General features: G+C 38.5%; 4 protein-coding genes across 4 annotated transcripts in view; 2 read left to right on the top strand and 2 right to left on the bottom strand.

Moving 5' to 3' along the window:
* The window catches only part of LOC100892296 (voltage-dependent calcium channel gamma-5 subunit), an 11840-nt gene extending 2961 nt beyond the window's left edge, over positions 1–8879 (top strand). The window contains exons 2-5 of the mRNA XM_003726378.3: positions 2154–2240; positions 5010–5090; positions 6530–6670; positions 7675–8879. Of these exons, the coding sequence (XP_003726426.1) occupies positions 2154–2240; positions 5010–5090; positions 6530–6670; positions 7675–8153 (788 nt within the window). The 3' untranslated portion in view covers positions 8154–8879. The remainder of the gene's footprint in view (positions 1–2153; positions 2241–5009; positions 5091–6529; positions 6671–7674) is intronic.
* A 2676-nt stretch (positions 8880–11555) lies between these two features.
* On the bottom strand, positions 11556–18856 carry LOC762356. Its single transcript, XM_001197896.4, has 4 exons — positions 18728–18856; positions 16405–16482; positions 15765–15825; positions 11556–15125 (listed from the first exon to the last, which is right to left on the bottom strand). The coding sequence occupies exons 1-4, from the start codon at positions 18811–18813 to the stop codon at positions 14706–14708; spliced, it is 645 nt and encodes a 214-aa protein (XP_001197896.3). The 5' UTR covers positions 18814–18856; the 3' UTR covers positions 11556–14705.
* Positions 18857–18917: 61 nt separating this feature from the next.
* On the top strand, positions 18918–27250 carry LOC581222 (glutamate-rich WD repeat-containing protein 1). Its single transcript, XM_011676865.2, has 7 exons — positions 18918–19448; positions 20778–20864; positions 21873–22063; positions 22688–22895; positions 23559–23701; positions 24721–24918; positions 25883–27250. Exons 1-7 carry the CDS (start codon positions 19199–19201, stop codon positions 26198–26200), a joined length of 1395 nt encoding a protein of 464 aa, XP_011675167.1. The 5' UTR covers positions 18918–19198; the 3' UTR covers positions 26201–27250.
* A 6568-nt stretch (positions 27251–33818) lies between these two features.
* Positions 33819–49792, bottom strand: LOC105443560. Its single transcript, XM_011676866.2, has 8 exons — positions 49066–49792; positions 45237–45695; positions 43060–43210; positions 41923–42114; positions 41415–41667; positions 38862–38991; positions 37899–38150; positions 33819–36625 (listed from the first exon to the last, which is right to left on the bottom strand). The coding sequence occupies exons 1-8, from the start codon at positions 49690–49692 to the stop codon at positions 36092–36094; spliced, it is 2598 nt and encodes an 865-aa protein (XP_011675168.2). The 5' UTR covers positions 49693–49792; the 3' UTR covers positions 33819–36091.
* Between the last annotated feature and the right edge of the window lie 1376 nt (positions 49793–51168).

The following is a 51168-nucleotide window of genomic DNA, read 5'->3' as shown; positions in this document are numbered from 1 at the left end:
TCTCAGAGAGTATCTTGAATAATCATTAATATGCCTCTGATTGGGTCCTTTAAAGTACTATAGTGAAAGTACAGACCTCTTGTTTAATATCAAACGCTAATAGATCTGCACACGAAGGAGAAAAAAAACTATTACAAAAACGTATTGTGGCAAATTGCTTTCGTATACTCATGGAGAAGATGGGATTATTTTTGCGTTCGCATCACGATTTCAATTTGCTTTTGTTGCATTTCGACGCCTCTAAATACCCTCGGTTGAATTATCGTGGTATTTTAGCCCTAACTTCAGTGATTACCCCCATCTTACCGAGCTTCCATCATCTGGAGAAACTCTCTCGTGTAATCAGGGAGACGCCATCCTCATTCGAGTGATTTGTCAGTTAAAGAGAATATGATTATCTAGTATGCATACTAGAATTTTCTTTTTCTTCATTCTATACTCAATGCTGTTATAGAGTTTGGATGTGTTATCGTGTTATCGTAAATGACCACTAATTTCTTATCTTTGAATTAATATGATTTATGGGAATAAAGAGAGCTATGTTGAAATTTACAACTTACCCAACCCCCCCCCCCACCATTTTTTCGCAGGGGGCGGGGGGATAGTAAGAAATCGATTGGGATTATCAAAATGGCCAATAGATAGAAACATATTCTAAAATTATCACATTTAAATGAAAATATAGTTGAATTTTACCCCACGTAACGCAAACTTAAAACACAAAGAGATGCAAACGAGGCATATTTTTCGTTTAGTTCGAGTTTTCAAGGCCCCCATAGAACCCCGTCAGATAGGCACCCAGAAGCATATTAATATTGTGCTCACAATGTGTAAATTATTGATCTGTTTCATTCTGCCTGTTAACGACTCAGCGGACAGACTGTCACGATAATTTCGAATTGAAACGTCGTCAGCTTTTCTTCATGAACATATTGAGCGGATGAACAGAAAATAATACGTTAATGTCTTTTTATTTTTTATTTTTAATGTAGGACATTATTTTGACAGGATAAGGAGAGAGGAGGGGGTGGGGGGGGGGTAGGAGAGATGGGGAGGACGAAGAGAGTGAGGGAGGGGATGGAGAGAGAGATGGGAGGGACAGAGAGAGAGAGAGAGAGAGAGAGAGAGAGAGAGAGAGAGAGAGAGAGAGAGAGAGAGAGAGACAGATTATTCGATTATTCATAGACACCATTATCACGTAGACTATACTCAAACCACAAGGGAGCTACTGATAAGGTGCATAATCACCATTCGGGTTCTTTTTCGTTGTTGCCTGAGTCATCGCAATACGCTGACCAACTCGAAAAGAGACAGTAACCTCTAACAGTGGCGTAGCGAGTGTGTAGCCACGGGGGGGGGGGGGGGGGGGGGGGGTGTGTGCCCGACCTACATGGGGGACGGGCCTGACTGTATATAAAAAAATATGGCCAAGGTTCCACCATATAGAAGATAAAATGAAATGCAAAGGAGTAAAGCGACCCAGCGATCGTATCGTCTTGTCTCATCATCCCCTCTCTGTTTCTATCCTCCCCCTTTTTGCCTTTCAATTCGAGTGCACACAGGGCCCATTATTGGAGCCACTGCCCCGATGTCACGCATCAGAGATTTAAAATCATATATTTCATTCCATAATTATCTTATTTATTTAATTGATGATTTTAACAAATTCATGTAACTGGAGAGCATGACTGCCCGTTATATAATTGTTCTCTGGTACCTTCAATGGGCATTCGGTCTCAAGGTTTGTTGCCACAACCTCGCAAACTCGAGACCAATACTGCATGGTTCGTTTTCTCTTCGATGTACAATTTGAAACATGAATGTTTCTAAATTGCAACACATTGATATTATATTCAACCACTTTGTACATTAGCATTAATGCATTTTGAATGATTCCTTTGTAACCTATTCCTATATTTTTGTATGTCTTGTGTATTGAAAATAATTCCTAATTATGGATTCCATTTCGATAAAATTTGATTTCGTTCATTTGTTCATTTGTTTATTATGTTATGTATATTGTTCATATATATTATATGTTATGTATAGTAATATTTGTGTACATTACTGCACGATAATGTTTGGAAAGATTTGATCTCTTCGCATTGTAATCTAACTCTCAGTCATGCCATTTGGTTTCATCCATTATGCAGTATCTTATATTTGGATCGGTTCTCCGTCATTCACTGCGACCAAGAATGTATCGGAGGCCACTATGAAAACCCTCTACGCTGCTCCAGGTTTGTAGATGAATTTAATTATAATGACGTGTTTGGGTGACATATTGATTAAAATATTAATAATATAGAGTATTATTTTGTAAAGCGCCAACTCCGCTTGACTAATGTGTTCGAGACGCAAAAACTACAAGTATACACGAAAATACACGAAATGGAACAACAACAATGTAAAAGTAAGTCAACTTGGAAAGCCGCTTTGAAGAAAAAGAAAGAGTTTTGAGGGCATTTTTAAAGCATTCTACACTTGAAAAAGATCCAACGTGTGCAATTGACCGATCCCCCATTATTTCTTAGTTTTCGAAACAACAAGCAATTTAGAATCGGATGATCTTAAGCGTCTGGGAGGATTATAAGGCATCAACATCATTATGATGATGATGATGATGATGATGATCGTGATGATGATGATACTGATGATGGTGATGATTATGTAATGGCAGATACATGTTATAGACATGATTATCTATAACATGTCTATAAAATATCGGTAATATAGGCGATGTCGATGGTGGCATAATAGTGGTGGATGATAATGATAATGATGTTGTTGATGATAATGTTGTTGGTGGTGGTTGTGGTGGTGATGTTGCCATTTCGTGCCTGAATTGTAGTTACAAGTATAGTGCAGCCCCGCTTTAAGGCTTTTCAGCAGCATTACAAATGACATTCTTAATGACAAGATGGTGATAATACAGTGTGGTTTGGGCTGCTGAAAATAATGTTGATTTTGAAAGGGCACTTCGTACATAAACGTACACGATGAGGTTTAATATATACGTCGGTCAGTTTCTCAATCTTTGCTCTCTTTATATCCCATGCTTCTGCGTCTCCCTATTATCCTGCCATCATAAGGCATAATTCATTGCCGTCACGACCGCGGTCGTGTATTATTCATGGAAGTCATTGGAGCTTCAATTCCCTGGTCGACATCGCCGGCGATGATGCATTCACGAGATCAGATGGGGTCCGTGTTTACGTCGCTTGCTCGCGAGTCCCAATATCGCAAGCCGCGTGGTGCAGATTATTGATGCGTTTTAGTTGGAACGCCCTAATTCGGATGCTGCTGAAGAAAGACAACTACGGATAGCATCATGCAATGTTCGAAATGAAGATGCGGGTTGGAGGAGTGGGGGATAGGGAGGGGGGGGGGGTAGAGAGATGAGGGTAATTTGGATTTGGCACAGGAGTATACAGTGTGAGTCAAAAAAAAGTTTACACCTATAGAAAATCGCTAATTATTTTAAAAATCATCTATGAAAAGTATATTATCATACATCTTATGAAAAAGTGTTTTATCCCAAATCATTTAGTATCATTTGTGTGTGGTATGTGTTCACGCTTGGATGAACAGGAGGCATCGTTTGCGAGAGTGCAAAAATCGACTTGCGCCAAAGTTTCTTATGTGATGTTTGAATAAAACAATGGGGATTTGGGTATTAATTCGGTCTTTGCAGATCCAAATAACATCCCTAACAAAATAAATCATGCCACACTTATCAAATATCAATTATCAAAGAACATTTGTGCGCGTGTGTCTGTGTGTGTGTGTGACTTTGCCTCAGTCTGCAAAAAGCCTACGCAATGCATCTTATTTGATACATTCAATTCATTTTCTATAATACAGTACATAAGCAACTTTTTCGCAATTCGATTTTTGCACCCTTGCAAACAATGCCTCCTGTTCATTCAAGCGTCAACACATACCACACAAAAATGATACCAAATGATTTGAGATAAAACAATCTTTCATGAGATGTATAATAATTTACTGTTTATAGATGATCTTTAAAATAATTAGCAACTGTCTAGGTGTAAACGTTTTTTTTTGACTCACTCGGTATAGCCCATGCAGACATGGCTGCCATGCTAATGACCATAATATCAGGAAATATATTTTGCCCGAGGGAGGCAGAGTATTATAATAATCTTGACTGTATGGGATAGATAAGGTGTGTCAACTTGGTTTGTGTATGGCATCAATACAAAGTCCCGGGGAAAACAAAAGTAATGGGGTACATTTGGAAACTCCACTTGAAAAAAAAAAATATTCTCATGACAAATATTTTACAATCTTTTCGAATTTCTGTGCATTCTTCTTTGTTAACTGTGTACTCCGTTTTATTTGGACCATTATCTTTTAAATTGTGTATAATTATATTAAATACACTTGTTTCTTTCTCTAGAAGATGCTCTTTGTAATGAAATGCATTATTATTTCATATTTTCCTACAATGTGTCGAAGCATATCTCAATCAATTTTGAATATCGCATAATGTAAATATCATAACTGTCTCGTGTGCTCATTTTGCCAGAGCCTAATTAATTTGTTTTCGGGCCATGGTCACGATCCAATAGGATCTTGAATTTGTTACCTACTTTCAATCTTAAAGTTCTTATTATTTATCCGATTTTGCTCAAACTTGTTTTTATTGGTTTTTCTGATTTTTCTGCTTCTATTGAAAGCAAGTTATTTTTGGAGTGGACTTGTACTTTAAGAATATTTGCCTGTGAAATATTAAATAATTGTACAAGTTGGGAAGGGCTATGCCTATTATAATGCACATAACAATTATTCAATTAAGCTAATTCATTCGTCGTCGCCTTCCAATCCGGGGTCTGTATAATTGGACAAGGGCCCAATCTCTATCTCTATATAATTATGCAAGTAGGACTCTGTCAAACATTTTCTTTGAATGTCTTTGTCTTTCCGTCTCTCCCATCCCCCTATTTCTTCCCGCTCTCTCATCGTCTTTCCTTTTCTCTCTCCAGATAACCCGGGATGTTTTAATATTCGAGCATCTCTTCCAGAGCCGAGTGAGCCGCCAAAAGATGTGAGCTCAGCCGTTTTACGTAAGTCCTCTTATCCCTTATTTATACCATTTTTTGCTATCTCCAAGGAAATCTGCTCTGGTTTTCATGAGTGTCTTGATACTTTAAGAAAGATTTCTTTAAGTTTGGTTTTTCAAGTAAGTTGATGTGGTAAGAAAAGGAGAAGTACATTTCGAAATTTGTATTTTCAAATTTGGCAACTTTTTAGAGTCAAATTTAGGCCCCTATGATCATTGTACAATAATCATGATGATTTTTGATTAGTGTTGGTAATAGGTCAACAAACAAAAGAATAATCATGTATTTTTTATATGCATTTTGTTATGTCTATTTTTACCAAAATAAAGAGAAAGAGAAAGAAAGGGAGAGTGAGAGAGAGAGAGAGAAAGAGAAAAAGAGAGAGAGAAAGAGAGAGAGAGAGAGAGAGAGAGAGAGAGAGAGAGAGAGAAAGGGAGAGAGAGAAAGAGAGAGAGAGAGGAGTGAGAAAGCTACGACGAGGGGTCATTCAATAAAGATATAATAATAGAGATGCAGGAGGGCGTCAATTTGAGCCTGACCCCCCCCCCCCGGGGGGGGGGGGGGGGAACAATAATCATTGAATTATTTATACCTCTCGTGCACACGTAATTGCTTTCCCATCTTATCCTGAAGCCTGACGATTATAAATTCCGTTTACAGACCTCGCGACCAAACCGTCATTTCTCAACGTGTCACATAATAGTCCATTGTGGCTTACGTTGACGTTATTTGCTATAGGTCGCCATAAATCATCGAACTACTTGTGTTGTGACAATGACGTCACGGCAATACAAGTACGATTAAAATGAAATAACATGCTGATACAATCTATTAATTTACTTGGAGAAGTTATTGTCATATTGTTTTAGAGAAACTTAGTCACTATGACATTTTTAATTTTTTTTTAATTTTTTTTTTTTTTTTTTTTTTGGGGGGGGGGGGGCCGGATCAAATTTTATGTTTGCCAGCAAGTTAGATAAAACGTTTTAAACGATATAAAAGAGGAAGGCTTATCCATAGTTTGTTTTCATTTTGCAGGCAAGAATAACAATTTGATCTTTACATTCCATGTTTGTCGACAGATTGATGACCCATGACTATTGTCAATTTGCCGGATCCAACGAGTAAGAAAGAGGAAATAACAAAGGTTAACACAATATGTGATAAATTGCCTCCGGAGGTGGATTGGGAGGGGGGAGGGGGTTCTCGTGTTTGCCGACAGAAAATTTGGAATGATGGAAGGGGGTTGTAAATTGATAGTGTATTGATAGTGATGATTATCATCGGTATATGAGCGATATACGATATCAACTATACAAACGAAAAGCATCATCAACTGACTGAATTAGTATTGGTCATTTTCCTCCCCTTCTTTTAATCACTGTACAATAATTTTCTGCAGAATACTGATACTCTTCTTTTATTTCTTGATCAACTTACAGAGCACGTGGTGAAGGTGTTTCCCTTGCCTATATGTAGTTTTCTTCTTCTTGTGATTACGTCATCGCTCAGTACCATGGGTCTCTTCTTCCCTCAACGTCGCTGTTTTATGTTCCTTACTGGAGCGGGTCACATCCTCGCAGGTGAGAACGGGGGATTCCCCGAAATGCACATGCACTCCACCAAGTCTGGCATATTATAATAAGTATGTCCAGACATTGTAATGATTGAGGGGGCACCTGCATTACTTTACTCAGCGGCGAATGAATATGCGAATAAAAAAGGGTCATCGCTTGTTGAGGAGAGGGTGTGGAGTATGGAACTATCTCGTTTTTTTCTTGTTACGCCCCCCCCCCATCCTCTCTCCCCCATCCTCCCCCCCTCTCTCTCTCTCTCTCTCTCTCTCTCTCTCTCTCCCTCTCTTTCTCTCTCTCTCGCCCCCTTTTCTTATTTTTGTTTACACACAAATTTGATCCACCTCCCTTTAAACCTGATCGATTCCTCTCTGCCACGTCCATCTTACGTTGGATACGCAAATGTCTAAGACCCCGACCATTAACAAAATATCTTCATTTTTACATGAAACTAGTTTCCTTCGAAAACATATTTCTTGTAGTTCATTTGTAATATATACTCCCATATTTTCTTAAGAAGATGATCGAATTGGCTTTTGGAAAACCTGAAAAAATATTGGAGGCATTTATGGCACCCTCGAAAGGATTTCAGCCGCTTTACGCTCTTAAAACACCGCGCCTTCCAAAACGATCTGATACAATATATGCTATAATGCATAGTTTTTCTTTAAAAAAATGTAAAAGCACAGAGGATTCTAAGAAATATTATGCGCTATACAAACACTTTCCATTAACATTGCAAGTATTTCCCCTGTCCCTCGGTTTGTCCAGCCCCCCCCCCCATCATACAACGATCCTGCTATATCGTCATATGAATACAATATAACTAATACTAGATGAAATAGATAAATGCATTATTAGCTCATGACGTGCACTGAATAAAGTTTTAAAAACATTCAAATTTTGGTTGAGGGTTAAAAATAATCATGACACTAAACATGCTAAAAAGGAGATGTTATAAGCTTTTCCTCTTTGTTTTCGTTTAATTTTATTTTTGTGTTAACATTTGGTAGGATTGTGTTCCTTGACGGGTCTCATCCGGTACATCATCGCCGTCAACGACGCCGTGATCGAGAAGCACCCCGTATCACAGGACAAGCTCTTCGAGCACAAGTACGGCATTTCATTCGTGCTCGCCGTCCTCGCCTTCTTCCTCATCAACTCAACCGGCGTGGCCAGCCTCTATCTCTACATTCGGCTAGAAAAGATGGCGGTTCGAAGCGAGCAGGATCGGTACCGTCATCAGTTCACCATGAGCTCGTGTGTCACCAGCTCGCCCGACATCGAGATCACCGCGCACGATGTCGATGAGGAGAACGATGCCGCGGATGGGAGTGGTCGCCGTGGTGGTGACAGGACGAGTGAGGAGAATCCCCTGCGACCTCGTCCGGAGGGGATCGAACGCGATTTACATATCGACGGCCAGCAGAGGCATTATGTCAATTATAGTAACAACGAACCGGTTAGTCAACCGACTTCGATCGAGCTATAAAGAAGGCTGTTTTAAAAAGAAAAAAATTAGCAATATAGTCTACATCGAAATTTATCAAATAATAATCTTGAAAGTAAAGTTTTCTTCTTATGTGAACATGCATATGGTATAGTGAAAGACTCAAGTCCGCTACTTAAATTGGCCGCCATTGGCTTCCCATAAAAGAGAGAATTCTCTTCATGATCCTACTGGTTTTGTTAAAAGCTTTCCATGATCAAATTGCCTCAAACCCATCACTAGATGGGTCTCTAGCAGAGTCTCTAGAAGAGCAACGATTAGGAGTTTTCTAGGGACCCTTTTTCATACCATTCCAAATACTTGGAGCAAAGCTGCAGATGTTCGCACATCTACTGTAACACCATCCAAAGAATGGAACAATTAACCAATCTGACAAAAAATCTGCTAATTCCATGCTGCAGAGACTATTATAATAAATTCTTGAAAACAAGTCTCTTCCCAGAATGGTTAAGCTCCTTTTGATTTCGTTCCTTTGAACTTGTTCAATTTAATATATTTTGTAAACACTGTGTTATAATTGTACTATGTAGAGAGTTTTTACAAAATAATGTTTGCGTACTACGAGTTTTACATTATTCTAAATAACAATTACGCTTTATGCAAATTTGTTATCTGTTCAGTTATCATATTGTTATGTATATATAAGTTAACTATGTACGATATAACTGTAGAAGTAATAATAGTAGTAGTAGTAGTAGTAGTAGTAGCAGGCGCGTACGCAGGGGGGGGGGTGGGTTGGGGGTTGAACCCCCCCTTTGGTATGTGTTATGTGTGTATTTTGGAGGAACCCCCCCCCCTTTGATCGGCCCGATTGAAAATGTTAAACCTTCCCCCCCCCCCCCTTGAAAAAATCCTGCGTACGCGCCTGAGTAGTAGTAGTATCAGTAGCAGCAGTAGTAGTGGTATAGTAGTCGTCATCGTCGTAGTAATAGAAGTAATATAGTATGAAGTAGAAATATTATTAGTGGTCAAACGTGATCGAAGTACTACAGTCGTCATCATCATCATCGTCGTCGTAGTAGTATATTGAATATCACGAGAAATTTGACAGTATAATTGGAACTATAGGAACTGGGTAAGAACGAAAGACGAAGTCAGAGTTGCTCAGAAAATAACAGGGTATAGCGCCGATTAAGATGCAGTATTGAATCGTCTTGTAGTCCACATTGGTTCGAAAAGGGGATGCGGTGGGGAGTGGGGGGGGGGGGGGGGGGGGGGAGGGGGATGAGGGTTCTATTCCAAAATTTGTCTTTGTTTAGTTTATTATGAATGAAAGATCACAACAGAATCTCAAAGCCCCCCCCCCAAAAAAAAAGCACCCGAATTACCAGCCCCCTTATTAAATTATCACGCGTCTTTTCAGATGATGACATTCCAAAAGTTCCAAAAATGTATCTACTCCCCTTCCTGTGATTATAAGTTCTGAATACTCATTAAATTGCTGCTTTGAAAGCATACACAAAGCGGTGAGGGGGGGGGGGGGTGGGGGGCTCTTTTTGCAGCCCAGCTCCGTAATTGCCCTTTTTATTTAACGGGGGGGGGGGTCCCAACATTCCACAACCCTCACGTCGTAGTTGGGCATCGAATTACAACCCCGTTTTAAGATTACACTGAAGTCTGAAAAATTGCTCCATCAAAAGTGAATTACAGTACGTAAGGTTTGTCAGTTTGTCTTTTATTAATTGTGATAAGCAAATACGTTTTTTTTTTATAGATCACAACCTGAATGACTTTGTGTAATGTATTTGTGTAAAAGTATATTGTAAGTGCTGGTGATTTTTGTCATTTCAATTGTCGAATTATGATACGAACAATATATATTGCGTGAACTGAATGATGTCACGTCAGTCAACTTAATTTGGTAACTTTTTCGATGTCAGTTGTATTCTGTAGTACGAAATAACTGTTCAAAAGCTGGACTTCGTAATTTGTGTTAAGCATTAATTGATAACTTTGAATGTTGTCAACAAGTGTGAATAAAACATTTGTTAAGACATTTAGGCTGTATCTGTTGCATCATTACCATGTAACCATACGTTTCCTGTACCTACCAACTGACCAACATGTAAATATACCGAGTGCCTCTAGAGTTGAAAGGGGGAAGCGTCGCCAAAATTAATTGATATTTTTGTCTTTTCTCTCTCTCTCTTTCTCTCTCTCTTTATTTGGCTCCCCTTCCTCGGTGAGATGAAAAATGTTTTCTGGTACCTCTCCATTTTGATTTAAATTTAAATTCTCTCTTCTTTCATTAAATTTTTCATTTTGATGGTATGACTATTTTCCCGCATTTTTAACATAGAAGTAATATCCAGACGTACATGTCTTTTATCAAAAGTCAAAAATACATACACTGTATATGATCATATTATCGTAATACAAATTAATTAAATAATTTTACCCTAGGTTTAGGTATATAAACGTATACATAAACTATAAATACTTGTAAAGCAATCTACGCATTTAGTTAGATTATATAGAAAACTAAAATGCAAAGATACAAAGAACATGATAATTCTGCACAATTTAAATCATTGTTAGTATATTTTTTATTTATTATGAATTCACATCGAGTAATTACGGTGAATGAAAAATATGGATAAAACATGTATGCAGGAACATGGCAAGTATTATATAAGAGGATAACTTTGAAATAAATACATAAAAAAACACAATGAAAACATACAGGAAAAAAGAGAAATAGGCACTAAGATAAACCAACAGTGTTGTATATACTCCCTATATTGTTTTAGATAAAAACATGCCTTTTCAGCAATGAGATAGTAAGATAGGTGAAATAAAAAGTAGTATATTAATCATGTTTACAGGTACATACAAGGGTGCAAGTGTCCTATGGTGTCTCCAACGGGTTTCAAAGGTGTAACCAAATACCAGGTAAAAACGATTCATTCAATTTTCTACCAAAGGGCACTAGTAACACTGGATGAGTTTTAAACCTGATGCCTTGATTCAGCATTTAAAACAAGTTTTAATGAAACAAACCAACTTTTACCCAATCGTATACGTTAATTGATGGTTTGCACACAAGAGTTGCATATCACAACTCTTCAACCTATAGCAGTTTAGCGTCGACTTTTATTTACGCTTTATTTTCATTTTTTGATCCAGAATGCTTGGAAGTATAAATTGTACATGATCAAGAAGTGCAAAAATCGATGGAAAATTTGAGTCTATTTCTGCTGTAGTACATTGTACCATTTGTTTATGAATAATAGCGGTTTAATCAAATATAATAACTGAAGTCTCTAGATTGGCAATGCAGATTGAAATTGATAATTACTATTTTTGTGTACAAATTGGCAATTTGTTTTCTTTCACACTATTCATTCAATATTTATTTTAATTTTTTATACTATGAGAGTGGAAAATACAAATAACTGTTGTCAATTTGAGGATGAAACCCTTAAGAAATCCCTGAATTGCTCATGCAAGAGGTCCCATGGACATGAAATTGCACTTGTAAGTAATACCTTGTTAGTGTAATTTACATAGTTAAGTTAATGATGTATCAAATTTCCAGATCTTATTTAAAGACTGCTAAAAATTAGTCGTACATTTTTCGTCATTTTGAGAAGAACATAAATTGGGAGTAATATTCATGACATCACAAGCACAACTCTCTTGGCAATTAACTCTAAAATTTATGATTTTTGGTGTCAAATTTTTCTTTTCTTCAAAGTTAGTTTCTATTCGGATTCCAAAATCGAGTCTTATTCTGTTCTATTCATAATAAAGTCTTGGAAAATGGGCACTTAACAAAACATTAGCCCTGTAATATTTGGACTTATAACTGATGGCATCTCTTCCAAATTAATCATATTTCCTAACTGTGAATCAACTGTATCTTACAATCTTATAATGCAGAAAGAATCTGTGAAGATACAATTAATTGTAGCTAGAATGGAAATACATATTAACAAAAACAAAACCCAATGTATTGAAGATAGATTTTTATGTCACAGGGCCATGATAAACATGAATAACTAACAAAGATGAGGAACCTTCAAATTTCAAGTCTTTCTCCCATTAACATTACACGTTCCCCATAACATCAAGCTGATCCTATCAAAAACAGAAAATCAATAAGAAATAATGTACCAGTGGAAGTTTGAGAACATTTTCCATGGATATACAGTAGGCTTGCGGGTGCACCATGTGAGAGAGAGGGAGGATTGAGGAGTCCTGAAAAGGACTATCAGTAATCTTGGATTACAATTATAAATTTTCATAATAGTGAAGATCCCTATACAAATTGGCAACTCAATTATTTAATTCCAAAGCTATTAGCCATATATCAAGTACTGAAAAGTTAATGAAAAAGACCACTATACTCCACACATTTGTTTCCTTCTCATTTTAATCCCAGAAATACATCATTGGGGAAATAATCACAAATGCCGCCCTCTATGGAAGAAATCTATAAATCTATCATTAAATGAAAGAGGGATATCTTGAAAAATCATATGAACCGAATGATATTGAGAAATTAATCATAAAGTTGCCAATTTGTTTAATGCAGTTCCCCAAAATATAATATTCTTTATCGAATTGTCTTTGAATTTCCAATGACCCAGTTTTTAGAAATAAATAAATAAAGAAAGAAAAATAAGAAAAGAAAAAAAAGAGGAAAAAAGAAAGAAAACAAATCTGATAAATACAAGAGCAGTGCGGACTTTCCTGTTAATTTGTCTATTGAAAGAAGCTACATTAACAAACTAAATAAATACATCTTTTTGCCACATTAATATTGTATGCATTACCACAACCAATCATGACAAAGACACAAATGTGAAGGAAACTATATGGTATATAATAAATAGCTATAGTAGACAAATAAATTGTTATATTAGTCATGACATGCTTTGGAATTTAAAAGGCACAAAGTTTCAGCCACGCAACTTAAATTTGTTCACATCAGTATGCAGACTTTTATGTGTCCTGACGAATAAAACACATTCACAATTAACTGAATATATCTCTTTACTGGATATCAAACACATTATAAATAACTCCCCCTCAAAACATACAACCTAACAACTCACATACGGGGTTAAATGTATGGCTATAAACAACAATAAGTAGAAAGGAATCGAGGCTAGGCCAAAAATGTCAATCACTGTTATACCTTACAAGATTATACTGTTACATAATCACATGACCCATGACTAATCACAAAATCACTTCCTTCTGACCAGATTTTCTTTTCCGTCTATATGTTTCTATTGACCCACTTATAAGTCTTCATATCATTAACACAAAAACGCTTCCATGCAAGTAAAATATCCAAATCTCTTGCTAAAATAATGGTGATAAAAATAATATAAAACATTAAAATCCAAAACATGGACACAGAAATAGATTCAGATCAGAGGGTTAATAATAATAATGATGATGGTGGCTTCTTATGTAGTGTACATGTCCGTCATGTTGTGATGCTCCTGGCGCTGCCCTGATTATTACCCTGGCTTTAGCAAGGCGGCCACTGCGGCGCTCTAGCATTTCGAGGAATCAATTCCTGCCAGGTACGTTGTGGCGTATTATATAAATCATCTCTTGAGAGCCAAAAGGACGTTACCTCTATGTTAAAATATTTGAGTTAACGCCCTTCTGGCACCCACACAATAAAATGATCCGCCTTTCTAATTTATTTGATTCCATAAAAAGTGCCTGTACATGTACTACATGTATTGTCACAACTCACAAAGCAAATATTTCCCAATTTTATGTTAAACCCTGCTTTTAATTTTGTCCGGTTCATTTAGTTTAATAAAAAAAAACAATGTTCAGAAACTGACGTTTTAGATTGTAGAATGTAATATCAAGAAACATACGGGCTGAAAATGAGAATAAAAGTAAACCATGTTCACATTCAAATATCAAAATCCTATGTCCATTGGCAATCATTCAGTTACATCTTTGAAAATTGTTTGAAATGGAAACAAACAAAAATATGTCAGTAAAATACAACTGCAAGTTCACACTCCTCAGTACCTTCTTTTTCGCTTGTTTTCATACACATACTTTTAATACAGTTACAACATGGTTTTATGAACTGGATAAATTATGTATTTCAAATTTCAACAATATCAATATGCACATCACTTGAAATATCTTCATAGGTAAAGGTATGAAGGGCAGTGCAATAAATGTATAATGAGGTTGTAATTTTTTTAATAAAAAGTATGCAAGTCTCTGAGTAGGCAGGCTGCGTGAACGTGAAATTTTCCAGTCAAATGTAAACACAAATCCTGAATATTCATCATTTTTTATCTATCTTTCTTTCTTTCTATCTATCTATCTATCTATCTATCTATCTATCTATCTATCAATCAATCAACGCTTTATCTTTTCAACTACTACCTATCTAGACTATCTATCAATGTATTCACCTATCTACAATGTATCTATCTATCTTTCTATTAATGTTGAAGTTATCCATGAGTCTAACTTTTGATCTAGCCCTCGACACATTACTATAGAACAAGTTTGCAGCAGAACAATCCGAGGAAAGAGATTTCAGTTGAAGGCACTCGCATCAAAGACATCTGCCAGGCTTGGGTCCTTGACCCGTTTTAACCTCTCAAAGTGGGCCGAGCGAAGTAACCTGTTGACATGACAGTAGTACGTCTCTGAAGTCTCGTGGAGAACGTCCGGGAGAGGGCCCAGGTACGGGTGTTGGTGGGATGGGGGCAGGATCCCCGCATCTTTCAAGAGTAAGGGATGATGCTGATGCTGGTGGTGGTGACAGGATGGGAGAGAGGCAGGTGGAGGAGGTGAAGGAGAATGGGGAGGGTTGTTGTTTCCATGTCTGTCTAGATGGGTATTGTGTAGGGCTGCTATGATGTCGGCACTGTTGTGTGAGTGTGGAAGACGGTGGGAGGCGGTGCTACCAGCCTGAGGACTTGTTGCTAGCGGCGACGTGGAAGAGGATGCTGCCTGTAATTAAGGATTCACAATGTTACATAAATTGTCAATCTTACAATAAGCACACGCTAATAGAGAAGCAATATCTGCAACATCATTTCACAAACAAAAATGTATTACATATTTAACACTTTAAAGCATGTTTGCACTAGTTTCGCCAGGGGGGATTAGGCCTCCTTGCAAGGTTGTTTTTTTTTTTTCTCTTTTAAAACTATTTATCAAGTAATTTGTACATACATCATGATAACAATAATCATAAAAATCACTGCACAATAATTACAAAAGGTAAAAACAAATGAAAAACGTCAAACAATACAAAAATAGTGGGTAACATTTTCTTTTCTACAGTGTATATCATAGGATTAAAATCAAAATACTTCTTCCATAGGGGACCATTTCTTATAGTGCACTGACAGGTTGTTATCTCATCAAATCAGCTCTCAATTAACATAAGAATAAGAGGATCATGGGGGACCAACAGGCACCGATTAGGCATTGTTTGCTATATAGAGGGCGCAAGTAGCTATAAGTAGTGCAGTGGGGCTTTGAATAAAAAACATTTTCTTGATGATGGCTGAAGGACATGTCTCACCGATACTTGAGATAAATCATACATGTGGAACTCACTAATCTTTGTCTTAGACTACTTGCCTGTGAATGATGTGGCTCCCCTGCTCCATCCGCCTGGTCTTCATGGAATCCTTGACAGGAGCTAAAAGCAAGTAAATCACAAATCCCCAAAACCATCGATCAATATAACTACATCAGGGGGGCATTTCACAAAACTTGTCATCAGTGACAAATGACAGTTTTTATTATAGCTACTGAAATCCTTGCTTCTGATTGGTTACCAGCAGATTTTTCACTGATTGTTGTCATTTGTCATTGAAAAAAGGCTTACCGGTAGTGAAACGGGTCCCAGGTCACTTCCCCAAATGCTCTTGATATGGACCCCTATTGTACTACTAATACTAAAACTTTAAAGCTAGCATAAGGATCAATTTATCATTACCATCATTGTTAATTATTATCATTTAAACTATTTGACATCATCATATGTCCCATTGTTATGGGGAAAAGAAAACTGAATCTCAATGACCCTCTGCCTTCCTGCAGAATTGATTGGATTGAAGAAGAAGAGGAAGAGGAAGAAGAAGAGGAAGAGGAAGAGGAAGAGGAAGAGGAAGAGGAAGAGGAAGAGGAAGAGGAAGAGGAAGAGAGGAAGAGGAGGAGGAAGAAGAGGAAGAAGAAGAAGAAGAAGAAGAATAATGATATCTACAACTGAACTAACCTGTCAAAGTTGTACTCTCTCCTCTTTGTTCTTGGTAAAATATCACTGTCTTCATCTTTGCTCCTAGAGCGTTTTTGACTGAACAGAAAACAAAACAAAAGAAAACATGAAGCATAGAGTCTAGATCTAAATGAAGTACAACTGCAATCAGCAAGAAAAGCAGACAAGAGTTTTTGTATACATGTACCCGAGTTGTTATTTCTCAAAGCATTTACCACTAAAGTGATGTACATGTATCATGCTTTTTACACAAAAATAATCAGGTTCATGTTGCTGTAAAGTGAGATTCAAATCATTCAACAATACATAACATGTTCAAATAATTACATAAAGTGTTATGTTGTGGCCCCAATAAAGTGTGTTATTGCTATTGACTGAAAAAAAAAACTATTTTGCTATTTTCAAAATCCCACAGCTACAGTATTCTGGATAATCTTCATTATAAATATCAAAATAATCAATTCTTTATCTAGAGATAGATATTGTTTTCTTACTCAAAATGAATTTATTCATTTGAATTTGACGATTGCTTTTTGGGCTATTTATAAATGATTATTTTTTTGTAACAAGTATGGGTATGATAATAGAGAATTGAATTTCATAATTTGTTATTTATTTAAAATTATTATAGAAATAAATGAACATTTGAAAGTTCAAAATATGAAATTTCCTGCAAATTTGCTGTTATATTTGAACAAATATTATTGTGTACGTGTTATTGATGTTCTATTGTTCTGCTACATTGTAAGTGATATGGTTCCTTGTATTAATTGTAGCTTTTATAAAGTGTAATATTAGCCTATATGTATAACAAGTACCGTCAAGAATTAATAATTTCATCTTCAAAATGACCATAATTAGAAATAAAAATAGAAAAATAAAACTATGTTTGCTTGGAGTTTTCTATTATATTTTGTATTTTTAAACTCTCTAGTCTCCGCCAGGCTCCAAGAGAAGAATTGCCCGGAATGGGTGAAGCCAGCTCTAAACCAGACAGAGTCTCAGTGGAACATAAACGGAAGAAATAGACATATTTTTCGGTCTAATTTATCTAAATTATCTAAATTACAATAGAAGGCTGTTTGATTACTTTACGATGCCCCGTTCAATGCCCACACTTTGCCACTTTTTCAACAATTAAAGCTTCTAAATGTTTATGATATAAATAATGTTAATATTGCTATATTTATGTTTATGTATTCTAAGGGATTATTGCCAAGGTCCATGTCATGTAAATTTACTTTCAATTATGAAATACATTCTTATGAAACCCGTAATGCTGGTAATTTTCATTTTCCTAAAATTGGTACAAATGTTTAAAAAAACAGTTTTTTTCAAAGGGCCAGTTTTGTGGAAAAATATCCCATTTGATATAAAAAACTCTACTTCACTGAATATTTTTAAACGAATGTATAAATCCCATCTTTTATTATTGTATTCAATCTCAAAATAAATGATGTTACGTTTCAGTTAATGCACTTTCTAATGTATTCCCCCTCCCCTCCCCTTCCCTTCTTCCTTTTTTTGTTTTCTTCTTTTGTATTGGTGTTTAGATTCTCTCGGCTTTCCTTTTCCTTTTCTCAACAATACAATGTATACGTTCATAAGGCTAATTGCCCTTTTTTTGTTAACCCCACATTCACTTAAAATGTTGTTTGCTCCTTCCCTTTGTATTTTTCTTGTAATCGATCTTTTATCTGTAGAGGTCTATACCATGTTTGTATGTTTTGATGTTTTTATGGAGAATGAAATAAGTGAAATTAAATGAATGAAATAAATAAAAACATGAATGAATGAGTTGCACAGGCACCGGCACATAATTTAGAACGGTGAAATTCATGAAATCTATTCATTGCTAGGTACTTCAGGGTCCATGAATCTATTCAGATTTCAGAATATTCATATTACTAATTACTACTAGCTATTCTTATATTTCTTTTACAATAAATTTTGCTGCTTTTGGTGCTAACATCATAACAATTTATTTCTGCACAAGTGTGCAGCTTCAGATGGAGTGCGTGATGCGTGAACGGTGGCCCATCCCCTTTTCGCCCTGCGCCGTCCGCATAAAAGTAGCCACAATACACAAAAAGTCCGATCATATACTGCGCATATATTCTACGTACACAGCTCCAATGCAATGGACAATGACAAAGCACAGCTGATCGTTCAACGAATGTGCCTCAGAACTTAAATTTCACAGAAGACATAGATCAATCCATCTTTATCATTTTATTCACACATGCAATGCTCCCTAAATGTTCGACTGGGAAACGTTTTAACATAGTTTAACACTCTCATTTACGAATTACAGCAATTTTACCTAGCCTTTGTTAGTGTCATCTCCCTCTCTTCTGTTGATAAGTGTTGCGAAATCACACACCGCACGTTCGCACAGTACATATCCATATGCCTTACGCACGCAAAATACCTAATCTCCTATGGAGCTTTTACGTACGCGTACGGGCACGTCATTTGTTATGTTTACAAATCGACCTTCAGCATGGCTGACCTTTGAACAGCTGGTATGTCATTTCGTTCGCTTGCCCGCAAGTTTGCCTTATTACGTATAGATCTACAATGCAACCATCGCTATTTTGCATATCAGCGAATTATGTTTACCCCCAGACCCATACTCTCAGTCTATACACGTGGGTTTCTTGATGTTGAAGTCTAACTCTACACGATCTACTGCTGACGAAGCTACGCTGCGAAATAGAGTTTATCACGGATCCTAATCAAGCGAATCTCAAGACGAAAATAGCCCATTTTACTTCCATATTTCTCCGCTGAAATGTCGGCGATGGATGATCTTGAATTTGAGGAAATAGAGCCGGAGGAGATTATGGAGTTAGTGGATCATGAAAAGAGCGACGATGATGAAATCGAAGAAGAAGATCATGAAGATGGAGAAGGTTCAAGCGAAAGTCAAAGACAAGAAACAAGAGTGTATCTTCCTGGCCGTAACGATGAAGAGATGGGTGATGACGAGGTACTTGTCAAAGATGAGTCTGCTTACCACATGTACCACCATGCTCAAACAGGTATCTTTCCAAATTCCCAGTCATCCTAATCCGAATCCTAACTCCTAAGACCTAAAGTTAAACTAAGATGAGATGAGTAAGACACAAGTTGCTTTGAATATTAACATGATGATGAAAGTGAAACTTAAATCAAATTTAGTCAATTATTAGACTAGATCTAGTGACTAGTGTCTGAGAGAGAATTAAGTGAAACATTGAGAGCAATCTCTTTATTACTACTAGACTAGTCTTTTGTTTTTTTGTATGATCAATTATCAATACAATATCTGATAAGATAATAGATTTGTTCAAATTTTTCATCATCCGAATTAACAAATGTAAACGATGCATCGTCAACATTTATCTTTTGCTGCTTTGCATCTAGACCGAAAGCTTCAGTCTCTATACCGTCGGTTGTTCCACTGAGACTACGTCTGGCTCCACTAGACCTCCGGTTATAGAGACTGAACGATCGCCTATGCCAGCCTATGTTGAAGATATCACGGCTAGATTTTAGCCGTTAGGCCCCTCCCACAAACATGAACAAACTTGCCACGGCCGTATTGTTATGCCCCCAAAATCCCCCAAAATGTCATTTTACCTCGTGCATATCCAATTTTACATTAGGCCTAGGCTATAATACATCGGTTCCATGATTATGAAGGAAAAACTGTGATAACGCCATTACGAATGTGTAGATGGCGCACAGTTTTTCCTTCATAATCATGTTGCCTTCGGCGTAGACTAGAAGGGATGAGATTGACGGCAGCGAGAGTTTAACACGGCTTGCAAGATTTTCAACATGGATGTCGATTTTGACCCATAATTTCCTTAAAAGGGACCATTAAACGGATTATTTCAATCAAGTTAGTAAGTGGAACCGATGTATTATAGCCTAGGCCTAATGTAAAATTGGATATGCACGAGGTAAAATGACATTTTGGGGGATTTTGGGGGCATAACAATAAGGCCGTGGCAAGTTTGTTCATGTTTGTGGGAGGGGCCTAACGGCTAAAATCTAGCTGTGATATCTTCAACATAGGCTGGCATAGGCGATCGTTCTGTCTCTATAACCGGAGGTCTAGTGGAGCCAGACGTAGTCTCAGTGGAACAACTGACGGTATAGAGACTGAAGCTTTCGGTCTACTTTGCATCTAGTTATAGATCTAGATGTACAACTTAAAGATCTCCTGTCTGTCATTCCTGTTACTGTGTAAATGTAAGGAATATTTTTAACATTTTCAATTCCAAAAGTTAAAGGAACTGTAAAGTTAATAAAAATGAGTAGATCTAGATCTAGGCCTACATTAATTAGAGTTTACAAATGTTTTATTTTATCTCCCATCCAAGGTTCGCCATGCCTTAGCTTTGATATCTTGAAAGATGGTCTTGGAGATTCAAGAGTTGCCTATCCACACTCAGTTTACATTGTAGCAGGTGAGCAAATATTTTTTTAGCAATAGAGTTTTGGAGCTGTGGAACGGCCTCCCAGAAAACGGTGTGGCAGCTGGGTCGGTCAACTCGTTTAAGACTTGATAGTCACTGGTCAAAGAATGCAAGCCTTCTGTATGAGCCGGTCTAGGTGTTGTCAGTTGTCTCATGTTAGCACACAACCTCCTCCCTCCACAAATAGCAGTAACTAGTCACTAGCAGTAACCATGGAAGAATCCTGGATCGATGAACAGGCTTAGACATACATCTTGTTTATCAAAGTAAAAGTTAAAGTAAATCGTATATATTTGCAATTGATCAGAACAAGTTGACTCATAAATTATGTCTTCAATTCCCTATTTTCCCCAAGGCTGTATGATAAGAACCACTCTTGTTCATGTGTAGGCAAAATGTATAACAATTTCAGATAGACACCACATTATGAGTAAGAGAAAGAAAATAAAAGAAGGAAAAGATGGAAAAAAAAGGTAGAAAACGGTCAAATGAATTGATTGACCAAGTGATGAAGGAATGTTGTGAATGTTATTACTTCAATGTTGTTTATAGAAAATCAAAAGAGTTGAACTTTTTTCATTGAAAGGGCTGTGACAATAAATGGTGTTGTTCTTTAAGGGCATTTGAATTCAATTTTCCATTCAAGGAGGTTCTGATATTTTAGAGTGTGTGGGTCATTGAAGATGGTAAAAAACCTGCTTAATTAAGGGTATTCAGAATAGTGAGAATACAACATATTTTTCAGTGATAAATATGGCAAGTTAAGTTGCAAAGATATGGTAGGTATTTTATTCAAGTGTCCATATCCAAATGTTAGATTTTCTCAAGTAAAAGCCTTAATTTTTTCATTAGCAGTCTTAAACAATAGCTCTTACTTTTTTTTTCACTCTGATTTGTGATTCGGGGGGAATTAGAAAGAGTTACTGAGGTATTCTCATAGTCAAAGGCATATGATCCTGACCACATTATCTTCAACATACTTTTTTTTTAATGATGTAGGGTCGCAAGCGGAGAAGGCTCACCTTAACCATGTCATTGTGATGAAGATGAGCAACATGAACAGGACAAGCAAGCCATCGGAAGAGGATGATGATGATGAGGATGACGATGACAGTGATGACGAGGATGACAAGCACCCCGAGTTGGAGACGGCTATGATAGACCATCTTGGTTCAGTCAACAGAATCCGGGTAAGAAAGACTGGAGATAAAAAATAATTTCCAAAATATACAAACGCCTTATTTGCTCGGTGAACCTCTCTCGAAATTCATCTGTACTCAACATTTTTTCTGTGATTTTCTGTCTAATTTCTTTTTACGTATATTGCTGTTTCATTCAATAAGTGTTTCTTTCTTATTTTCATAAATTCATCTGAACTTAATTTTTTTCAATGCTTATGTTCAGTTTCCCTTACATAAATTTTATTTTGCAGTTTCATTCAAAACGTGTTTTCTTTCTTTATTTGTGTAGTGTGCACTTCATTTTTTTGTCTGTAATTAATTAGATTGTTGAAAATTAATCGAACATTGAGAGGAAATTTTGCAAAGAAAATCATTTTTTGCTCTTTTCATGAATATAATAATATAACCAAAATTTTGAAACTGATGTGAATTATCAAAAAAAAAAAAAAAGTTTGTTTAATGTTCACTGTTATTTACTGGTATTCAGTCATTTAAAATATTTGGAAGTTTTTTTTAATAGAAAGTTTCTGATTTAATAACTTACATACAGTATCACTATTTTAGAGCGCAGGATTTTGTGTAATGTCGAAGTGTAAACCTGTAAACATCTTCTTCCCCCCCCCCCTTGATCAGAGGACCACCGTCGGTGACAGGCAGGTTGCTGCCTCCTGGTCAGACACAGGGAACGTTCACATATGGGATCTCAGTGACCCTCTACAGGCCCTGGAAAGCCCCGCCGCTATGGCTAAATACATGAGGCAGAACAACAGTAAGCCTCTCTACACCTTCAACGGTCACGTGGCCGAGGGCTACGCCTTGGATTGGTCACCGACTGTTCCAGGTAAGAACTGATTTTCGTTTCCTTACCAGACAGTTTTGAGTGGTTGACCATTCAGTGAAGACAATGATTTTCTCTGAGACTAGTTAGTTTACATTTATTACATGTACATGGACTTTAATGCATAATTCCAAAACAAAGCATGAACAATTCTTAAGCAAATGTTGCTGTTGATAACTTGGAAGCATTCTTGATGCTTGCCTGACATGGCATGGCATAATGTATAGACATGCTATTATTTTCCATTGTCAGATATTTTGAGTTGTAAAAGCTCCTGCAATTGTATGTCAGCAAATTTGTTCAAGCATTGTGATAGTTAATATTTATAGCAAGTTTTTATGAAACTTTGACCTGATGGGAGTCTGGAGGGTGACTGAACAAAGTTGTTATCATTTGGGTACAAAGGCATGTGGCAATAGCCTAGGTAATTGTTAAAAAAAACAGGACAATTGTACAAAGTTAACATACACATCAATCATCTAATCTAAAACATTGAGCCAACAGAACATATGGATTTGATAAATCTTATACAAGTTATATGTTTGTTTGTTTGTAGAACATATGGGTTTGATAAATCTTATAAAACTTAATAAAATTATTACATCTTCTTTGAATTGTAATATTTTGAAACTGAAGACATAATTGATGTATGATTCTGTTCCCCAGGGACTATGTTGTCTGGAGACTGCAAGAAGCACATTCACATGTGGAAGCTGAGAGAGGGGGGTGTTTGGAACGTGGATCAGAGGCCGTATTTGGCTCATACAGACTCAGTAGAAGACATACAGTGGTCACCAAATGAGAAGAATGTAGGTCGATAATATTTTGTTGTAGACCATTTTTTTATGGAACATTTGGATTTAATCACCTGCATTGATTTGTGCAGTTATGTGAGACATTTCTCAAAACATTAAAAAAAAATACATTGATATGAAGTGAGAACATTATTGGAGCCTAGTTTGCACTTGTAAGTTGTGTGTAACAGTGTCTGAGATATAAGACTACCATAGGCTCTGTACTTGAGCTTCTCTCATATGACACAGCCAGAGACTGACATATCTAGGCTCTGCCTAAGGCTTTAGTAATTGTGGTCTAGTTGTCAATTAAAGTTTTGCTTGCAGACTAATTTGAGCTTGCAAGTATGTTTTTTGTGGAGCAAATTTTATTTTTCCTTTTCTCTTTTCAATTCATGACCTGCATTCAACACTCATTAGCATATTGAAGATGGAGCTTTTAGAGGAGACTTTTGAAAGAGATAACAGGAATGCCAAAGTAATTACATGTTGCAAATGATAATTTTATGTATATGGTTGCACATTGTGACATTTGATAGGATGTGCGGTTGTATTGTGGATGAGATACCGTTTTAAATATTTCACTTTGTTTGATAAATTTATTCATTCATTCCCTTGCTCACTTGCTTACTCATTCCATTCATTCTCTCACACATTCATTTATTTATTTATTCATTCATTCATTCAAACTGATTTTTCTCTCATTTCTTTATAGGTGTTTGCTTCATGCTCAGTAGACAAATCCATCCGTATTCAGTCCCTCACTTACTCCCTCACTCCTTCATTCATTCATTTATTTATTCATTCATTAAAACCTCACTGCACTACTTATGGCTACTTGCGCCCTCTATATAACAAACAATGCCTAATCGGTGACCGTTGGTCCCCCATGGTCCCCTTTTTCTTATGTTAATTGAGAGCTTATTTGATGAGATACCCACCTGTCAGTGACCATGCAGGGAGGTCTAATCCCACCTCACCTGGCCAAACTAGTGCAGATAGGCTTTAAAACTGATTTTCTCTTTTCTTGACAGGTGTTTGCATCATGCTCGGTAGACAAGTCCATCCGTATTTGGGATGTTCGGGCCGTCCCCTCCAAGGCCTGCATGCTGACCTTGGAAGAGGCCCATGAAAGCGACGTCAATGTGATCCACTGGAACAGGAATGATCCATTCATCTTGTCGGGGGGTGATGATGGTGTCATTAATGTTTGGGATCTCAGGCAGTTTCAGGTGAGTTTTTCATGCTAATATTTTGATGTCGTTATTTATTTGTACCCTGTGAAATGTATGAGCGTAATTTTCACGATTGGCTCATGTAGATTACAAGGACAATATGAGTCTTTTGAGCCCAAAGTCATTGATGCTAAATGATATATTGTCTGTTTAGAGCTAGAAGGGCGTTAGCCCTGACACTATGAACATGATGGACAAAGAAAGAGGACAAAATATACAGTTCCTCAGGTAGACAAAGAAACATCCCTTCACTGCTGTTGTGTAAAAATGTGTAGAACAGGTGAATATGCATGTGACACATGTTCTACACATTTTTACATAATAGCAGTGAAGGGATGTTCCTTTGTCCACCTGAGGAACTGTATATTTTGTCCTCTTTCTTGTCCGTCATATTCATAGTGTGAGTTAAAGTATATGAGTCAATGATTTTCTGGCTCTCGACAGACGTTCGTTCAGAGACAAGTTAGGAATTAAATACAGAGGCACATAACAGTACACTCGAGCCTTGACCATCTTTAAAGATGTGGGTTTAAGAAAAGTTAATATGTCATTTTCATACAGGGGTAGATTTCAGTCATCTTTACTTGCTGTGATAGTTAGGATTTGCTTCTGATAGATTGTGTGCTGGTCCCACTTTGTTGCCAATCTTATACTTTAATAGGTCTGGGTTAGTCAGTTTGCAATTCCCATTTGTGTTTTGCCTTTGTCCACTGAAGGTGGTGATGGAGGCAGTATTCTTGCAATAATGAGAAATAATAATATATATTGTGAACATATCTATCCTAGGAGACTTGTGGCACCTACAAAATTTCCCTGGCTTTAGCCTTCTTCATACCACCTTACAGTTTGTTCATCCAGGACTATACTGTTATTCACTCCATTGGTTGATAAGTGAATGATGATGAAGATCCTTTAATTTCAAATGAGTAAGAGTATTCCCAACTTCTTTATTTTCCATCAGAAAAAAGCGTCTCCTGTGGCCAAGTTCAAGCATCACACCGCTCCCATCACCTCGGTAGAATGGCACCCAACAGACAGCACCGTCTTCGCTGCATCAGGAGCAGACGACCAGCTCACCCAGTGGGATCTGGCCGTCGAGCCCGACGACACCGAAGGTCAAGGTTCAAAGGGCAATGACCCTGATGTTCCTCCGCAGCTGCTGTTCATCCACCAAGGTCAGTCAGACATTAAGGAGGTTCACTGGCACCCCCAGATACCTGGAGTGGTTATTAGTACAGCGCAGAGTGGATTCAACATCTTCAGGACTATTAGCGTGTAGCCTGCCTGATGACAGGAGTTCCAGTCCCTTGGATGGCTTTAACCTGTCACATACTGGAGCTAGTTCGTTCCTGTACAAAGCCAATGGGAATGAGACAATTCAGCATTCAATGGGTTAAAGCCCCACTGCACTACTTACAGCTACTTGCGCCCTCTATAGAGCAAACAATGCCTTATCGGTGCCCGTTGGTCTCCCATGATCCTCTTTTTCTTATGTTAATTGAGAGCTGATTTAATGAGATAACCACCTGTCGGTGACCATGCAGGGAGGTTTAATCCCCCTGGCCAAACTAGTCCAGATGGGCTTTAAGAGGAATGCCTGTGTGACTTTCTGAATGTATGGCAAAGGAATTCGACTGACTCTTCTCCCTTTTGGATTGAGGGGATAGCTATTTAAGATGTCACGCCTTTTAAGCTGGAACCATCTTCTCTCTACATTTTGACCCAATTTAAGAGTTTGATGGAAGATTAACCGGTTTTGGAGCGATGATTGTACAGGTACCACCAACAGTGTATGCCCTTTGCACAACATAGGAACCCCATGTTTACTTAGAATCTTGTACACACACCTGACCTGCAGCCAGTTGCCCTCACCTGGCCTGGAGATGAAGTCTTCCCCAGACTTAATTGGAACCTTACTTTGCCTAGTTGTAAACTAACTATGGTATATGTTCTATAGCACACATAGTTAGTTGACAATTAGTAAGGAAAGACGACTCTTCCCGGGGCCCCAGCCAGCGTCTCCGGGCTCGTTTGCTTCACAGCGTTCAGCCGCTGCAAGGAAGGCGGGCTCCGCCTTTGGGAATATCGACCCGGTTCCCTTTCATCTTAGGGGCGTGACCCGATTCTCGAAAGACCCGGCCGATGCCTCCACTTGGAGCGGAATGTTCACATGGAACCTTCTCCTTACCCAGCCCTCAAGGATTTCGCTTGAGTATTTGCTACTACAAGATCTGCGCCCACAAAGTCAGTTGCTTCCGTGCTCACCGCGGCATCCCTCCTACTCGCTGGGGCTCCTCCGCTCCAGCGGCCGGGTTTGGGCCAAAACACACGCTCATCCATTTTCAGGGCTGGTCGATTCTTAGTTAGTAATTAGCTACCGGTAAGTTAGTTTGAGCCTGACTTTTTATTAGGCACACTGGCTGGAGATAATTGCATTTTCATCAATCTTCCATAAAATCTTGGATAGTTGGCTGCCGCGGGGGCCCTAATAGGACAGAGTGTCAGTGTTATAATATCATTACCATATATGCAAGGAAGATCAACCACTTTGTTTGGAAAGATAAAGGTTCTTTACTTCTTTAAGCTCTGTCAAATGTTTTATTGAGCGAGATGTTCTCTCTTAAGCAGTTGTACTCAACTACTGCATCATGACTGATCATGGGTTACTGAATTGAGGATGTGCAGAAACAAAGGTCATATTTCCATTGTTTCTAGTCATTTATCAAGTATAACATGAATAGATTTTATTACAATTAACACTCCGAGTGATGTGAGTCCTACAGGTGTATTGTTACTTTCGATACCTTGGTTAACTTCTATGTTAAGGGATGTACCCTTAAAACTTCCTGAGAGCCAATTCTTCAGAAGAATCTAAGAGCCAGTGAACAAAAAATGATTTTTCTTTTCTTGAACTTCATACCTTATTTTATCTCTGTGTATCAAATTATATCCAAATATTGTAAAAATATTGTAAAATGTAACAAATAAGGGCGTTACATTGATAAATCATTAAGATACATTGCAAATTTGTTGAATGGCAATAAAGCCAAAAGTGCTGTGACTTCTTTTAAGAGTTGAACACACAATAATTATACCTGAAGGAGTGCCTAACTAATCAACCTGTTTACCAAAATGGCTTCATGTGTTTTTGAGAGTGAACAATTTTACTCAGTGGTCAGGAAAGAAAGGTAAGAAGTAATCGTACAATAGCAAACATTAAGTCTTTAGCTTTCCTTACACAACATCCAAAAATATGAATTTAGTCCTGTATTTTTTTGCAGTAATGGTGATGAAATCTTGGGTCTTTTTTCCATGTTTGCCACAAAATAATGTACAGTTTATCATTTTAAAGGTACATGTACATTGTATATCTTATTCTGAATTTGATTTTTATGCCTCCGTTATGCATTATCTGAAGAACCGATTGATGGATTCCTGCCAAACTTTGGTCATGTATGTTTTTTTGCAGAGCCGATGAACTGAGTAGATTTTGGGGTCACGAGGTCAAAGGTCAAAGGTCACAGGGCTCATTATGTATGCAAAAATAGCTCGTGATCGCGTTATCTCAAGAACCGATTGATGGATTCCTGCCAAACTTTGGTCATGTATGTATCTTGCAGAGCCGATGAACTGATTAGATTTTGGGGTCTTGGTCAAGGTCAAAGGTCATGCGGCTCATTATGTATGCAAAAAATAGCTTGTGATCGCATTATCATTAGAACAGATTGATGGATTCCTGCCAAACTTAGATCATGGGATGTATCTTGCAGAGCCAATGAACTGAGTAGATTTTTTGGGTCATGAGGTCAAAGGTCAAATGTCATGGGCTCATTATGTATGCAAAAATAGCTTGTGAACGCATTCTCATTAGAACTGACAGATGGATTACTATTTAACTCAGGACATCTTGCAGAGCCAATGAACTGAGTACATTTCAGGGTCATGAGGTCAAAGATCAAAGGGTCATATATGTATATGAGAAATTGCTTTTTGGTTTGTAAACTTGCTCTATGACGGAGGCATCATTTTCGACATTTTTTTTGGAGATGGGCCCCCCCCCCCTGGCGCTCAAGGGGGGGGGGGGCAACTAACTGCAAACAAGGCTTTAGAGGTGAAATGCATGTATATAAAATCTGCATTGCCTATGTGAACCTGGTGGCTCGTGCATGGGACCTATGGAAATAAGAAAATTCAGTAGTCAGTGGGTTAAAATAATCCAATTAAATTCTGCTCGTGTGATTTATGATGAGCCTACTGAACAAATGCAAATGGATTGTTGAAAAATGTTCATTTATATGTGTGATTTTCAATTTTTATTGCAGTTTCACTTCAAAAGCATACATTGGATCAAACTTATGAAACAAATTTACAATATTCATTTTATTTATCTATTTACGGAACAGATTTGTTAGATGAAATTCTCAAAGGAGATTTTCTCAAATTTCACCCATGTCTTACCATTAGAAAACCATGCTATTTTATAATGTACAATTGTCAATGTTGCAAATTTATTGCAGACCATTAAATAAATGGAAATAATTTCGGAGATATGAAATTTGTTGTGACGAGTGATCCTGCGATGCTTGCTCTGGGCTTCATTCGTCTAAGATTTAGGGTTTGGGGCATGAATTGGGTTGTATGTTAGGTTCAGGGTTAGGGTTAGGCAGGCATATAGTGTTGGGTCCAGCATTCAAGTTGGGAATATAGTTGAGACTAGAGTAGGAAATTGTGCCTTACAATGGGTTTGAGAGATTGAGAAGGAGGGAGAGACATAGATATATATAGAGAGAGAGAGGGAGAAGGAGAAAGAGATTCAAAGGGAGGGGAGGGAGAGACAGACGGAGAGTGTGGGGGGGGGGGGTAGTGTGCACTATTTTTTTTTTTTTTGCTCTCAAAAAATTTGAAAAATCTCCCCCTTGAGCGGGGCACTTTTTTCTGTGGGCCAAAAAGAAAACAGTTAAAAACCGTTAAGACTCCATCCTTTTAAATTCAATGGCCTCTTTGAAACTGCATTCATGATATGCTGTCGATTTTTATTTCTTCATTTGTCCTTTCACTTGAAGTCACTGGTTTAATATAAATGATCCCCTTCATATACTAGATGTATGGAGGAAGAGGAAGGAGGAGGAAGAAGGGGAAGGAGGAGGAGGAGGAGGAGGAAGGAGAAGGAGGAGGAGGAAGAGGAAGAGGAGGAGGAAGGAAAAGGAGGAAGAGGAGGAAGAGGAAGAGGAGGAGGAAAAAGAGGAAGGAAGAGGAAGGAGGAGGAAAAGAGGAAGGAAAAAGAGGAAGAGGAAGGAAAAAGAGGAAGGAGGAAGAGGAAAAAGAGGAGGAAGGAGGAAGAGGAGGAGGAAGAGGAGGAGGAAGAGGAGGAGGAAGAAGAGGAGGAAGGAGGAGGAAGAAGGAGGAGGAGGAGGAAGAAGAGGAGGGAGAAGGAGGAGGAGGAGGAAGAAGAGGAGGGAGGAGGAGGAGGAGGAAGAGGAAGGACAAGGAGGAGGAGGAAGAGGAAGAAGAGAAGGAGGAGGAGGAAGAGGAGGAAGAAGAGGAGGAAGGAGGAAGAGGGAGTAGAGGAGGAAGGAGGAGGAAGGAAGAGGAGGAAGAAGAGGAAGAAGAGGAGGAAGAAGAGGAAGGAGAAGGAGGAATAGGAAGAGGAGGAAGGAGAAGAGAAAGAAAAAGAATAATAAAATAATAATGAAAATAATGAGAATAGTATGCCTAATTAGGATTATGAGAGGTCATGAGTAATGGCACGCTATGATATCAATCATCTTATTTACCATAGTTCACTTACTATTAGGTGTTGCAATTATATATATTTGTAATACATTGCAACTCAACTTTCTTGCAACGCCCCACTAGTCTCCTAAATTTCCTAGGATTTTGTGAGGATTAAAGGTTTAAAGGTAAAGACCAGTATTGGAAACGCCCCAATTTCAAAAAATGAAATGGAAGCTCTCAATACCAATAATGTGAAAGAATATGTTTTGACTAATACATGATAACAAATTTGCCAGGAAACCGCCTACTCATTCATATATTTGGTAAATTTGTTTCTCTCACGGACTGTGAGAGATATAGGGTAGTCCCATATACATCTTTCTGTGTATAGTGCTTGTAACTTTACGAAGAATGGGCCAAATTTCTTATCATTTTGATGTTTCCATAACCTTGCAGATGCTAGATGATCAACCTTTTCTGATTGATTCCACAACCGTTTCTTTCACAATGCAATCGCACGACCATAACTGGTCTTTACCTTTAACAATTAAATTAAGTTTTTTTTTTTTTATAAATCTAGCTTTTATCCCCCCCCCCCCTTTCTCTCTCTCTCTACTAAAGGGGGCATTGCAAGAATTTGAGTTGCGATCAATTGCAAATTTGCAATTAATTGCAAGACTAATGCTTGGTTTTGGGGGTTTGCAATTGATTGCAACTTTCTTGCACACCCCTGCTCAACAGAAACGTGGAAAGAAAAAGACAGCACTGGTGGTATCTGATTTTATTTTATTTTATTTCTGCATTTTTCCAAATACAATAACTGAACAACAAAGAACATATAGCTGAAGCTATAATACAAAAGATACAAACAATAACTTCACGTCAATTTTTTTTTACATATAATAATAACGAAAGTAATATTTCTACACCATATAAATTTAATATTTTTCTCCAAACTATCTGTGGAAAAAGTGCGGGAGACGAATCATAAGCGATCATAGGCGATGCTTGACTAGGATGGCGGCCTTAAAAAAAAAATCTTAAGGTGAAATTTTAAATAAAAATATGTTTAAACGATCTTTGTGTAGGAGTTTGTGAGTGTGTTGCGCTAGTGTTGATTGTATGTGTGCGTGTATTTGTGCGTGTATGTGGGTTTGTATGTGGGTGCATGCGTCTGTCTATGCGTCTGTCTGTGTGTGTGTATGTGTGTGTGCGTGTGTCTACCGGTATGTGTGTGTTGCGAATGGTGGATGTGTACATAGCTCTGTGTGGTATGGTAGAGTGGAAACAAATGTAGCCTTTTCAACAAAGGAAACAAAGAATTTGAAATATAATACAAAATAAGCAAAAAAGAGTTGCAACAAGACCAAAACTCAAGGTCAAAATCTCCACTCAAGAGTCTCATGAAAGACCAAGTAGATCTCTTTTGTTCTCATGGCGTATTGTGTGAAGCATTAGTTTCAAATATGACACCAGAAAGTATGAAAGTAAAGACAAATTGTACTTTCAAAGGAAAGATGTAAATATTGTCATCTGAAAATTAAAATCTTACATTGATTGTAAAATTATTTACACTTTAATTCACATAGATGTAAGATCTGGACACATCTCCATTCTTTTCGCATTGCCTGAAGCTGTGGAAGTTATGGTGAACGAGAAGTACTTTCGAGCAGCTGAAGGGGCAATTCTGCTAGCTAGCTTTCGACGAAGCACATTGCATTTCACAGTGATGAAAGAAATAAGGATACCACCACAATATGCAATAATCACATCTACTGGCGTAATATAGGGAGGGATGGGGGAGAGCTGCCCTGAAATAATAATGCAAGAAAATATTTGCATTTTCTCAATATAATTAAAACATTCCTTGCATATCTAGGCGATTGGACCTTTTTTATTCTGAAATTCCTGTTTTCCCGAAGCTTTTTCTTCTTGTTTGTCAGCAGCTGAAACTCCTTAAAAAATTTCTGGATAGCACACCACCCCTACAAAAAAGGATTGGTTCATTACACCACTGATTAGATAAGATAAAATTTCCTGTATGCATACGGTTCAAGGACAATTAACTCTCACCTAAACAACTAGCCACTAGAGAGGACAGCTAATCGAGTTATTGGAAGGTAGCAGAATAGTGAGTCTTGTAGAAGACATTCCCACATTGGCACCGACTACAACCGCCACACAGGACATATATCTACGATTATTGGAAGGTAGCAGAATAGTTAGTCTAGTAGTAGAAGACATTCCCACATTGGCACCGACTAACACTGCCACACAGGACATATATCTACGATTATTGGAAGGTAGCAGAATAGTGAATCTTGTAGAAGACGTTCCCACATTGGCACTGACTAACACCGCCACACAGGACATATATCTACGATTATTGGAAGGTAGCAGAATAGTGAGTCTAGTAGTAGAAGACATTCCCACATTGGCACTGACTACGACCGCCACACAGGACATCTTCTACGATTATTGGAAGGTAGCAGAATAGTGAGTCTAGTAGAAGACATTGGCACTGACTACTACCGCCACACAGGACATCTACGATTATTGAAAGGTAGCAGAATAGTGAGTCTAGTAGAAGACATTGGCACTGACTATGACCGCCACACAGGACATATATCTATGATTATTGGAAGGTAGCAGAATAGTGAGTCTTGTAGAAGACATTCCTACATTGGCACTGACTACGACCGCCACACAGGACATCTATCTACGATTATTGGAAGGTAGCAGAATAGTGAGTCTTGTAGAAGATATTCCTACATTGGCCCTGACTACGACCGCCACACGGGACATATATCTACGATTATTGGAAGGTAGCAGAATAGTGAGTCTTGTAGAAGACATTCCTACATCGGCACTGACTACGACCGCCACACAGGACATATATCTACGATTATTGGAAGGTAGCAGAATAGCAAGTCTTGTAGAAGACATTGGCACTGACTGCGACTGCCACACAGGACATCTATCATCTATCAGTTGTTGCAATGAGTGACGACAACACACATCTGGTGGCAAGAAATTCTAACCGGTTGGTATATTTCTAGTTTCTACGAGTACTGTATGTTTAAGGGGGAAGACACGGAAAGTCACGCATCCACACACACTCACTATGTAGGCAAACATATACCAAAACTTCTTGAAACAACAATATGTTGACTGATAAACTGTTTTGATGAACTTCGTTATTTTCTCTAAATAATATACAAATTTTAACATCTGAACGTCACTGCATTTCATTTCAGAAGAAAATTCAATATTCTCAATTACCTTCATACTATTCTGTTCCATCATAATTATATGATTGTCTTTGCATTCTGGTGCATTTATAAAAAAATTATGGTTGATTGAAACAGATGTAGTTAAAAGAGCCAAGTTATTAAAAACACCTATTCAAAAGAGAGTGAATAGAAATAAACACGATGCAAAAGGGACTCGCTGGAAACACAAGAGATCAACTTTCTATTCAGTTATTAGAAGTGATGTCATTGTAAAACTATGTTAAGTTCATTAATTTTGTTATTAGACATCAGTGTCACTTTGAAATTAAATAATTTATTATGCTTTGTTATTTTGAAGAAGATTTGGATGATAATAAATTCCTCTGAATCATGAGAAGAAAACAAAAATGATTTTTCTTATATCTATGTTGCATAAGTTAATGATATGCATTTATTCTTTTAATCCTGCATGCTATCAAATAAGTTTTACTTTTTCCTTCCAAGTCAAAGTAACTGGACACGTCTGGTCAACATCCGAGACAAAAATACTCTTTACAAGATCAATTACCCGTATTACATTTTAATACCTGTATAAACATGGAATGCTACAAGAAATAGATAATGTTCTCATTTCCTTTGGCAGTCCCAACATATATCTCCACAATCAACAGACTTCCCAAGATCCCTCAAAATCCTTAGGCTGGCTAATCAACAACACCAAGACTTCTGGACGTAAATAAAAACAAGTAATAGTGAACACCGTAAATATGAGGCAATGTGAATATACAGTGCGTCCCAGAAAAACGAAACCGAGAATTATTGATGTTTTATCATAACTTAAAGATAAACTTAAGTTCTGGTAAAAAAAAAAAATTTTTTCTTCACAGAATCAAAGAAACTTGCACTGAATGTTCAAGATTACAAATAAATGTCATGTGCCAAACAATTTTGGAAGAAAATGTATACTGGCTGAGTAATGAGCATAGAAAGAAGGGGATTTTAAAAGAATCTGAACGCAATTCCTGAAGGTACCATCAGAGTAGTGGTGGCAACAGTGGGCTTTGGCCTAGGAATTTAAGTACACGATGTTGATGTCATCGTGAACTGGGGAGTGGAATAAATGCTTGTTTACTAGCAAGAAGTGGGCAGATGGGCTCACGATGGCCATCAAGGTTTAAATACTCACTGATGTACGCATATCCTAGATCTATTAATGAATGTACCGGCGAGATAGTAAAAAGGACCCTCGCAGAGAGAAGAATCAGAAGCACCATTCTGAAGAATTTCAAGCTCCCAGGAATGGAGGAAAGACATAAGGAATTGTCCACAACGTAATGAGAAGTGTACCATGTGATAGTGCAGGAAATGCCTTTGTTGCACTTTCTGTGCAGAAGGTTGTACATGTAGAGGTGGAAATATTGAAGTAACAAATCGTCTCGTATCAACAGAACGTTAAGGTAATTCAATGAGAACCTAAAGGGGAGAGGATGGTAGGAGGAATGCTTCATATAGGGTTTCTTGAGATGCTTCTTCTTCAACTGACACATTTGCATGAGCTTTGTCCATTCCTTGGGCCCGTTGTAGCTGGTGATTTTCTATGCACTCAATGAATATATCCTGCTGTGTTAGAGCATGTTTGAATACGAAATCACTAAAGCCAGTGTGACTCCTTCCAGGGAGTTGCTCCAAACAGTTATGCTCCAAAAGCAGTTTCGCCAGCTCCAACGTGTCTTCCTGCATGTTTTGAGCCTTTCTACTATCATTTTCGCGTTTGTTTTGGGGCAAGTGCACTTCAAACTTACTCTGAAAGTCCTGACGCATACCCACCACTCTGCTATAACGGTTCATTGTACTTGGAGTGATGTTTCCACTGCATGACTTGACAGCAAGTTTGAATTCTTCTTTGAGATGATTCATTGCCAAGTCCATGGATATGTTGTGACCTCTTCCACCACGCACGTTCACCGTTCTGTTCCATTTCATTTGATGCGCCACACGCTCTGGTACACCACCATTCATGTCGGTTAGTAGGTGAAAACCTTCAATGAAATATTTCGGGTGCTGCATGTTGTAGAAGTCTATCATGTCAGATCGCCAATGAGAAATGATACGATCACCATCATTTTCTCTGATGGCATCGTATCGCGCCCTTTCTCCCAGCCCCCGAAAGAGCATTGCTCGAGAATACTGGAAGACATGGTCATCGGTAGCGTGGAAGACGACTACTCTTTTTTCTTCTGTGATGCTTGAGAACACTCTATGGAACAGTAGTACTTATCCTCAGGTACATCTTCTAGTGTCATATTCATGCAGGAAAGGTGAAACCAAGATCCACGACGACATGAAGGGTTCTCACAAAACAACATATCATCCTCAATATCGGTGTGACAGATGCAGTATGGATACACATGGATCTCGCTTTCAGGTTCTTCCACATGCTGGACTGCAACCTCTGGTTTGTCTAAATACTCGAATGCAATCTCCACCACTAACTCAACAACATCTTGAAAATACAGCAATCCTTCATCTCCTTCTGGAAGATCTTTTGGCATCTTGCTTGGATCATCGATCTCAACATGCAAACAGGCGGCTGCAACCACATACGCTTCCGTTGAAAGTTGCAATAACTCTGTGCCGGAGTCGAAGGCGTGTATCACTTTGTCTGGTTTAAAACTCCGGCCATACTTTTCCTTGATGAAGCTGAGTGTCCCAACGTCCATTGAGCTGCGCACATCATACAGCAATTTGTAGGTATCCTATTGAGGGCAACATAAGTCACAAACGTGGATCAATATAAACAATTATATACCTCATTTTAAGATTCTTTACTAATCCTGTCTTCTGATTGGTTGAAAATGCAGTCATGTTCTTAACCATGCCCGCTAATTGAAATTCATAGTCATTCTTCCCGGCTCTACCGGTTTATATCCATTTTTCATAGCACTTTTTCCATGGCTGTGAAACGTGACGTCATTTTGCTGCGATCCCCATTTTGGTTTACGTGTTACCGTATAAGTTTCTTTTGTGCGATGACCGATGCGCAATACCGTTAACGGTGTTTGAGTGCAATTCGATTTTGGTCGCTGCATTCAGGCGACGAATCTACCAATCCACGCAGCGCAGACGACCGATCGCCATTTTGTGTACTAGTCTCGATCGCAAAATACTGGGGTTTTTTGTTTCCAATTTTTTGTCAATAAAGAGGCAAAATGGAGGACACAGCTATGCCAAGATTTCAACTTATGGATGACATTCAGCTGCAAGACTTAATCGATTCTGACATCGAGTCAACATTTTCCTTTTTTTCGGTATATAAAATATATATTGACTGCTTTTAATATTCGAGGCATAGTTGTTTCTATAGGGTCTCGGGAAACTCACAACCTGCTATGACCCCGCGGCGCAAGCGCCTTGGGGTCATAGCAGGTTGTGAGTTTCCCTTGACCCTATAGAAACCACTATGCCTCTCAAAGCAGTCAATATATCCTTACTATGTCTGCACTGATATCGTTGCAATTTATAAGACTCAACAAAATTCATCTTTGCAATTCATACAAAATGTCTTAGGTAATAAGCTTTACAGGTGCAGTGGGTATGTTTCACAACCTGAAACAATTTTGACATGTTAAGCATTTGCATCTATGCCTATACTAGTGAAAAGAAAAAACACTTCAATAGGCAGCAGTTACACTTTTATCATCCATGGTGAGGTCTCTTTTGCCACTGAAAAAGATACAATGGTTTTGTGTTGTTGTTGTTTTTCATATATATCCACTTGGTGGCTATAATATTTTTAGGAAAAATGCAGAATGAAACAGAAAACAAGAATGGATGTGTGGATAGCCTACCTGATTACAACTGTGCATAATTTGTCAAGTTATCACTTTCATGGTTGTTTATATAAGCACCCAAATACAATATCATATTATTGCAAGAACTCAATAATACATGCACTCACAAGAAAGATGTTGTCTTGTAAGTTCCATTAATTTCATACAAAATTTTTAAAAATGTGCAGTGCCAACATACCTCTAAGAGAAGGCCACGTTTGTGCCTTTCTTGGATTGTGGGATGAAGACCCTCCAGGCGGTCGAACGAGTTTGTCGCGTTTCTTCTGGAATTTAGCGCATCACGTGCACGTTCGCATCTAACTCCATCTCCATATAGCACTGTGGTGACTGGCTCGCCATCTTGGTAGGGTACTAGGTCGTGATAGCTCTGGAGAATGTCGACCATATCGTAAATTTTTGCTTCATCTTTCATCAAGACACCTAACGGTACCTATGCAATAAATGTAATAAATGCAAAATGATCAAAATGAAATGATGTTGTAATTATGAAAGTGCAAGTTGCCATAGATATTTTGGTGTGGGTCAAATCATGCTCATCATAACTATATTCAAAGATTACCTTGCTATAAATTCAAAAGATATGGATGTAAGCCACATCTAAAAGCTTCATTTCTAATCAAACCTACCAGTATCTCGTTTGGCAATGATTGCACTTCATGTGACCCCTTGCAATTCATTACAGATAATAGTTTACAAATATCCGGACAAATGAGCAGTAACAGATTTGAAGGAAGACTACATGGAGAGTTGACTATGCTCAGTTGAATTTAACGCCTCTGCCCTGAACAGAATCGGAACACATCCCACATTCGTTTTTCAAGTCTCTGAAATACCTTTTCTAAATCAATTAGAAATCAGGGAAAAAAATATTAAATTTTTTTCTAGTTCTAGTTTTCAAGCTTGCTTGCATGAAAATAACACTCTTTAATTTGTTTTGCATTGAACTCTATGCAAGTTTTTTTGGGCTCTTCTATGACTTTTGGGGGCTAATTCGCCCTGAGCCCCCATGTATATTTTTCCCTGTTAGAAATTGATGTAACATTTCATCTCTTCTCATTTCGAATAGGATAAAATATCTTTAAAGGCAACAAACTGATCTCCCGATGCTGCACTTGTTGATGAGGATAGACCAAACACTTACTATTTTACTCTTCTGCTTGGATTCTTTGAAGTATGGATGTGGTATGTGGTTTTTGACGTGCTCAGCGAATCGTTGAAAGCAAGGCATCAGTTGTGTTAGAATCCTTGAGACTATGACAGTGTACTCTTCCCTGAAATTAAAAAAATGTATGCGTTCTGTTTACGAGGTGGACGTGAACGCTACTTCTCATATTAAAGTCACTACATGTAGCGTATTATTTGCTGTCCAGGCCGATGCTTAGCCGTGCCAGGGAGAGCGGCGCCCGCTGGTATGGTGCCTTCGGTAAAAATTGTTTCCCAAATCAAGCACTGTCAAACCCACCACTCAGAAACTGGGACCAAATGTCCGGATTTCTATTTGGACTCGGAGGAAAATGGATTATTCTGCCATCTTTGGTTTTTAAAACAGCATTGTTTACTGTTATTATTATTATTAAATCGGCGCCTTCAACTGCAACTCGAAGTAAAATTGCATGCGTTTCGACGGACCTGGGATACTGCTCTAGTGGTATTGTGGTGGCAAAAAAAAATCAAATTAAAAAAAATTAAAAAAAATTATAAAAAAACATGGCGTCCGAATATTCGAGTATTAGCTTGTAAAGTCTGGGAGTGTACTCGGGTACCTCATTACACTGTTGTGCACAGCCTGAACGGGTGGCCAACCTTTAAAAGCTCGCGGGCCACAGCTAACGACTGGCATAACTTGGCGGGCCGTAGGTAGTCTTCTCCTCCCTCACACACACACACACACACACACACTCATGCAATACGTGTACACACTTGTAATTTTGTAAAAACAAACAAGCAAACAACAAAATCAGTGAAAAAATATCAGGTTTACTTATTAAGTGTGATTTCTGGGGCTGCATCTCATTGAACGCGGTGTAAAGAAAAGGGGACTACCCTATCCAGTTTACGATTAAGATTCATGAGAAAATTCAACGGCGGGAGAAAAGGGTTGTAAGTTTCAAGCCGGGGGGGTTCTCAGATTTAGTTTAGTCGGGAGTGTGCCTTTCAAGGCTCGAAACCCCTACCCATTTTAAAGGGACATTAAGGGGATTTTGCTCGAAATAAAGCACATTTTTCTCAATTTTCTGGAGTTTTTCGGGTGTTTGCCATGCAATGCAAACACCCAAAAATTTGGGAAACGCTCTTGGCGGTCTCGCCTGCATTACGCAATTTGATATAATGAAAAATTGAGGTTGGGATATTATTTATAGGCAGGGTGGCCCATTAGCAGCCCCCCCCCCCAAAAAAAAAAAAATCCTCTGAATATAATCAGCATTTTGAAGTGAGTTTTGGCTAAGAATCATCAGAAAATATTTACTATAACTTGTACCAAGATTGATAACTTTAATGAAATATGAACAAATAATAAAAATTGATTTATTAATTCTCATATTAAGTTGTGAAAACATAATCCAAGTTTACTGACCAGGCTAAAATGACCTTTGACCAGGACTTTGTGACCTAAAATTTGCATCATATGATTTGTGATACTTGATAACCCTTGTGTACAAGTTTCATGGAATTTGAAAAAAATGCTTTTGAAATTATGCTGAAAATTCAAAGTCTTGAGGTTGATACCACAACATAGTCTAAGTTTGCAGACCTTAAATTACATTTGACCTTGATTTTGTTACCTAACAGACTAATCAAATGATTGATGATACTTGATAACTCTTTAGTCTAAGTTTCATTGAAAAAGAACATACACTTTAAAAATTATATTGAAAAATCAAAAACTTAACCTGAGGTTAAGTTTTCGATGATGATGCCACAACGTAGTCCAAGTCTTGTGACCTGAAATGATCTTTGAACTTGACTGTGTGACCTGAAATTCTGCTCAAATGATTGGGGATACTTGATAATTATTTGGTCCAAGTTTCATTGAATAAGAACTTATACTTTCAAAATTATACTAAAATTTCAAAAACTTAACCTGAGGTTAAGTTTTTGATGTTGACGCCGTTGCCGCTTTATGTCTCGCTTTTTGCTACGCAGGCGAGACAAAAACAGACCCAGTTTTGTATCAAACAATTAACGAGTCAATACATATGTTGTGAATGATAAAAACAAATTATGGAAATAGACACTATGAACATGACGGACAAAGAAAGCGGACAAAATATACAGTTCCTCATTGGACCCTCAACAATTGCTTTGGTAGACAAAGGAACATCCCTTCACTGCTGTATGTAAAAATGTGTAGAACAGGTGAATATGCATGTGACACCTGTTCTACAGATTTTTTACATATATATAGCAGTGAAGGGATGTTCCTTGGTCTACCATAGCAATTGTTGAGGGTAGAATGAGGAACTGTATATTTTGTCCGCTTTCTTTGCCCATCATGTTCATAGTGAGAGATAGTTGTGTGTAAATGTTTTACCCTATTTCATGGCTGCTAAGCAGGCCGCATTTCATTTAAGAGCTATTTTTATAATTACTTTTCCGATGCTGCGCGGGCCGCACCGCGGGTTGGCCACCGGTGCGTTAAAGTGTAGCTAACGTGTATCTGTAAATGAAAAGTAAAGATAAGCGTAGGTCATACCTAAGGAGGGCCTCGTCACTGTCATTTGGTAAGTACAGCAGGGGATCTATCTGCAGGATGTCGTTGGCGGTGGGAGGAGTGTCACTCAGAAGGTAGGAGGGCACACGATCAAACGCTGCATATGCCTTCACCATGTTGAGTTCCTTGTTATTCTTGTGTCCCCTATTGTACCTGTCGTGCATCATCTGGCTGGCATTGTCAAATACTATGGTGTAACCAATTTTTGCGGGCTCTGTTCCATCCGGGAGCGAATCTATAACGGATAATATAAATTTCGTTAATTGTGTTGGAAGGGTGTAACTCTTCAACACCATAGATAAAGAACAAAACAAAACAAAAAGTATGATTTGCATACAACTATTGACATAATTGCACTGAATTTTCACTTTGGACTACAGCTGTACTCTAGTTTGTTAGCCTCTTATGCGGGTAGGGTCGGCTCCTTGACCTACCCACATAATAGGCTAACAAACTAGAGACAAAATTGTTGGTCTAAAGCTGTGCATACCATCCATTGTTTCATCCAGATTGTCCGGAGACTTGTCAGTTCTGCCCGTTGAAGTAGTCTCTTCGGGATTTTCAGGTGTAGATTTTGACTTTTTCCCCTTTGACTTTTTCCCATCTGCTTTGTTGCTGGAAATGGAACTTTCCACTTGGTTTGTTTCAGCTGCATCAGATGAGCCGCTGGATATTGCCAGCTCTGTCATTGTAAGAATAGCAAAGAAAATAATGTTGGGTTATTACAAATAAATCTACTATCTTCATTCAGGTTTAGTGGGGTTTTCATGCACACTATAGGTCTATATTTTATAAAGTACAGGGGCGGATCCAGGATTGTCAGAAGGTGGGGGGGGGGGGGGGGGGTGGGCGGGCCGGGAGTGCCCCCTCTAGATCCACCACCGATAAGTATATAAGTGCACTATTCCCATCAGGATTGGCTCTATACCTAATTATTCAATTGACTTTGAGATGTGAGATGTGAACAAAAATGTTAAAAACATCTCCAAATGCATGCTTGTTGTATCACGGAGTGCACTGAATGTGCATGAATGAATAATGATAACATAACTTTCAGGAGCACGTATCCAGTATTTTGTCTCCGCGCATTTCAAAATTTGTTCTGCAATGACCTTTATCTGCTCAAGCTCAGACTGCAACTGTGAACTGGCTTATTGCGTTGGTTCACATATTTTTCTGAATTGTTATCAATTGATTAAAGAGACAGAGTTATCAATGTAAGCTGCATCCAGCTTTTCTTCATTCAAGACTTGGTAGTCATTCTAAGCAGCTAAAATATAATCTTATTGCGACAAAAAGGTCACTTTGATTTATTATCATTAAACTATATCACTAAATGACCGTCATTTGGTATCGATGAAAATAAGTATGCTGTAAAAAAGACATTGAAAGTCAGAACACATTTGTTTTCTCTTGATTCCTTTTTGTTTCAATTTTCGCTTACCGGTATTGCTGCATATAATTTTTGTATGGGTTCAACCATAATTCCTGAACATTTAACAATAATAATAATAATAATCATACCACTACTACCACTACTACTACTACTACTACTACTACTACTACTACTACTACTAATAAAAATGATGATAACAATAAAGTATGTGATTCACAAAAAGAAACATGCCTGTTTCTTGTGCTGGTATTGCCTCACATGCTTCTAGTTCCTTTTTCTTTTCCAAGATGTCACGATCAGATTCCTTGATCATAGTGTCGATGCAGGTTGCTGTCCTATCCATGAATGTGGACATACCGAGACCATTTAACCTCCTGAATGTCTGTGAAATACAGAAATGGAAGGGGGGGGGGGGGGAGGTTTAAATATAAAGTTAAACTCTGACCAAGATAAATTAAACAAATTGCAAGTGTTTTACATTTCATCAATGTTCCCTACTATCTGCTACATTGTACATGTATAGTGATGGCACATGCAAGACTATTGACAGTCAACCAAGCATGATCATCAGGCACGACATCTCGAGCCGCTCAATTATAGTACGGGTACTTAGTTATGCATTATTATGTCATCAAAATAATGGTGACAAAAATGAAAAAGAAAGTAAAGCTTCTGCCCGAAAGTAGGCAAATGGTTGCCCCATTCCTTGCTGGGTTTTGCCCAGATATTGTGATTTGAAACTCTTTTGTGCCCCCACCTGCCCCCTCCCAGGTCCAAAAGCAAGTTAAATAAGTCACCTCGCAAAAAGGCATTTAGATCACCAAACAAACAAACAACAAAACAAAACTAGATGGAATTCGACTGCGCGCAGTCGAAAATGATGCCTCCGTCATAGAGCAATTTTACAAACCGAAACGGAAGAAATTTTTCAAATTCAAGTTCAATTGTAATCCATTAACATGTTCTCAGAATATCGTGATTACAAGCAATTTCTCATATACATATATGACCCTTTGATCTTTGACCTCATGACCCTAAAATCTACTCAGTTCATTGGCTCTGCAAGATTTCCTGAGTTAAATAGTAATCCATCTGTCAGTTCTAATGAGAATGCGTCCACAAGCTATTTTTGCATACATAATGAGCCCATGACCTTTGATCTTATGAACCATTCATTGGCTCTGCAAGATACATAAATGATCTAAGTTTGGCAGGAATCCATCAATCTGTTCTAATGATAATACGATCACAAGCTATTTTTGCATACATAATGAGCCGCATGACCTTGACCTTTACCTCATGACCCCAAAATCTAATCAGTTCATCAGCTCTGCAAGTAACATTACATACATGACCTAAGTTTGGCAGGAATCCATCAATCGGTTCTTGAGATAAGGCGATCACGAGCTGTTTTTGCATACACAATGTGCGCTGTGACCTTTGACCTCGTGACCCCAAAATCTAATCAGTTCATTGGCTTTGCAAGATACATACATGACCAAAGTTTGGCAGGAATCCATCAATCGGTTCTTCAGATAACGCGATCACAAGCTGTTTTTGCATACAAAATGAGCCCTGTGACCTTTGACCTCGTGACCCCAAAATCTAATCAGTTCATCAGCTCTGCAAGATACATACATGACCAAAGTTTGGCAGGAATCCATCGATCGGTTGTTCAGATAACGCAATCACAAGCTGTTTTTGCATACATAATGAGCCCTGTGACCTTTGACCTTTGACCTCGTGACCCAAAATGTAATCAGATTGTTTTCCTATAGTGATACACACTATCACTAAGTTTGAAGTTTAAATCTCCAGTGGTTCTTGAGATATCATGATAACAATCTCAATGTATGGAATTTCATAAGTTGACCTCTGTGACCCTTGACCTTTGACATACGTGCTCCAAAATCTAATCAGATCGTCTTCCTATGGTGATACATACTATCCTTAAGTTTGAAGTTTAAATCTCAAATGGTTCTTGAGATATCGCGCTAACAAACTCAATACAAGGAATTTCATAAGTTGACCTCTGTGACCTGTGACCTTTGACCTACGTACTCCAGAATCTACTCAGATCGTCTTCCTATGGTGATAAATACTATTCCTGAGTCTTAAGTTTAAATCTTAAATGGTTCTTGAGATATTGTGATAACGGTCAAACGGGACGTACGGACGGACGGACGGACAACCCGAAAACATGATGCCTCCGGCACCACCTTCGGTGGCGGAGGCATAAAAATAATACCAGACAAAAAATTACGATGGAGGTTCATACTGTAGGCCTAATATATATGTGGCTGTTCAAAGTAAATTTGATTATTATCATAATGCATTCGCTGTAATAACAACTGCTTATTAATGTTATTTAATAACTTGTGTTTCTTTTTAGTCAGGTTTATAATTACCTCACGTCCACAGTTGGAGAGCCACAGTTCAATGCCAATGAACTCTTGCAACAGTCTCATTGTTTTAGGGTTTCCCATAAACGCCAACATCCCGAAGATTGCTCCTACTGCAGGTCTCACATGACGAGCAATTCCACTGCTTCCCCGAGATAGACGGTCGCTTTTTCTGTTAGCCGTTGCAGCTCCCATTATGGCTGCATGCAGGAAAGGACACTGTTGCCTTGCTTCTGAAAGTGCTTTTTTCCAAGAGAATGACTGAAAGCTTTGGAGTTTTTTTCCTTCAGTAGAGCTCCTCCACACAGACCCCGTTGACTCTTTGCAAATATTCCGGATCTCAGCTCGAGTTGCATTTTCAACAATCTTTTGTACCGTTCTTGTGAAAGCTGTGCTCTTTCTTTTAAGAAGTTTCATTGCCAACCCATATTTGCCCATCCTCACATACTTTATAGCCGCGAGTTTCTAGAACAGAAGCAAATGGTTAATGGTGACATGTTAAAACGGGGCTTAAAATGGAAAAAAGACATAGATCTATAGTATAGAAGAGTTTTTGACGGAGATTCCGAATATATATGACAATGATTTTTCTTAGGAATCATCCATAATTCTGAAATCATAGCTTTAAAAATGATCGAGTCAGATCGCTCAGAAAAAAAGCCCAGTTTTGAAGCTGTTACACATAGGACATTACGTCACTGCAGGAGAAAACATTGCAGGTAGCCAGGTACGCATCGAAAGTATAGACTCTATACATAACATTTGTGTCTGGAGAATTCTTTCCTCGGTTTTTGAAGAATTTCATTGCGAAAGAAAAGGAGAAATAACTGAACACAATGAGAGTGACGAAGAGGTTTCAATGATCGATCGGACAGTGAAGGACTTTACTTAGGAAATTTAAAGAATGGTAACTTTTCTTGCACTTGTCGTAAATAAGAAAATTGGCGCTTGTTCAGAAACCTATCCAAAATTTGACCCGTAACTCCGGCGTGGAGATACCCTACTAAAACATACCCAAAATATATACGCGCTGTATGAGTGTTATTCAGCGCATTATACGGCAGCAGCACATTTACGAAGTGCCAGTCAAAGGTCATCACCATTGTGTAGAGATCGTGAATTCACACGCTACATGTGAAAAGGGAGCTAAGCTGTATCGGTCTGGTAAGAAAATTGCCATTATTTCCTTATTTTTACCTCCGATTTTTAAATTCAGGATGTAATTACGATTACAACTAACATAAAATTCATCAAAGCCACTGTCCAATATTGGTTGGGTGCGGGAAAGTGTGATTTTGGACACATTTGAGATGTTGTTTACCTACCTCTCCATGCAGTCGTATGGGAGGCGGTTAAGGCTCCCTTGAATCATATCATAAAAAACATTTCAAGAGAGCCCTTAAGGCTAGTTTCACGGCAAACCGCTGCACAATACAAGTGCATACCGATGGTGGGTTGCGGGCGGGCGCGCGCCTGTGTGAAGGTATCTACTGTCATGAGGATACTGTAATACTAATAGGGTGTCTGATCGCGCACCACGTTTTGTGTGCTAAAACCCTCCCCATTGACATTGAAACACATCCCTATAAAGTCTATGTGCATTGCAAAATAGGTCAAGTTTTTAAAAATGAATTTAGATTCAAACCTTAATCTGTTGTGATCCTGAAGGTGATACTCAATAAATGAGGTGTCATATGAAAGGGCAGATTAATTCCCATATTTCCAACGGGGGGTCATTTCAAATTTCTAAAAATATCTTGGTCAAAACAGCGATTTAAATGCGTTTCCATGGCAACTCGGGAGATTTCCAACTTTTGAGAATCGACCCCCCCGAGCCCCAAGGGATCACGTAGGATTTAAGTTTGAAAATACCCTTCCCCCACTTTTTGCATATAGCCTAATGCATTAGAATGCAGCTGTTGAGCAAAAAATGATAACTCGGCGTGAACCACTTTTTTGTCCATTCTGACCAAAATGCTATGAATATTGCAGAGTTTTTGAGGGGCTGTATCTTTTGATAGAAACATCGGTGAGTCTTGAAATTTGAAATGTATTATTCGGATTACAGTTTTTATTCAAATAGATCTAGGTCTAGATCTAGATCTATCCAACAAAAATGGTGAAAAACGATCCCAAATTGAAAATTGAAAAATCGTTCAGACACCCTAACTGTAATCGACGATTGGATACAACATGGAATCGTCGGGTAGGACAAAGAATCACCCCCTTTTTCCCCATCAAAGATTTCTTCAAAGTTCAAATTATAATTTCAAGTGGCCAGCCAGATGCCCAGAGGAGTCAAGCAACCTAGATCTACTCCCTTACCGAACTGAAGGCCTTCGCTAAGCAGTCGCACAAGCAGTCACAAGCAGTCGATATAAGCAGTCGCAAGCCTTCATTTGCAACATGCATGTCAATGTATTGCTGCAAGCCTTCGAAGGCTTGTAAGCAGTCGATAGGCCTTCCCACAGCCAAGTTAATATGCAAATTAGCTTCGACTACTTATAATGAAGCTCTAAATAAGCAGTCGACTGCTTATAATGAAGCTCTAAATAAGCAGTCGACTGCTTATAATGAAGCTCTAAATAAGCAGTCGACTGCTTATAATGAAGCTCTATATAAGCAGTCGTGTTTAAACCTTCCTAAGCCTTCGAAGGCTTATAAGCAGTCCGTAGGCCTTCCCACAGCCAAGTTAATATGCAAATTAGCTAAGCCTTCATCATTGACTGCTTATACCTTCGTCGTTGAATCACCTAAACCTTCGTTGTCGACTGCTTATCCCCTAAACCTTCGAGCGTTGTCCACTGGGTACAAACCTTCGACTGCCTATATTACCTAAACCTTCCGTCATCAACTGCAGCTGCGCTAATTTGCTCAAATATATTTGTGAACAAGTATTTACAAAATCAATGACCATGCAATTTCCTAATCTGTACAGAAAGCAAACTCAATTTCGTATTGTGTAATTGTATTACTCACCTTCTGGACAAAATGAAGATGTTTAAAGTAGCTCCAGCAGCTAGCAGTCCAGTGCAAAGCAAAGTTGATCGTATTTCTCCAACACAAGAGTGCTTGTGTGGGACTGTAATCTTGGTAACAAAATTCGATCCTTTCTCATTTTGTTAAATTCTTGCCGTAGAATACTCTCAAAATTCTTCTTTCCTGGTGTAAATAATCTACCCCTTATTCCCTATACTGTGGGTTTTACAGGAAGACAAATCTGGCGAAATTGCAAAGTAATGATTGAAATATGCGCCGTTCAGCTCAGCTCAGAGTCTCAGTGAAGATTTGAATTTGAAAATTACCGGTTGGCCTATTCGCCTTCTACCACTAGATGGCAGCACACATTTGGAAAATGAAGGCCTTCGCGGTCTTCTTTAAAAGTGACTGCTTATCTTTGAAGGCTTATTTTCAGCGACTGCTTATCTTGAAGGCTTATTTTCTACTGACTGCTTAATAAGCAGTCAACATTTTTGGACTGCTTATATGAAAGTCTTTGAAGGCTTAGCTCTCGCAAACTAATAAGCAGTCGAAGACTAAAACAAGCCTTCGAAGGCTTATGAAGTCTTTGAAGGCTTTGTGAAGGCTTAGCGAAGGCTTATCGAAGGCTTATTAAGCAGTTTTCTTTGGTAAGGGCTACTAGATCTAGTAGTAGGCCTAGTAGTAAGTCAAAATTGTAATTACTCCCTTTGCATATTTTGAGATAATGTTGCCCAACCCGCTGTTTGAATATTTTCTGATGCACCTCCTGCAGAAAGCTCCCACGCCTTCGGCATCGCAGCTTCCGGCAGTTAGATCTAGACTCTAGACTAGACAGTAGATCTAGACTACTCACAGTCACTTGTTGTTGGCTGGATGGGCTTTCGTTCTCCTGACATTGACAACCTCCCACAGTATGACGCGGGTCCTTTTTTTTTTGGTTAGGTCTACTTGATCCTGTTGATCTTGAAAACCTAGGCTTCTTCAGAGGGCTTCTTTGGGAAGTTGTACTTGTAGATCGCTTTTGGCCACATGGGGTACGACTACGAGCGCCGGAGCTTGTGGATGAGGGTGTCGAAATGGATAATGCTCCCGTCATAGTTGTTATGAGCTCTCTTAACTCGCGACCTATGGAAGCAGTTGGGGCTGATTCGTCGTACAGTTGGGATAAGGCAACGTTGAATTCATGCCGTTTAGTTGTTGCAGATGACAAAGTTGAACGACATGCCCTACAAAAATAAAGTGCGTCTAGGTCTAACGAATACGAATGTTCGTCTTCCTTAGAGTTAGAGTTAGAGTTTGAAAGAGGCACGCGCACACCCCAATGATTCTTGAGGACCTCTGCCAGAGATCTCCTACCAGTGACTTTACCACTAGATCTAGATACGTCTGTGACTGTGTATCCGATCAGGTTCGAAGACAATGTGAACCTATCTTTTGTAGCCAGAATTTTATTTGCACAAATACTGCACGTCGAGGCCATGACTGTATCACGCTCTCTTCAAATCGTCACATTCTATAGTAGGACCTATAATGTTCTTGAATGCAACAGTCACGTCAGCTAGCTCATCAGACATCACCTACCTCAGCTGTCCCATCGCGCTCAAATAAAGAACTAGATAGATCTAGAACACTAGAGGGCGTACTCGCGTATATCAAGGGGAGGGGGGAGGGGTCGAGGGGGCCCTGGCCCCTCCCTCCTCGAGAGAGAGAGAGAGAGAGAGAGAGAGAGAGAGAGAGAGAGAGAGAGAGAGAGAGAGAGAAAGAAAGAAAAGAATGAAAGGGAAAGAGCAAGAGGAGAGCAGGGGCGGATCCAGCCGGCAACAAGAGGGGGGGGGGGGGCCCAAATCTTGAGAAAAAAATTTAGCGCCGACTTAGCCGGCCCATGAATAAGCGGGGAGGGGAGGGGAGGGAGGGGGGACGTGATGGAGAGGAGAACCACAACTTTTTTTGAGGGGGTGAAAAAATATATATTTTTTTTTTTTTTTGGGGGGGGCGGGGTAGGTGTCAAGGTGTCCGCTTTTCTTTTTTGTTTAAAAAAAGTTTAAATTTATGTTACTATCCTATTTTTTTTTTTACCGTTTTGGGGGGCTGGGGGTTTGAGAAATCGCTACGTGGATCTGCACCTGAGTATTTATACTGACGAGGGTTCCAGACACCCTACCAGTGACTTTACCACTAGATACGTCTGTGTATCTGATCAGGTTCGAAGACAATGTGAACCTATCTTTTGTAGCCAGAATTTTATTTGCACAAATACTGCACGTCGGGGCCATGACTGTATCACGCTCTCTTCAAATCGTCAAATTCTATAGTATTAAATTATACCAATGTTCTTGAATACAGTCACGTCAGCTAGCTCAGCTCAGTCCGCTTTGCAAATCGCGCTAGAAGAACTAGATAGATCTAGAACACTAGAGGGCGTACTCGCGTATACATATCGGTATCCGTCACAGGCGCTAGGCGCGGATCAAGGGGAGGGGGGGGGGTCGAGGGGTCCCTGGCCCCTCCCTCCTCGCCAAAGAGAGAGAGAGAGAGAGAGAGAGAGAGAAAGAAAGAAAAGAAGGAAAGGGAAAGAGAAAGAGGAGAGCAGGGGCGGATCCAGCCGACAACAAGAGGGGGGGGGGTGGGGCCCAAATCTTGAGAATTTTTTTTAGCGCCGACTTAGCCGGCCCGTGAATAAGCGGGGAGGGGAGGGGGGTGGGGGGGGGGGAGGACGTGATGGAGAGGAGAACCACAATTTTTTTTGAGGGATGAAAATATATATATATATATATATATATATATATATATATATATATTTTTTCTTTAAATATTATTATCCTAATTTTTAAAACCGTTTTGGGGGGCTGGGGGTTGGAGAAATCGCTACGTGGATCCGCACCTGAGTCCTGGGTAAACGAGACATATTATTATTGTTATTATAGTTCTTTTCCTTATGGCTTATCAAGTGTAAAAT

Source organism: Strongylocentrotus purpuratus, unplaced genomic scaffold (assembly GCF_000002235.5).
Source record: "Strongylocentrotus purpuratus isolate Spur 01 unplaced genomic scaffold, Spur_5.0 spur5_scaffold_14, whole genome shotgun sequence".
Taxonomy (NCBI): domain Eukaryota; kingdom Metazoa; phylum Echinodermata; class Echinoidea; order Camarodonta; family Strongylocentrotidae; genus Strongylocentrotus; species Strongylocentrotus purpuratus.
Note: the sequence above shows the minus strand (reverse complement) of the source record. Positions and strands in the feature narration are given on the sequence as shown.

What these genes read in the sequence shown, in the direction of transcription:
- LOC105443560 (XM_011676866.2), bottom strand. Translation starts at nt 49,692, where the DNA reads ATGGCCTCGACGTGCAGTATTTGTGCAAATAAAATTCTGGCTACAAAA. An exon ending in TCTCCAACTGTGGACGTGAG is followed by an intron (nt 43,211 to 45,236) that starts GTAATTATAAAC and finishes TGTATTTCACAG; the next exon opens with ACATTCAGGAGGTTAAATGG. An exon ending in TCTGGATGAAACAATGGATG is followed by an intron (nt 41,668 to 41,922) that starts GTATGCACAGCT and finishes TATCCGTTATAG; the next exon opens with ATTCGCTCCCGGATGGAACA.
- LOC581222 (XM_011676865.2), top strand. Translation starts at nt 19,199, where the DNA reads ATGTCGGCGATGGATGATCTTGAATTTGAGGAAATAGAGCCGGAGGAG. An exon ending in GTACCACCATGCTCAAACAG is followed by an intron (nt 19,449 to 20,777) that starts GTATCTTTCCAA and finishes CTCCCATCCAAG; the next exon opens with GTTCGCCATGCCTTAGCTTT. An exon ending in CTCAGTTTACATTGTAGCAG is followed by an intron (nt 20,865 to 21,872) that starts GTGAGCAAATAT and finishes TTAATGATGTAG; the next exon opens with GGTCGCAAGCGGAGAAGGCT.
- LOC762356 (XM_001197896.4), bottom strand. Translation starts at nt 18,813, where the DNA reads ATGGATATGTACTGTGCGAACGTGCGGTGTGTGATTTCGCAACACTTA. An exon ending in AGAGAGTACAACTTTGACAG is followed by an intron (nt 15,826 to 16,404) that starts GTTAGTTCAGTT and finishes ACTTGCTTTTAG; the next exon opens with CTCCTGTCAAGGATTCCATG. An exon ending in GGGAGCCACATCATTCACAG is followed by an intron (nt 15,126 to 15,764) that starts GCAAGTAGTCTA and finishes CCTTAATTACAG; the next exon opens with GCAGCATCCTCTTCCACGTC.